This window comes from Arachis stenosperma, chromosome 9 (assembly GCF_014773155.1).
Source record: "Arachis stenosperma cultivar V10309 chromosome 9, arast.V10309.gnm1.PFL2, whole genome shotgun sequence".
Taxonomy (NCBI): Eukaryota; Viridiplantae; Streptophyta; class Magnoliopsida; order Fabales; family Fabaceae; genus Arachis; species Arachis stenosperma.
In genome coordinates this window covers 92,301,669-92,373,757 of record NC_080385.1, presented here as the reverse complement: position 1 = coordinate 92,373,757, position 72,089 = coordinate 92,301,669, and the positions used below count along the sequence as shown (strand labels likewise).

At 39.4% G+C, this 72,089-nt stretch overlaps 1 non-coding gene across 1 annotated transcript; it reads left to right on the top strand.

The window, feature by feature from the left end:
- The first annotated feature begins 43,638 nt into the window (after positions 1 to 43,638).
- Positions 43,639 to 43,746, top strand: LOC130952999 (small nucleolar RNA R71). Its single transcript, XR_009075172.1, has one exon. It is a non-coding gene; the product is annotated as a small nucleolar RNA R71 (small nucleolar RNA).
- The last annotated feature ends 28,343 nt before the right edge of the window (positions 43,747 to 72,089 follow it).

Here is a 72,089-nt window from a genome sequence, read left to right as displayed (position 1 = left end):
ACACAATACTTAAAATTTTTAGATCTAATTCTCCTTGTTTTCGAAAATTTTGGAGGGAAAACACCAAGGAACCAACCTTAAAAATTTTAAGATCAAAACACATGGAAGACTCAAGAACACCTTGAAGAATCACAAGAACAACAAGAACAAAAGAAAGAACACCAAATTTAAAATTTTTAGAAAACCAAAATAAATTTTTGAAAATTAAAGAAAAATTAACACGAAAACACCAAACTTAAAGTTTGGCACAAGATTTAATTAAAGAAAAATTATTTTTGAAAAAAATTTTAAAAGGAAGATACCCAATTGCCAAGAACATAAGCCAACGCTCTAGCCAACTGATTTATAAATGTAACGTGTTTTAATATTGTATAAAAAATATATTTTTGAAAACTAATATTTTGAAATTGCACAAGAAAAACACGAAAAGACACAGAATAAGAAAAACTAAAGATCAAACAAGAAAAATAAACAAGAACAACTTGAAGATCGAGGAAAAACAAAGAACACAAATTCAAACATTTAAAGGAAAATATAAAATATGCAATTGACACCAAACTTAAAATATAAAACTAAACTCACATAAAAATTAAAAATTAATAAGGAAAAAATAATATTTTTGAAAAAATTTTGAAAAGAAAGTAAAGGACTCATATTTAATGACTCTATAGCATCAAAAATAAATTATTCCTAATCTAAGCAACAAAATAAACCTTTAGTTGTCCAAACTCGAACAATCCCCGGCAGCGGCGCCAAAAACTTGGTGCACGAAATTGCAATCACACTTTTGTAATCCGCACAACTAACCAGCAAGTGCACTGGGTCCTCCAAGTAATACCTGACGTGAGTAAGGGTCGAATCCCACGGAGATTGTTGGCTTGAAGCAAGCTATAGTTATCTTGTTGATCTTAGTCAGGATGCCAATAGGGTTCTTTCGTTTTAATTGTAAAAAGTCAAAGGGCATAAAATAAATACTTATTGTGCAATAATGGAGAATATGTTGGAGTTTTGGAGATGCTTTGTCTTCTGAATTCCTGTAACATAATGCTTCCCCACTTTCATAAATGCAAAGTTCCTTTCCATGGCAAGCTGTATGTAGGGTGTCACCGTTGTCAATGGTTACTTCCCATCCTCTCAGTGAAAATGGTCCAGATGCTCTGTCACAGCACAGCTAATCATCTGTTGGTTCTCGATCATGTCAGAATAAGATCCATTGATCCTTTTGCGTCTGCCACTATGCCAAACACTCGCAAGTTTGAAGCTCGTCACAGCCATTCAATCCTTGAATCCTACTCGAAATACCACAGACAAGGTTTAGACTTTCTGGATTCTCATGAATGCCGCAATCAATTCTAGCTTATACCACGAAGATTCTGATTAAGGAATCTAAGAGATATTCGTTCAATCTAATGTAGAACGGAGGTGGTTGTCAAACACACGTTCATGGATTGAGGAAGGTGATGAGTGTCACGGATCATCACCTTCTTCATAGTGAGGCGCGAATGAACATCTTAGATAGGAACAAGCATGTTTGAATGGGAAACAGAAATAATTGCATTAATTCATCGAGACGCTGTAGAGCTCCTCACCCCCAATAATGGAGTTTAGAGACTCATGCCATCAAAGAGTATAAAATTCAGATCTAAAAATATCATGAGATACAAAATAAGTCTCTAAAAGTTGTTTAAATACTAAACTAGTAACCTAGGTTTACAGAAAATGAGTAAACTAATATGGATAGTGTAGAAATCCACTTCTGGGGTCCACTTTGTGTGTGCTGGGGCTGAGACTTAAGCTTCTCACGTGCCTGGGCTGTTTCTGGAGTTGAACGCCAGGTTGTAACCTGTTTCTGGTGCTGAACTCCAACTTGTAACCTGTTTCTGGTGCTGAACGCCAGACTGTAACATGAAAAACGCCAGTTTACGTGATCGACTTTCGCGCAAAGTATGGACTATTATATATTGCTGGAAAGCCCTGGATGTCTACTTTCTAACCCAATTGAGAGCGCGCCAATTGGACTCCTGTAGCTCCAAATATTTCATTCCGAGTGCAGAGAGGTCAGAATCCAACAGCATCAGCAGTCCTTTTTCAGCCTAAATCAGATTTTTGCTCAGCTCCTTCAATTTCAAGCAGAAAATGCCTGAAACCACAGAAAAACACACAAACTCATAGTAAAGTTTAGAAATATGATTTTTGCCTAAAAACTAATAAAAATCTATTAAAAACTAACTAAAATATACTAAAATCTACATGAAATTACCCCCAAAAAGCGTATAAAATATCCGCTCATCATTCACCACATCTTCCCAAGTCATCAGACTCTCTCTTGGGAAGGATTCTAGCCATTTAAATGCTTTGTCTTTAAGAGAGAAGGGAAATAAGAGCAATCTATAGGTGTCGGGATGAACACCATTAGACTTCACAGTATCACATATTCTTAGGAAAGTGTTCTGAACAATTGTTCTTCTTGTTGATTAGGGTCTTCTTGGGCGCCTCCTCCAAATGAGCAATTGTTCTGAACAAGGGTGATGAGTTGGGGTTTCAATTCAAAGTTATTGGCATGTATGGTTGGTTTTTGGATGCTACTTCCACAATTTCCTAGGTTTGGATTAATGTAAGAGCCTAGAACTCTTCTCTCCTGCCCAGCATGGTTTGCTACACCTTCTCTGGCATGGTTATGTGTCTCCTCTTCATGATGGTCCTCCATGTTCTCCTCCATGTCTGTCTCTAAGTTCTCCTCTTCTTCCTCTGCACCAACAACCTTCTTCCCTCTTGGTTCCCTCTTTAATCTAAGGAAGGTCCTCTCAGGTTCAGATTCAAAGGAGGTTGAAGCTCCTCTTCTTCTTCCTGCCATACAATCAGCAGATCATACAAGCAAGAGAAAAGTGAAGAAATCACTCTTGTTTAGATTGTTATTAGTGTGAGTAACGCAATTTATCAAACAGTTAGTGGATTAGTTGAACAGAAATGTGAATAACTAAGAAAATAAATCAAAAGGAAATAATAAAGGAAAATGGCTGAGACTGGAAGTAAATGACAGAAATGAAATAAACAAAACAAAAAAAATTGTTCAATCTAGTTATCCTCTAATTTAATCATTGTCAATACAAAATCAATCCCCGGCAACGGCGCCATAAACTTGATGCACGAAAACTTGTCTCTCAACAAAATTCCCTTCGGCAAGTATACCGAATTGTCGTCAAGTAAAAACTCACAATAGAGTGAGGGTCGAATCCCACAGGGATTAATTGGTCGAGCAACTTTAATTAGAGGAATGTTCTAGTTGAGCTAAGCAAAGTTGAATTTAGAATCGTAGAAAATCAAATGGCGGGAAAGGTAAATAATAGGAAAGTAAGTGCTAAAAATAAATGGAAAAATATAAATTGCAGAAGGTAAATTGCTGAATCTTAAATGGGAATTTGGGGAGATGAGCATCAAAGTAAATAGCAGAAATTAAAGAGAATGGGTAAGATCAGAAATGGAGAATTCATTGGGTTTAGGAGATGTTGCCTTTTCTAAATCAAGTTCATCTTCATCTCTTCCTCAATCAATGCATTCATTGATCTCTTTGGCAATCTTAAGTGATTGGATCCCAATTCCTTGGCAACCCAATCTCTCTAAGCTTGAACAGTTGCCCAATTCCTTGATTTAATTGCTCATGGGAAGAGATAAAATATGGTCACTGATTATACCACATGCATTCCCAAATCAAAGTGTTGGTAGGATTATATGTCACTATATCCATCCAAACCCCAATTTGGTCTAGCATGAGAAAGCATTTCTAGCATGATCTCCTCATTCCTCTTCCAAGGTTCCGAAGAGATCCAATTATAGAGAGCTTCTTTTCCAAGATAACTAACCAATCGGATGAAGACCGAAAGCTTTCTAATAAAATCAAGAGAAAAAAAAAAGAGAAAGAAGAATGAAAACTACAATTGATCCATCAAATTACAACAGAGCTCCCTACCTAATGAAAAGGGGTTTAGTTATTCATAGTTCTGGAAATAGAAAGCAGAAATGAAAAGTGGATTATAAAGTAAACTAAATTGTAGAGAAAGTAAATATACAGAGTGTTTACAAGTCTTGGATCCCCAGATCCCAATTCTTATCCCCTTTTTAGTTCAAAACTACTCCTGTATATACTACTCCTCTGATCTTCTATCAGCTCTACAAATCTTGGATATGGGCCTTTGATCTTCAGTTGAAGCAGTTACAGACTTCAGTGGGCTTAGCTTTGCTTGCAGAAAGAAGTTGAGTCAGGCATGGTTCACGTTAGTCAAGGCGTTAGTGGTGTTAACGTTAAGTATAAATTCTGATTAAAAGACGTTAGTGACGCTAACTTTGTCACTAACGTCCCAACCCATTTGAGCTACGTTAACTCACATGTTAGTTGCACTAACGTGACCACTAACGTAGCCTTTTCTATCCTTCACTAGCGTTATTGGCGCTAACTTTGTCAATAACGCTACAGCCTTGCCTTTCTCCCACGTTAATGGTCCACGTTAGTGTTACTAACGTGGCTATTAACGCAGGCATGCCATGACACGAAGACATTAGTGACACTAAATTTGTCACTAACGTTATAAAACTTCCTCCTTTCCACGTTAGTTCTCACGTTAATTGCATTAACGTGGCCACTAACGTGGGCATATTGGCCATCTCCAACGTTAGTGCCAAAGTTAGTGTCACTAACGTTGGCTTCTTATCCTTGCTCCATGTTACCTCCTACGTTAGTGGCACTAACATGGGTATACTTGGCCAGTTCTAACGTTAGTGACAAAGTTAGTGTCACTAACGTTGGCGATCCTTTTTGCTCCACGTTAGAGCTCACGTTAATGGTGTTAACGTGACTTTTAACGTGGTGTTCATGCCCTTTGTAACGTTAGTGGTGATAACTTCACCACTAACGTTGGAGCTTCTTCTTTCTTCCACGTTAGTCCCCACGTTAGTGCGTCTAACGTGGTGACTAACGTAGGCTAAGTTGGCCTTTGAAGACGTTAGTGGTGTGATGAGCGGATAATTTATACGCTTTTTGGCATTGTTTTTAGTATGTTTTTAGTATGTTTTAGTTAGTTTTTAGTATATTTTTATTAGTTTTTAGTTAAAATTCACTTTTCTGGACTTTACTATGAGTTTGTGTATTTTTCTGTGATTTTCAGGTATTTTCTGGCTGAAATTGAGGGACCTGAGCAAAAATCTGATTCAGAGGCTGAAAAGGACTGCAGATGCTGTTGGATTCTGACCTCCCTGTAGTCGAAGTGAATTTTCTGAAGCTACAGAAGCCCAATTGGTGCACTCTCAATGGCGTTGGAAAGTAGACATCCTGGGCTTCCCAGCAATATATAATAGTCCCTACTTTACCCGAGATTTGATGGCCCAAACCGGCATTCCAAATCAGCTCAAAACTGCCCGGCGTTAAACGCCGGAACTGGCACAAGAATGGGAGTTAAACGCCCAAACTGGCACAAAAGCTGGCGTTTAACTCCAAGAGAAGTCTCTACACGAAAATGCTTCAATGCTCAGCCCAAGCACACAGCAAGTGGGCTCGGAAATGGATTTTTATGTCATTTACTCATTTCTGTAAACCCTAGGCTACTAGTTCTCTACAAATAGGACCTTTTGCTATTGTATTCTCATCTTGGTAGCTATCTTTGAGTAGTCTTATGCTATCTTAGATCATGGGGCTGGCCTTACGGCCATGCCTGAACCTTGTTCTTATGTAATTTCAATGGTAGAGTTTCTACACACCATAGATTAAGGTGTGGAGCTCTGCTGTACCTCGAGTATTAATGCAATTACTATTGTTCTTCTATTCAATTCAGCTCATTCTTGTTCTAAGATATTCATTCGCACCCAAGAACATGATGAATGTGATGATTATGTGACGCTCATCATCATTCTCACCTATGAACTCGTGCCTGACAACCACTCCCGTTCTACAAGCAAACAAGGCTTGAATGTTTATCTCTTGGATTTCTTAATCAGAATCTTCGTGGTATAAGCTAGAATTGATGGCGGCATTCAAGAGAATCCGAAAGGTCTAAACCTTGTCTGTGGTATTCTGAGTAGGATTCAATGATTGAATGACTGTGACGAGCTTCAAACTCCTGAAGGCTGGGCATTAGTGACAGACGCAAAAGAATCAATGGATTCTATTCCAACCTGATTGAGAACCGACAGATGATTAGCCGTGCTGTGACAGAGAGCGTTGAACATTTTCACTGAGAGGACGCGACTGTAGCCACTGACAACAGTGATGCCTAACATACAGCTTGCCATAGAAAGGAGTAAGAAGGATTGGATGAAGACAATAGGAAAGCAGAGAGACGGAAGGGACAAAGCATCTCCATACGCTTATCTGAAATTCTCACCAATGAATTACATAAGTATCTCTATCTTTATGCTTTATTCATATATCATCCATAACCATTTGAATCTGCCTGACTGAGATTTACAAGATGACCATAGCTTGCTTCATACCTACAATCTCCGTGGGATCGACCCTTACTCGCGTAAGGTTTATTACTTGGACGACCCAGTGCACTTGCTGGTTAGTTGTGCGAAGTGGTGATAAAGAGTTGAGATTGCAATTGAGCGTACCATGTTGATGGCGCCATTGATGATCACAATTTCGTGCACCAAGTTTTTGGCGCCGTTGCCAGGGATTGTTGAGTTTGGACAACTGACGGTTCATCTTGTTGCTTAGATTATGTATTTTTCTTCAGAGTTCTTAAGAATGAATTCTAGTGTTTCAAGGTGATGTTCTTATCATCACCAAAGCTGATTGATTCTCATCAATTTAGCTCTTGAATGTAATGTCCTGCTGAAGCTTGGCTAGCCATGTCTAATTTCTTTAGACTAAAGCTTTAGACTAACATTGCATGATTCCTGGAATTCTCATTAAGAATTTTGATATCTTTATTTTCTTTTCCACTTAATTTTCGAAAAAATCCAAAAAAATTACAAAATCATAAAAACCAAAAATATTGTATGTTTCTTGTTGAGTATAGTGTCTCATGTTAAGTTTGGTGTCAATTGCATGTTTCTATTCTTCTTGCATTCATTCATGTGTCTTAAGTGATCTTCAAGATGTTCTTGATGATTTCCTTGCTCTGATCTTTAAATTCTCTTGTCTTGAGTGTTTTGTTGTTTCTCATGTCATTCTCAATTTGTTAGTGTCAATAGTACACAAACTTCTAACTTTGGTGTCTTGCATGCATTGTTATTTGATTTTAGTTGCATTTTGATTACTCCTCATTATTAAAGATCCAAAATTTTTTTTTAATTTGTGTCTTTTCATGTCAATAATACAGAGAATTGAAGATTCAGAACATACAGCAGAGGAATTATACAGAAAAAGCTGGGCGTTCAAAACGCCCAGTGAAGAAGGAAAACTGGCGTTTAAACGCCAGCCAGGGTGCCTGGTTGGGCGTTTAACGCCCAAAAGGGTAGTGTTTTGGGCGTTAAACACCAGAATGGATACCATTCTGGGCGTTTAACGCCAGGATGGCACAAGAGGGAAGATTTTGTTTTTAATGCAAATTTTTTCAAGTTTTCAAAATTTTTTTCAAAATCAAATCTTTTTCAAATCATATCTTTTCAATCATATGTTTTCAAAATCAATATCTTTCCTTTTTCAAAGATACTTGCTAGCAATTAATGATTTGATTCAACATTTCAAGTATGTTGCCTTTTCTGTTGAGAAAGGTTTAATGTTTGAATCATATCTTTCCTTGTTAGCCAAGTCATTAATTTTTTAAAATCAAATCTTTTTAATTTGTTTTTCAAATCATATCTTCTCAATCACATCTTTTTAAAACCATAACTTTTCAATCATATCTTTTTGATTTCTAATTTCAAAATCTTTTTCAAAAATCTCTTAATTTCTTTCCCACTCATAGTTTTCGAAAATCAATTAGTATTTTTCAAAATGTTTTTAAAATGTTTTTAATTTATTTTCAAAAATTTCTTCCCCTCTTCTAACATCCTTCTATTTATGGACTAACACTCCTCCTCAATGCACAATTCGAACTCTATCTCTCTTGATAAGTTCGAATTCTTCTACTTCTTCCTTCTATTTTTCTTTTCCTCTGACACCTCAAGGAATCTCTATACTGTGACATAGAGGATTCCATATTTTCTTGTTTTCTTCTCTTTCATATGAGCAAGAGCAAAGACAAAAACATTCTTGTTGAGGCTGACCCTGAACCTGAAAGGACCTTGAAGCGAAAGCTAAGAGAAGCTAAGGCACAACTCTCTCTAGAGGATTTAACAAAAATCTTCAAAGAAGAAGACATGGCAGCCGAAAACAACAACAATGCCAACAATGCAAGGAAGGTGCTGGGTGACTTTACTGCACCTACTCCCAACTTCTATGGGAGAAGCATCTCTATCCCTGCCATTGGAGCAAACAACTTTGAGCTTAAGCCTCAATTAGTTTCTCTAATGCAACAAAATTGCAAGTTCCATGGACTTCCATTGGAAGATCCTCATCAGTTTTTAGCTGAATTCTTGCAAATCTGTGACACTGTCAAGACTAATGGGGTTGACCCTGAGGTCTATGATGCCAAGGCATCTTAGGCTAGTTTCACTAGCATTTTTTTTGTTAGTTTAGTTGTTTTATGCATTTTCTTGAGCTTAAAGTAACCAAGAATGGTTAAATGAACAACAAAGTAATGAATCATCCAAGCAATATAATTTTGATGCAAATTCCATGAGTTTTAGTTATATTACTTGAATGCTATGAATGGAAGATTTCTCATGAAATTTTGCAAGACTTTGATGCAATTGTTTGGATGATTTCAGGGAAGAAGAGGCTAGGCAAAGAAGCAACAAAATCAATAAAGGAAGCTTGAAGATCACATGTGCCAAGCATATAATGCTGTAACTGGCGTTTAACCTCCAGTTTAACCTTAAACTGGAAGTTAAACGCCAGAAAAAGGAAAGGCATCAAAGCTGAAAGTGGCGTTTAACCTTCAGTTTAAGGTTAAACTGAAGGTTAAACGCCAGAATCATGGAAGCTGAGAAAAGAGGAAACTGGCGTTTAACCTCCAGTTTGACCTCAAACTGGAGGTTAAACGCCAGAATGAGAATGCCACCCAGGGAGGAGTTCCACGTTTAACCTCCAGTTTGACCTCAAACTGGAGGTTAAACGTGTTCGAACCTCATTATGCACCAGGGAGCCATTTCCACGTTTAAGCTCCAGTTTGACCTCAAACTGGAGCTTAAACGTGTTCGACACCTCCAGGGCTACCATTCTCATCTTCCACGTTTAACCTCCAGTTTGACCTCAAACTGGAGGTTAAACGTGTTCGACCCATTCACACTCTTGGGCTAGTTTCTTCATTTCCACGTTTAACCTCCAGTTTAACCTCAAACTGGAGGTTAAACGTGTTCGACTCAAATTGCTTCCAGGGGTTGCTTTCTTCAATTCCACGTTTAAGCTTTAGTTTAACCTTAAACTAAAGCTTAAACGTGTTCGACCTATACACAACCCATAGTTGCTTTCTTCCATTTCCACGTTTAAGTTTCAGTTTAACCTTAAACTGAAACTTAAACTTCAACTTAACGCCACTCTTTGAAAAGGTTTCTGGGCCAAATATATTGAAGTTTAAGTTAGCATTTGAGCACAAATATTAACTTAAACGTATTATGGTATGAAACCCAATTGAATATCATGGTTTATGGGATTGGGCTTGAAGAATTAATGAGTCTGGAGCATCCATTTGTTGAGTCTTGTGTCATTACTTGTTTATCACTAAATTTGCTCAATGAATGTTACAGAATTGGATCACAGCCTCATCAGGATTATGGACCATAAACCCAAAGCAAAAGGAAATCAAGGAAAAGCCTCAAAGCCCAAGAAACACAACAAAAGCTCAATTTAGAAAGTGTATAAATAGGATAGAATTTAAGTTAGAAAGGACTTTTTGGAATTTTTGGAGAACTTTTGATCATTTTGTTTGTAATTGAATTCAGAGCTATGACTCACTAAACCCCTTTCATTGGGTTAGGGAGCTCTATTGTAATTCAATGAATCAATAATAGTTTTTATCTTCTTCTTCAATCTTTTCTCTTGAATTTTGTTAGAAAGCTTCTCGATCTAATTCCATTGGTTAGTTGTCTTGGGAAAGAAACTAACCATAATTGGAATCCTTCGGAACCTTGGGAAAGGAATGGAGGATTCATGCTAGAGAAGCTTTCTCACAGTGAATTGGATTGGGGTTTGGATGGATATTGTGACATGTAATCCTACCAAATTGTGGTTCATGAAACTGCGTGGTATAATCAGTGATCGAGCATCATCTCTTCTTATGAACATTTAAACCAAGGGATTGGGAATTTGTTTGTTTTTAGAGAGAATTGGTGAGCCAAGGGATTGGGATCCAATCATATAAGATTGCCAAGCAAAATTCAATGAATGCATTGGTTGAGGAAGAGATAAAAATGTTTTGATTCGGAGATCTCAATATCTCCTAACACCCAATTTAAACCCCCCATTTCTGATCTACACTTTCTCTTTACATTCTGCCATTAATTTCATGCCTTCTTGGCAAAGTTCTTTCCACCTCAAAAATTGAGTAAGCTTAGAGTGGAAGTCCAAACCTTCAGACAGAAGGAAGGAGAATCCCTCAATGAAGCTTGGGAAAGATACAAACAATTGATCAGAAAGTGTCTTCTGACATGCTTTCTGAATGGAGCATCATAGGTATCTTCTATGATGGTCTGTCTGAACTGTCCAAGATGTCATTGGACAGCTCTGCTGGAGGATCTCTTCATCTGAAGAAGACGCCTACAGAAGCTCAAGAGCTCATTGAAATGGTTGCAAATAACCAATTCATGTACACTTCTGAAAGGAATCCTGTGAACAATGGGACGAATCAGAAGAAAGGAGTTCTTGAGATTGACACTCTGAATGCCATATTGGCTCAGAACAAAATATTGACTCAGCAAGTCAATTTGATTTCTCAAAGTCTGTCTGGAATGCAAGCTGCACCAGGCAGTACTAAGGACGCTTCATCTGAAGAAGAAGCTTTTGATCCTGAGAACCCTTCAATGGAAGAGGTGAATTACATGGGAGAACCCTATGGAAACACCTATAATTCTTCATGGAGAAACCATCCAAATCTCTCATGGAAGGATCAACAGAGACCTCAACAAGGTTTTAACAATAATTATGGTGGAAGAAACAGGTTTAGCAATGGCAAGCCTTTTCCATCATCTTCTCAGCAACAGACAGAGAATTTTAAGCAGAGCCACTCTGACTTAGCAACCATGGTCTCTGATCTAATCAAAACCACTCAAAGTTTCATGACTAAAACAAGGTCCTCCATTAGGAATTTGGAGGCACAAGTGGGACAGCTGAGTAAGAAAGTTACTGAACTTCATCCTAGTACTCTTCCAAGCAATACAGAAGAGAATCCAAAAGGAGAGTGCAAGGTCATCAACATGGCCGAACTAGGAGAGGAGGAAGAGGCAGTGAACGCCACTGAGGAAGACCTCAATGGACGTCCACTGGCCTCCAATGAGTTCTGATGACAAGTCATCATATACCCATTTTCTATGCTTTTTCATACAAGAAATTGATGATTTGTGCTTAAATATTGAATGCTTTTTGTACTTAAATGATATATTTTCTTGATATTTTAATTTTATAAATCTTGTAGGAAATAAGAAGAAAAAGAAGCAAAGAAGCACAAAAAAAGAGAAAAAAAGAGCTTTGGGGTCCACTTTGAAGTTGGGGTACACTTTGGAGCCTTAGGCCACGCTTTTAAAAGCGTGGCCCATGACCAAATCAAGGAAGGAAGCAGCCAGCACGCACACTGCCCTGCCCTTGCCAAGGGCAGAATCGTGATGCACATTGAGGATTGGAAGCAAGAATTTGGCTAAGGTAAAATCTGGGCGCTCACAGCATGACCATGCCTCCTTCAAAGGGCTATAACATGAGCTACAGACGTCCAATTGATGTGCTTCTAGTTGCGTTGGAAAGCTGACATTCAGAGCTTTCCAACGATATATAGAAATCCATATTTGGCGTCCAATTGAGGCAGGAACGAAAGGTATCTTTAAGGGCCAAAAATAAGCAAAAAAAAACCAAGAAAAAAATGTAGCGTGTTTGCCTCCTCCGTGATTCGAACTTGGGGCGTGGAAGTAGCAACATTGCCCTGCCCTTGGCGCGGGCAGGGCAGCATTTGGATGGCACAAGAACTTGGCGCACCAAGCAACAAATTTGGCGCACCAATTTCCTCCCCTGGCAGCACCAACGTGCGCACTCCTCGTCCCTGGCGCACCACAATTTTTTGCCCTGCCCTTGGCACGGGCAGGGCAGCGTTTTGCAATCCTGGCAGCACCATGGCCGCACCAACTCGCATCAACACACACCAAGGCCACACCAACCTCATGCACCATGCACCAAATTTCTGCCCTGCCCTCCACAAGGGCAGGGCAGCCTCATGGAGCAACATTTTGGGCCAAAAATCAACCAAAATTCAATTTAATTCAAATCCTCACCAAATTGAATCAAGGCCAACCAAACCCATTTCTCCTCAAATCCAAATCAAGCTAAGCCCACATCATCACTCAAAGGCACATGGATCAATTAAATTAGGATTTTCATTTTTGTAAATTGTTTTAATTTCATTTTTCATTTTTAAAGCCTATATAAAGGCATCATTTTCATCTATTGTGGAAGGCCCGATTAGAGAATATTTGAGTGCAGCTCCATTAGAAAGCTCTCTTAGTTTTCATTCTTGCTTTGGATCTTGGGTGAAGAATTGAAGAACTTCTGTTTCAATCTCACCTTGAGATCTCTTCTTTAATTTTCTGCATAATTGAATTCTACTTTCTGTTCATTTCTTCTTCTTCTACGATTTCTGCAATTTGCTTTCCTTTATTTCTTTTGCAATTGTTGCTGTTGGATCAAGGAAGGGAGTGAGATCTAGACTTGTTTTCTAGTCTCATTGATTCCCTGAGATCTTGTCTCTTTAAATTTCAAAATCAAGCTGAGTTACATTCTGTGTTGCTTCTTCAAGTAATTTTCCATTTCTGTTTAAATCTGCTGCACTTATTTCATCTTTTACTTTTCTGTTTGATTTCTCCTTACATTCTCTTGTTAAATTTTAATTCCCAGCACCCAAGTCCTTTTACTTTTCATGCCATTTAATTCTTATGCAATTGTTCCAAGTTCTTCTTGCTGTTTGCTTTAATCTCCTTGTTCCCATTCCCCTTTATATTTTCATGCAATTTACTTTTCTTGCAATTTAAGTTTCAGTTATTTTACTTTCTTGTTATTTAAGTTACTTGCAACTTTACTTTCTGCAACTTTAAATTTTCTGTCATTTACAATTCGGTTGGCTACACTTTACACAATATCCCTTCAATGTTAGCTTGACTAAACTAATCACCCACTAAAATTGCTTGATCCATCAATCCCTGTGGGATCGACCTCACTCTTGTGAGTTATTATTACTTGATGCGACCCGGTACACTTGCCGGTTGGATTTGTGTGTTGGAAATTCATTTTTCCACAAAAACACCATCAAGTTCCCTAATGAGGAACCATGGGAATCTGAGGCTCATAATGAGACCATAGAGATTCCATTGAATTTACTCCTGCCATTCATGAGCTCTGATAAGTATTCTTCCTCTGAAGAGGATGAAAATGTCACTGAAGAGCAAGTTGCCAAGTACCTTGGAGCAATCATGAAGCTAAATGACAAGTTATTTGGTAATGAGACTTGGGAGGATGAACCCCCTTTGCTCACCAAAGAAGTGGATGACTTGTCTAGGCAGAAATTACCTCAAAAGAGACAGTACCCTGGGAAGTTCTCAATACCTTGTACCATAGGCACCATGACCTTTAAGAAGGCTCTGTGTGACTTAGGGTCAAGTATAAACCTCATGCCTCTCTCTGTAAAGGAGAAGCTAGGGATCTTTGAGGTACAAGCTGCAAGAATCTCACTAGAGATGGCAGACAATTCAAGAAAACAAGCTTATGGACTTGTAGAGGATGTTCTGGTAAAGATTGAAGACCATTACATCCCTGCTGATTTCATAGTCCTAGAGACTGGGAAGTGCATGGATGAATCCATCATCCTTGGCAGACCCTTCCTAGCCACAGCAAAGGCTGTGATTGATGTGGACAGAGGAGAATTGATCATTCAAGTGAATGAAGAATCCTTTGTGTTTAAGGCTCAAGGATATCCCTCTGTCACCATGGAGAGGAAGTGGCGGACAAAATTGTGATCACATCAATGTAGTACTCTTTGTTGTTGTATGGAATCATTATTATGGCTCTTGACTATGTGTGGACACAACTCCGTTCAACTTAACCAGCAAGTGTACTGGGTCATCCAAGTAATACCTTACGTGAGTAAGGGTCGATCCCACAGAGATTGTTGGTATGAAGCAAGCTATGGTCACCTTGTAAATCTCAGTTAGGCAGATTAAATGGTTATGGGTTTCGAAAATTAATAATAAATAGAAAATAAAAAGGGATAGAAATACTTATGTAAATCAATAGTGGGAATTTCAGATAGGCGTGTGGAGATGCTAGAATCCTTTCGAATCTCTACTTTCTTACTACTTTCATCCAACTCTTCTTACTGCATTCCATGGCAAGCTGTATGTAGGGCATCACCATCATCAATGGCTACTTTTAATCCTCTCGGGAAAATGGTCCTATGCGCTGTCACTGCACGGCTAATCGTCTGGAGGCATCACCCTTGTTGATAGCTACATCCCATCCTCTCAGTGAAAATGGTCTAAATGCTCTGTCACAGCACGGCTAATCATCTGTCGGTTCTCAATCAGGTTGGAGTAGAATCCCTTGATTCTTTTGCGTTTGTCATCACGCCCAGCCTTCAGAAGTTTGAAGCTCGTCACAGTCATTCAATACCGGAATCCTACTCGGAATACCACAGACAAGGTTAGACTTTTCGGATCCCCATGAATGCCGCCATCTATCTAGCTTATACCACGAAGATTCTGTTGGGGAATCTAAGAGATATGCGCCCGGCCTAAAGTAGAACAGAAGTGGTTGTCAGTCACGCGCGTTCATAGGTGAGAATGATGATGAGTGTCACGGATCATCACATTCATCAAGTTGAAGTGCAACGTATATCTTGGAATAAGAATAAAAGAGAATTGAATAGAAAGTAATAGTAATTGTATTGAAACTTGAGGTACAGCAGAGCTCCACACCCTTAATCTATGGTGTGCAGAAACTCCACCGTTGAAAATACATAAGTGAAAGGTTCAGGCATGGCCGAATGGCCAGCCCCCATGTGGTCACAAGACCGAATGATCAAAGACATCTAATACAATAGTTAAATGTTCTATATATACTAGATTAGCTACTAGGGTTTACATGAGTAAGTAATTGATGCATAAATCCATTTTTGGGGCCCACTTGGTGTATGTTTGGGCTGAGCTTGATCTATCCACGAGATGAGGCTTCTCTTGGAGTTGAACTCCAAGTTATAACGTATTTTGGGCGTTCAACTCCGGGTTGTGACGTGTTTCTGGCGTTTGACTCCAGACAGCAGCATGTACTTGGCGTTCAACGCCAATTTACGTCGTCAATTGCCGAATAAAGTATGGACTATTATATATTGCTGGAAAGCTCTGGATGTCTACTTTCCAACGCCGTTGAGAGCGCGCCATTTGGAGTTCTGTAGCTCCAGAAAATTTTTTTCGAGTGCAGGGAGGTCAGATTCAAACAGCATCAGCAGTCCTTTTTGTCAGCCTTTTTCAGAGTTTTGCTCAAGTCCCTCAATTTCAGCCAGAAATTACCTGAAATTACAGAAAAACACACAAACTCATAGTAAAGTCCAGAAATGTGAATTTATCATAAAAACTAATGAAAACATCCCTAAAAGTAGCTTGAACTTACTAAAAACTACCTAAAAACAATGCCAAAAAGCGTATAAATTATCCGCTCATCACAACACCAAACTTAAATTGTTGCTTGTCCCCAAGCAACTGAAAATCAGTTAGGATAAAAAGGAGAGAATATACTATAAATTTCAAAATATAAATGAATATTAATTCTAATTAGATGAGTGGGACTTGTAGCTTTTTGCTTCTGAACAGTTTTGGCATCTCACTTTTTCCTTTGAAGTTCTGAATGATTGGCTTCTCTAGGAACTTAGAATTTTGGATAGTGTTATTGACTTTTCTAGTTAAGCATGTTGATTCTTGAACACAGCTACTTATGAGTCTTGGCCATGGCCCTAAGCATTTTGTTTTCCAGTATTACCACCGGATACATAAATGCCACAGTCACATAACTGGGTGAACCTTTTCAGATTGTGACTCAGCTTTGCTAGAGTCCCCAGTTAGTGGTGTCCAGAGCTCTTAAGCACACTCTTTTTGCTTTGGATCACGACTTTAACCACTCAGTCTCAAGCTTTTCACTTGGACCTTCATGACACAAGCACATGGTTAGGGACAGCTTGATTTAGCCGCTTAGGCCTGGATTTTATTTCCTTGGGCCCTCCTATCCATTGATGCTCAAAGCCTTCGATCCTTTTTGCCTTTTGGTTTTAAGGGCTATTGGCTTTTTCTGCTTGCTTTTTCTTTTTCTTTCTAATTTTTTTTGCCAATTTTTTTTCGCAAGCTTTTGCTATTCACTGCTTTTTCTTGCTTCAAGAATCAATTTCATGATTTTTCAGATTGTCAATAGCATTTCTCTTTGTTCATCATTCTTTCAAGAGCCAACAGTTTTAACATTCATAAACAACAAGAAAAAATTATGTACTGTTCAAGCATTCATTCAGAAGACAAAAAGTATTGTCACCACATCAATATAATTAAATTAAATTCAAGGATAAATTCGAAATTCATGTACTTCTTGTTCTTTTGAATTAAAACATTTTTCATTTAAGAGAGGTGAAAGATTAATGGATTTTATTCATAGCTTTAAGACATGGTTACTACATACTAATGATCATAAAGTAGAGACACAAAACATAGATAAACACAGCATAAAAACCGAAAAGCAGAAAGAAATAAGAACAAGGAATGAATCCACCTGAGTGAAGGTGGTGCCTTCTTGAAGGTCCAATGGTGCTTTTTGAGCTCCTTTATGTCTCTTCCTTGCTTCTGTTGCATGATTCCTAGTAATTTTAGTGTTCCTATCCTTAGTTGCTCCCAATAATTGTGTGGAGGACAATTTATCCCCTGAGGTATCTCAGGGATCTCTTGATTTGCAGTCAAATGTTCTACCACTGAGCTATAAACCCTTTACATGAGTCTTTCCATCTCCCATGACTCAGAGGTGGAAGCTTTTGTCTTCCCTTTTTTTTCTCTTCTTTTTTTTTGGATGTCTCTGGCCTTAGGTGCCATTAATGGTTATGGAAAAGTAAAAAGCTATGCTTTTACCACACCAAACTTAGAAAATTGCTCGCCCTCGAGCAAGAGAAGAAAGAAAAGATGAAGAATAAGAAGAAGATATGGAGGAGATGGAGGGATATGTGTATTCGGCTATATAGGTAGGATTGGGTGGGAAAGAGATTTTGAGTTTTGAAGGTAGGTGGGGTGTATGGGGAAGAGTGGATGGGTGTGAGTGGTTAATGGAAAACAGAAGGGATGACCATGAATGGAGAGAGAGAGGGCGAGGTAGGTGGGGATCCTGTGGAGTCCACAGATCCTGAGGTGATCCTGTGGGGTCCACAGGTTCTAAGGTGCCAAGGAATTCTATCCCTGCACCAAATAGGCATGTAAAATGCCTTCATACCATTCTGGCATTTAAACGCCGAGTGGTGCACATTTTGGGTATTCAACGCCCATATGTAACATGTTTCTGGCGTTGAACGCCAGTTTCATGCTTGTTACTGGCGTTTAGCGCCAGCTTTTCCTCTATGCACATTCCTGGCGTTCAAACGCCAGAATGTTGCTTTTTTCTGGCGTTCAGCGCCAGATTCATGCTCTGTTCTGGCGTTGAACGCCAGCCAGATGCTTCTTACTGGCGTTGAACACCAGTCTGTGCTTCCTCCAGGGTGTGATTTTTCTTCTGCTTTTTTTGATTCTGTTTTTAATTTTTATGATTTTTTCGTGACTCCTCATGATCATGTACCTAATAAAACACAAAATAACAATAAAATACAATAAAATAAAATTAGATAAATAAAATTGGGTTGCCTCCCAACAAGCGCTTCTTTAATGTCAATAGCTTGACAGTGGGCTCTCATGGAGCCACAAAGGTGATCAGGTCAATGTTGTATAGTCCCAACACCAAACTTAGAGTTTGGATACGGGGTCTTAATACCAAACTTAGAGTTTGGTTGTGGCCTCCCAACACCAAACTTAGAGTTTGACTGTGGGGACTCTTCTTGACTCTGAACTGAGAGAAGCTCTTCATGCTTACTCTCTTTTGTCACAGAGGGATGGCCATGTGCCTTAAACACAAGGTAGTCCCCATTCAATTGAAGGACTAGTTCACCTCTGTTGACATTTATCACAGCTCCTGCTGTAGCTAGGAAAGGTCTTCCAAGGATGATGCATTCATCCTCTTCCTTCCTAGTGTCTAAGATTATGAAATCAGCAGGGATGTAAAGGCCTTCAACCTTTACTAACACGTCCTCTACTATTCCATAAGCTTGTCTCAATGACTTGTCTGCCAATTGTAATGAGAACAAAGCAGGTTGTACCTCAATGATCCCTAGCTTCTCCATTACAGAGAGTGGCATAAGATTTATCCCTGACCCCAGATCACACAGAGCTTTTGCAAAGGTCATGGTGCCTATGGTACAAGGTATTAAAAACTTGCCAGGATCTTATTTCTTTTGAGGTAGAGTTTACTGAATCCAGGTATCTAGTTCATTAATGAGCAAGGGAGGTTCACTTTCCCAAGTCTCATTACCAAACAACTTGGCATTCAGCTTCATGATACCTCCTAAATATTGAGCAACTTGCTCTCCAGTCACATCTTCACCCTCTTCAGAGGAAGAATAGTCTTCAGAGCTCATGAATGGCAGAAAGAGATTTAATGGAATCTCTATGGTCTCTATATGAGCCTCAGATTCCTTTGGATCCTTAATAGAAAACTCCTTCTTGCTTGAGGGACGTCCAAGGAGGTCTTCCTCACTAGGATTTTCGTCTTCCTCCTCCCTTGTGCATTCGGCCATATTGATTATATCAATGGCCTTGCACTCTCCTTTTGGATTTTCTTCTGTATTGCTTGGGAGAATACTGGGAGGAGTTTCAATGACTTTCTTACTTAGCTGGCCCACTTGTGCCTCCAGATTTCTGATGGAGGATCTTGTTTCACTCATGAAACTGAAAGTGGCCTTTGACAGATCAGAGACTACATTGGCTAAATTAGAAGTGTTTTGTTCAGAATTCTCTGTCTGTTGCTGAGAAGATGATGGAAAAGGCTTGCTATTGCCCAGCCTATTGCGTCCACCATTGTTAAAGCCTTGTTGAGGCTTTTGTTGATCCTTCCAGAGAAATTGGATTTGATTTCTCCATGATCAGAAGTTATACTGGTATGCATTGCCATCCATTCAGATTTTGAGAGATCATGTTGACCTGTTGAGTCAACACTTGTTCTGAGCCAATATGGCATTCAAAGCATCAATTTCAAGAACTCCTTTCTTCTGAGGTATCCCATTATTAACGGAATTCCTCTCAGAAGTGTACATGAATTGGTTGTTTGTAACCATGTCAATGAGTTCTTGAGCCTCTTCAGGCGTTTTCTTTAGGTGAATGGATCCACCTGCAGAATGGTCCAATGACATTTTCGAACATTCAGATAGACCATAATAGATCTATAATATGGTCCATGCTGAAAACATGTCAGATGGACATCTTTTGGTCAGCTGCTTGTATCTTTTCCAAGCTTCATAGAGGGATTCACCATCTTTTTGTTTGAAGGTTTGAACATCCACTCTCAGCTTGCTCAGCTTTTGAGGAAAGAATTTATCCAAGAAGGCAGTGACCACTTCCCAGGAGTCCAGGCTATCCTTGGGTTGTGAATCCAACCATATTCTAGCTTTGTCTTATAGCAAAGGGGGAAAAGCATGAGTCTGTATACTTCAGGATCACTCATTCGTCTTACAGTCTCACAGATCTGCAAGAACTCAGTTAAAAACTGATAAGGATCTTCAGATGGAAGTCCATAAAACTTGCAATTTTGTTGCATTAAGGCAACTAGCTGAGGTTTCAGCTCAAAGTTGTTGCTCCAATGGCAGGAATGGAGATGCTCTTCCATCAATTTGGACGTTGGCTTTGTGAAGTCACCAAGCATTCTCCTTGCTTATATTATTTTTGGCTGCCATCTCCTTCTCTTGTTCGAAAATTTCTGAAAGGTTTTTCTGGATTGTTGTAATTTAGTCTCTCTTAGTTTCCTTTTCAGAGTCCTTTCAGTTCAGGATCAATTTCAACAAGAGTGCCTTTTTCCCTGTTTCCTGCTCATATGAAAGAGAAGAAAACAAAAAGAAGAGGAATCCTCTATGTCACATATAGAGATTCCTTTAGTTAGTAGAAAGGAAGGAGAAGAATGAAGAAAAATGAATAGTCTGTATAAAAAGTAAGGATAGGGGAGGTGAAGAGAAGTGTTAGTAAATAAATTAAATAGAATAAGAAAGAGGGGGGAAATTTCGAAAATAATTTTGAGAAGGGGTTATAATTTTTGAAAATTAAAGATAAGATTAAAATTAAAATTAGAACAAAAAGAATTTTTGAAAAAGAGGTGAGATATTTTCGAAATTAGAGGGAAAAGTAGTTAGGTGGTTGTGAAAAAAGATAAAACAAACAAAAGTCAATAGTTAGTTGAAAAAGATATTAAAATCAATTTGAAAAAGATAAGATAAGAAGTTAGATAAGATATTTTAAAATCAAATTTTGGAAAAGATAAAATTTTGAAAAGATAAGGCATAAAAGATAAAATAAGATATGTTTGAAAAGATTTAATTTTTAAATTAAATTAATTACTAACAAGAAACTACAAGATAATTCTAGAACTTAAAGATTGAACCTTTCTTAACAAGAAAGTAACAAACTCCAAATTTTTGAATCAATCACATTAATTGTTAGCTAATTTTCAAAAATTTGATATAAAGATAAGAAAAGATTTTCAAAATTTTGGAAAAAGATTTTTGAAATTTTCGAAAATAGAAAATTGAAAAGGATATAATTTTTGAAAAAGATTTTGAAAGATAAGATTTTTAAAATTGAAAATTTGACTTGACTTGTAAGAAACAACTAATTTTGAAAATTTTTTTGACTAAGTCAACTCAAATTTTCGAAAATTATGAAAAATAAGGAAAAGATATTTTTTTATTTTGAATTTTTAATTATGAGAGAAAACACACACTGACCCAAAACATGAAAATTTTGGATCAAAACACTTAATGCATGCAAGAACACTATGAATGTCAAGATGAACACCAAGAACACTTTGAAGATCATGAAACATCAAGAACATATTTTTGAAAAATTTTTTATGCAAAGAAACATGCAAGACACCAAGCTTAGAAATCTTTAATGCATGGACTCTAACAAACAAAAAATGCATATGAAAAACAACAAACAACACAAAACAGAAACATCAAGATCAACAAGAGGACTTATCAAGAACAACTTGAAGATCATGAAGAACACTATGAATGCATGGAATTTTCGAAAAATGCAAGAAAAAATTTTTAAAGCATGCAATTGACACCAAACTTAAAAATTGACTCAAGACTCAAACAAGAAACACAAAATATTTTTGGTTTTTATGATTTTCTGATTTTTTTGGATTTTTATTATTTTTTCGAAAATAAAGTTTGAAAAAAAAATGAAAAAGAAAAGAAAAATTTTGAAAAAGATTTTTGAAAAGAAAATTACCTAATCTGAGCAACAAGATGAACCGTCAGTTGTCCATACTCGAACAATCCCCGGCAACGGCGCCAAAAACTTGGTGGACGAAATTGTGGTCACATCAATGTAGTACTCTTTGTTGTTGTATGGAATCATTATTATGGCTCTTGACTATGTGTGGACACAACTCCGTTCAACTTAACCAGCAAGTGTACTGGGTCATCCAAGTAATACCTTACGTGAGTAAGGGTCGATCCCACAGAGATTGTTGGTATGAAGCAAGCTATGGTCACCTTGTAAATCTCAGTTAGGCAGATTAAATGGTTATGGGTTTCGAAAATTAATAATAAATAGAAAATAAAAAGGGATAGAAATACTTATGTAAATCAATAGTGGGAATTTCAGATAGGCGTGTGGAGATGCTAGAATCCTTTCGAATCTCTACTTTCTTACTACTTTTATCCAACTCTTCTTATTGCTTTCCATGGCAAGCTGTATGTAGGGCATCACCATCATCAATGGCTACTTTTAATCCTCTCGGGAAAATGGTCCTATGCGCTGTCACTGCACGGCTAATCGTCTGGAGGCATCACCCTTGTTGATAGCTACATCCCATCCTCTCAGTGAAAATGGTCCAAATGCTCTGTCACAGCACGGCTAATCATCTGTCGGTTCTCAATCAGGTTGGAGTAGAATCCCTTGATTCTTTTGCGTTTGTCATCACGCCCAGCCTTCGGGAGTTTGAAGCTCGTCACAGTCATTCAATACTGGAATCCTACTCGGAATACCACAGACAAGGTTAGACTTTCCGGATCCCCATGAATGCCGCCATCTATCTAGCTTATACCACGAAGATTCTGTTGGGGAATCTAAGAGATATGCGCCCGGCCTAAAGTAGAACGGAAGTGGTTGTCAGTCACGCGCGTTCATAGGTGAGAATGATGATGAGTGTCACGGATCATCACATTCATCAAGTTGAAGTGCAACGTATATCTTGGAATAAGAATAAAAGAGAATTGAATAGAAAGTAATAGTAATTGTATTGAAACTTGAAGTACAGCAGAGCTCCACACCCTTAATCTATGGTGTGCAGAAACTCCACCGTTGAAAATACATAAGTGAAAGGATCAGGCATGGCCGAATGGCCAGCCCCCATGTGGTCACAAGACCGAATGATCAAAGACATCTAATACAATAGTTAAATGTTCTATATATACTAGATTAGCTACTAGGGTTTACATGAGTAAGTAATTGATGCATAAATCCACCTACGGGGCCCACTTGGTGTATGTTTGGCCTGAGCTTGATCTATCCACGAGCTGAGGCTTCTCCTGGAGTTGAACGCCAAGTTATAACGTGTTTTGGGCGTTCAACTCCGGGTTGTGACGTGTTTCTGGCGTTTGACTCCAGACAGCAGCATGTACTTGGCGTTCAATGCCAATTTACGTCATCAATTGCCAAATAAAGTATGGACTATTATATATTTCTGGAAAGCTCTGGATGTCTACTTTCCAAAGCCGTTGAGAGCGCGCCATTTGGAGTTCTGTAGCTCCAGAAAATTCATTTCGAGTGCAGGGAGGTCAGATTCCAACAACATCAGCAGTCCTTTTTGTCAGCCTTTTTCAAAGTTTTACTCAAGTCCCTCAATTTCAGCCAGAAATTACCTGAAATTACAGAAAAACACACAAACTCATAGTAATATCCAGAAATGTGAATTTATCATAAAAACTAATGAAAACATCCCTAAAAGTAGCTTGAACTTACTAAAAATTACCTAAAAACAATGCCAAAAAGCGTATAAATTATCCGCTCATCAGGAAGCATGAAGAGCTTCTCTCAAAACAGAGTCAAACAGAGCCCCCACAGTCAAACTCTAAGTTTGGTGTTGGGAGGCCACAACCAAATTCTAAGTTTGGTGTTGAACCCCCACATTCAAACTCTAAGTTTGGTGTTGGGAGGTTCCAATATTGCTCTGAGTATCTGTGAGGCTTCATGAGAGCCCTCTATCAAGCTACTGACATTAAAGAAGCGCTTGTTGGGAGGCAATCCAATGTTATAATTATCTATTTTCTTTGTTATTTTATGTTTTCTGTAGGTTGATGATCATGAGAAGTCACAAAATCATTTGAAAAAGCAAAAACAGAATGAAAAACAGAAAGAAAAATAGCACACCCTAGAGGAAGACCTTACTGGCGTTTAAACGCCAGTAAAGGCAGCAAATGGGCGTTTAACGCCCAGTCTGGCACCATTCTGGGCGTTTAACGCCATAAAGGGGCACTAGACTGGCGTTAAACGCCAGGAAAGGGCAAGAAGCTGGCGTTAAACGCCAGAAATGGGCACCAGCCCGGCGTTTAACGCTAGAATTGGCATGAAGAGCATTTTTTGCTCGCCACATGGTGCAGGGATGAATTTTCCTTGACACCTCAGGATCTGTGGACCCCACAAGATCCCCACCTACCCCACCACTCTCTCTCTTCTTCACCCATTCACCAATCACCTCAACACCTCTTCCCCAAAAACCCCTCACCTATCAAATTCCATCTTTCTCTTCCCCACTCACATCCATCCTTCATAAAACCCCACCTACCTCACCATTCAAATTCAAACCACTTTCCCATAGCTGAAACCTACCCATCTCTCCACCCCTATATAAAACCACCTTCACCCCTTCATTTTCACACAACCTAAACACTACTTCTCCCCCTTTGGCCGAACCACAAAGCCATCTCCATCTCCTCTATTTTTTCTTTTTCTACTCTCTTGTTTATTCTTTTGCTTGAGAACGAGCAAACCTTCTATGTTTGGTGTGGTAAAAGCATTGCTTTTTGTTTTTCCATAATCATTTATGGCATCTAAGGCCGGAGAAACCTCTAGAAAGAGGAAAGGGAAGGCAAAAGCTTCCACCTCTGAGTCATGGGAGATGGAGAGATTCATCTCAAGGGTGCATCAAGACCACTTCTATGAAGTTGTGGCCTTGAAGAAGGTGATCCCCGAGGTCCCTTTCAAACTCAAAAAGAGTGAATATCCAGAGATCCGACATGAGATCCGAAGAAGAGGTTGGGATGTTCTTACCAACCCCATTCAACAAGTCGGAATCTTAATGGTTCAATAGTTCTATGCCAATGCATGGATCACCAAAAACCATGATCAAAGTGTAAACCCGAACCCAAAGAATTAGCTTACAATGGTTCGGGGGAAATGCTTAGATTTTAGTCCGGAAAATGTAAGGTTGGCATTCAACTTGCCCATGATGCAAGGAGATGAACACCCTTACACTAGAAGGGTGAACTTTGATCAAAGGTTGGACCAAGTCCTCATAGACATTTGTGAAGAGGGCGCTCAATGGAAGAGAGATTCAAGAGGGAAGCCGGTTCAACTAAGAAGGCATGACCTCAAGCCCGTGGCTAGGGGATGGTTGGAGTTTATCCAACGCTCAATCATTCCCACTAGCAACCAGTCCGAAGTTACCATAGACCGGGCCATCATGATTCATAGCATCATGATTGGAGAGGAAGTAGAAGTTCATGAGGTTATAGCCCAAGAACTTTATAAGGTGGCGGACAAGTCCTCTACCTTGGCAAGGTTAGCCTTTCCTCATCTTATTTGTCACCTCTGTTATTCAGTTGGAATTGACATAAAGGGAGACATCCTCATTGATGAGGACAAGCCCATCACTAAGAAAAGGATGGAGCAAACAAGAGATCCCACTCATCATGAAATCCCTGAGATACCTCAAGGGATGCACTTTCTTCCACAAAACTATTGGGAGCAAATCAACACCTCCCTAGGAGAATTGAGTTCCAACATGGGACAACTAAGGGTGGAGCACCAAGAACATTCCATTCTCCTCCATGAAATTAGAGAAGATCAAAGAATCATGAGAGAGGAGCAACAAAGACAAGGAAGAGACATTGAGGAGCTCAAGCACTCCATAAGATCTTCAAGAGGAAGAACAAGCCGCCATCACTAAGGTGGACCCGTTCTTTAATTTTCTTGTTCTTTATTTTCTGTTTTTCGAAAAATCATGCTTATGTTTATCTATGTTTGTGTCTTATTATCATTAGTGTCTTAGTGTCTATGCCTTAAAGTTATGAATGTCCTATGAATCCATCACCTTTCTTAAATGAAAAATGTTCTTAATTGAAAAAGAGAAGAATTGCATGAATTTTAAATTTTATAATAGATTAATTATTTTGATGTGGTGGCAATACTTTTGTTTTCTGAATGTATGCTTAAACAGTGCATATGTCTTTTAAATTTGTTGTTCATGAATGGTTGGCTCTTGAAAGAATGATGAAAAAGGAGACATGTTACTGAGGATCTGAAAAATCATAAAAATGATTCTTGAAGCAAGAAAAAGCAGTGAATACAAAAAAAAAGAGAGAAAAACGAAAAAAAAGAAAAAAAAGTAATGAAGTTGTGATCCAAGGCAAAAAGAGTGTGCTTAAGAACCCTGGACACCTCTAATTGGGGACTCTAGCAAAGCTGAGTCACAATCTGAAAAGGTTCACCCAATTATGTGTCTGTGGCATGTATGTATCCGGTGGTAATACTGGAAGACATAGTGCTTTGGGCCACGGCCAAGACTCATAAAGAAGCTGTGTTCAAGAATCATCATACTTAACTAGGAGAATCAATAACACTATCTGGATTCTGAGTTCCTATAGAAGCCAATCATTCTGAATTTCAAAGGATAGAGTGAGATGCCAAAACTGTTCAGAGGCAAAAAAGCTAAAAGCCCCGCTCATCTAATTAATACTGATCTTCATAGATATTTTTGGAATTCATTGCATATTCTCTTCTTTTAATCTTATTTGATTTTCAGTTGTTTGGGGACAAGCAACAATTTAAGTTTCGTGTTGTGATGAGCGGATAATTTATACGCTTTTTGGCATTGTTTTTAGTATGTTTTTAGTATGTTTTAGTTAGTTTTTAGTATATTTTTATTAGTTTTTAGTTAAAATTCACTTTTCTAGACTTTATTATGAGTTTGTGTGTTTTTCTGTGATTTCAGGTATTTTTTGGCTAAAATTGAGGGACCTGAGCAAAAATCTGATTCAGAGGCTGAAAAGGACTGCAGATGCTGTTGGATTTTGACCTCGCTGCACTCGAAGTGGATTTTCTGGAGCTACAGAAGCCCAATTGACGCGCTCTCAACGGCGTTGGAAAGTAGACATCCTGGGCTTTCCAGCAATATATAATAGTCTATACTTTGTCCGAGATTTGATGGCCCAAACCGGCGTTCCAAATCAGCTCAAAACTGCCCGGCGTTAAACGCCGGAACTAGCACAAGAATAGGAGTTAAACGCCCAAACTGGCACAAAAGCTGGCGTTTAACTTCAAGAGAAGTCTCTACACGAAAATGCTTCAATGCTCCGCCCAAGCACACATCAAGTGGGCCCGGAAGTGGATTTTTATGTCATTTACTCATATTTGTAAACCCTAGGCTACTAGTTCTCTACAAATAGGACCTTTTGCTATTGTATTCTCATCTTGGTAGCTATCTTTGAGTAGTCTTATGCTATCTTAGATCATGGGACTGGCCTCACGGCCATGCCTGAACCTTGTTCTTATGTATTTTCAATGGTGGAGTTTTTACACACCATAGATTAAGGTGTGGAGCTCTGCTGTACCTCGAGTATTAATGCAATTACTATTGTTCTTCTATTCAATTCAGCTCATTCTTGTTCTAAGATATTCATTCGCACCCAAGAACATGATGAATGTGATGATTATGTGACGCTCATCATCATTCTCACCTTTGAACGCGTGCCTGACAACCACTCCCGTTCTACAAGCAAACAAGGCTTGAATGTTTATCCCTTGGATTCCTTAATCAGAATCTTCGTGGTATAAGCTAGAATTGATGGCGGCATTCAAGAGAATCCGGAAGGTCTAAACCTTGTCTGTGGTATTCTGAGTAGGATTCAATGATTGAATGACTGTGACGAGCTTCAAACTCCTGAAGGCTGGGCGTTAGTGATAGACGCAAAAGAATCAATGGATTCTATTCCAACCTGATTGAGAACCGACAGATGATTAGCCGTGCTGTGACAGAGCGCGTTGAACATTTTCACTGAGAGGACGGGACTGTAGCCACTGACAACGGTGATGCCCAATATACAGCTTGCCATAGAAAGGAGTAAGAAGGATTGGATGAAGACAGTAGGAAAGCAGAGAGACGGAAGGGACAAAGCATCTCCATACGCTTATCTGAAATTCTCACCAATGAATTACATAAGTATCTCTATCTTTATGCTTTATTCATATATCATCCATAACAATTTGAATCTGCCTGACTGAGATTTACAAGATGACCATAGCTTGCTTCATACCAACAATCTCCGTGGGATCGACCCTTACTCGCATAAGGTTTATTACTTGGACGACCCAGTGCACTTGCTGGTTAGTTGTGCGAAGTTATGATAAAGAGTTGAGATTGCAATTGAGCGTACCATGTTGATGGCGCCATTGATGATCACAATTTCGTGCACCATGGTGTTAACTTTACCACTAACGTTGCAAGCTTGCTCCCTTTCCATGTTAGTGGTACTAACGTGGCTACTAATGTGGCTCTTCTATGCTTCATTTGGCCTGAAATCAAACAAACAAAGTGCATCAAAGCTTTGTTCTATATTATGAGATCCTGCATCATTTAAATTGGCATTCAATTCGTGAATTATTCTCATGAAATCATGTAAAGTTCACAATGTTTGCTTGAATTAAGATGTAAGTGCATATTCACCCAACAACTTGCTTATTACCTAAGAAAATGCATGAAACTACCTAAAATATATAAAGAAAAGGCTAGTGAAACTGGCCAAGATGCCTTGGCATCAATAATCAACTACCTCAAGTCTGAGACACTTCACACAGATAAAAATGAGGCAAAAATGCTAGTACAAGAAGCACAGTACTACACCATAGTGGACAACATCCTATATAGAAGAGGGATTTCAACACCCCTCCGAAAATGTGTACCGACTCCAACACAAAGAAAGTTTTGGAAGAAGTACACAGTGATATGTGTGACAATCACCTCGGGGCTCGAGCTCTTTCCAAAAAGGTACTTCAAGCTGGATTCTTCTGGCCGACATTGTAAAAGGAAGCAACATAATTCGTCAAAACATGCTCACCATATCAGAAGCATGCTAACTTTCATGTCGCCCCATGATGAGCGGATATTTTATACGCTTTTTGGGGGTAATTTCATGTAGATTTTAGTATGTTTTAATTAGTTTTTAGTAGAATATTATTAGTTTTTAGACAAAAATCATATTTCTAGACTTTACTATGAGTTTGTGTATTTTTCTGTGATTTCAGGTATTTTCTGACTGAAATTGAGGGAGCTGAGCAAAAATCTGATTTAGGCTGAAAAAGGACTGCTGATGCTGTTGGATCCTGACCTCCCTGCACTCGGAATGGATTTTCTGGAGCCACAAGAGTCCAATTGACGCGCTATGAATTGGGTTGGAAACTAGACATCCAGGGCTTTCCAGCAATATATAATAGTTTATACTTTGCGCAAAGATAGACGACGTAAACTGGCGTTCAACGCCAGTTCCATATTGCAGTCTGGCGTCCAACGCCAGAAACAGGTTACAGGTTGGAGTTCAACGCCCAAAACACGTTACAACCTGGCATTCAACTCCAGAAACAGCCCAAGCACGTGAGAGGCTTAAGTCTCAGCCCAAGCACACACCAAGTGGGCCCCAGAAGTGGATTTCTGCACCAATTATCTTAGTTTACTCATATTCTGTAAACCTAGGTTACTAGTTTACTATTTAAACAACTTTTAGAGACTTATTTTGTACCTCATGACATTTTCATATCTGAACTATATACTCTTTGACGGCATGAGTCTCTAAACTCCATTGTTGGGGGTGAGGAGCTCTGCAGCGTCTCGATGAATTAATGCAATTACTTATACTTTTCCATTCACATATGCGTGTTCCTATCTAAGATGTTCATTCGCGCTTAATTATGGAGAAGGTGATGATCCGTGACACTCATCACCTTCCTCAACCCATGAACGTGTGTCTGACAACCACCTCCGTTCTACATCAGATTGAATGAATATCTCTTAGATTCCTTAATCAGAATCTTCGTGGTATAAGCCGGATTGATGGCAACATTCATGAGAATCCGGAAAGTCTAACCTTGTTTGTGGTATTCCGAGTAGGATTCCTGGATTGAATGACTGTGACGAGCTTCAAACTCCTGAATGTTGGGCGTTAGTGACAGACGCAAAAGAATCATTGGATTCTATTCCAACCTGATTGAGAACCGACAGATGATTAACCGTGCTGTGACAGAGCATCTGGACCATTTTCACTGAGAGGATGGAAAGTAGCCATTGACAACGGTGACACCTTACATAGAGCTTGCCATGGAGGGAACTTTGCAATTATGTTATTGAGTTGAATATTATATTGCAGGGATTCAGAGGACAAAGCATCTCCAAAACCCCAACATATTCTCCATTACTGCATTACAAGTAATTAATTCACGCTCTTTTATTTTTCTAATAATTCAAACTGATAATTTTAATTGAAATCCTGACTAAGAATAATAAAATAAACATAGCTTGCTTCAAACCAATAATCTCCGTGGGATCGACCCTTACTCACGTAAGGTATTACTTGGACGACCCAGTGCACTTGCTGGTTAGTTGTGCGGATTGCAAAAGTGTGATTGCAATTTCGTGCACCAAGTTTTTGGCGCCGTTGCCGGGGATTATTCGAGTTTGAACAACTAAAGGTTTATTTTGTTGCTTAGATTAGGAATAATTTATTTTTGTTGTTATAGAGTCATTAAATTCTGAGTCCTTTATTCCTTTTTCAAAAATTTTTCAAAAATATTATTTTTCTTTATCAATTTCTAATTTTTTTTCGTGAGTTTAGTGTCTTGTTCTAAGTTTGGTGTCAATTGCATGTTTTTTCTCGTCTCTTAATTTTTCGAATTGCATGTTCTTGTTCTTCCTTGATCTTCAAATTGTTCTTGTCAATTTCTCTTGTTTGATCTTTGGTTTGTTTTGTTTTGTGTATTTTTCGTATTTTTTATGGTGCAATTTCAAATTATTAATTTTCAAAAATAAATCTTTTTATATACAATATTAAAACACGTTACATTTGTAAATCAGTTGGCTAGAGCGTTGGCTTATGTTCTTGGCAATTGGGTATCTTCCCTTTTTAAAACCTTTTTCAAAAAAATTTTTCTTTGATTAAATCTTATACCAAACTTTAAGTTTGGTGTTTTCTCATTAATCTCTCTTTAATTTTTGAAAATTTTATTGTGGTTTTCTAATTTTAAGTTTGGTGTTCTTTCTTTTGTTCTTGGTGTTCTTGTAAATCTTCAAAGTGTTCTTGAGTCTTCTTTGTGTTTTGATCTTAAAATTTTTAAGTTTGGTGTTCCTTGGTGTTTTCCCTCCAAAATTTTCAAAAACAAGGAGCATTAGATCTAAAAATTTTAAGTCTTGTGTTTTTATGTGTTTTTCTCTTTCATCATAAAATTCAAAATTCAAAAAATATCTTTTCTAACTATTTTTAAGCCATATTTTCGAATTTTTTTTATAAAAATTCAGATTTCAATTTCAAAATTTTTCAAATCTTATCCTTTTAAGATTAAAAAAAAAATTATATTTTCCTTCTTAAAATCTTTTCAACTCATAAATATCTTTTTCAAATCTTCACAATATCTTTTTCAAAACAAATTTATCTTTTTCAAATACCTTTTATATCTTTTCAATCTTCAATTACATCTGTTTCCTATCATATTTATCTTTTACAAATCATATCTTCTATCTTATCTTTTCTCAAAATTTTCGAAAATATCCTAACAAATTTCTCTCTCCTCATTTTTTTTCGAAAATCTTCATAAAATATTTTCAAATTTTTATTTTTATTTTTATTTTCATTTTTATTTCGTTTTTTATTTATTTCATTTTATTTTATTTTATTTTATTTTATTATTTCGAAAATATATATAAACATTTTTTTTAATAAAATAAATAATATCAACATCCATATCATCTCCCTTGCTCCATCATGGAACTAAGTGGAAATGAACAGTCCAGAAGGACTTTGGGGTCATATGCTAACCCCACTACTGCTTCATATGGGAGTAGTATCTGTATACCCTCCATCGGAGTTAGTAGCTTTGAGTTGAATACTCAGCTCATTATCATGGTGCAGCAAAGTTGCCAGTATTCCGGTCTTCCACAGGAAGAACCTACAGAGTTTCTGGCACAATTTTTACAAATTGCTGACACAGTACATGATAAGGAAGTAGATCAGGATGTCTACAAATTATTACTATTTCCATTTGCTGTAAAGGACCAAGCTAAGAGGTGGTTAAATAACCAACCTAAGGACAGCATAAAGACATGGAAACAGCTGTCAGAAAAATTCCCGAATCACTATTTTCCTTCAAAACGGATGACACAGCTAAGGCTAAGCATCCAAGGCTTCAAACAAGGAGATCATGAATCCCTTTATGATGCCTGGGAGAGATACAGAGAGATGCTAAGAAAATGCCCCTCTGAAATGTTTTCAGAGTGGGTGCAATTAGACATCTTCTACTATGGGCTTACAGAAAGAGCTCAGATTTCTCTAGACCACTCAGCTGGTGGATCTATACACATGAGGAAGACAATAGAAGAAGCTCAAGAGCTCATTGATACATTTGCCAGAAATCAGCATCTGTACCTAAGCAGGGAATCTTCCATCAACAAAGAGGCTAAAACAGTAACTGCTGAACTCAGTCCTGTAGATCAAGCTGCTGAATTCAATCAGCAATTATGTTTTCTAACAAAACAGTTAGCCGAATTCAAGGAGATACTACTAGAAACAAGAATGGCTAATATGAATATGGAAATACAGTTGAAGCAGACAGAACAGCAGTTATTAAAACAAATAACAGAAGAATGCCAAGCAGTTCAATTAAGGAGTGGGAAAATATTAAATACCTCACTTCAAGGTAGCAGGAAGCCAAGAAATGAGCAAACCACCCAAAATCCATATGAGGACAATCAGAGCCCAGAAAGGAATGACTCTGGCGCCCAAACGCCAGAAAATGGGGGGAAAGCTGGTGCTGAACGCCCAGACCATGCTCAGTCCTGGCGTTCAACGCCAAAAACAAGCAATGAATTGGCGTTGAACGCCCAAAGAAAGCACAGTTCTGGCGTTCAAACGCCAAAAACAGGTAAGGAGCTGGCGTCTAACGCCACTCCAGCTTCCACCCCTGGCATTCGAACGCCAGTGGGAGATCAGACACATACAAGTGCTGATAACAAGCCTTCTAAAATGGCTTCTCAGCCCACACCTGTAGGCAATAAACCTACAGCAACTAAGGTTGAGGAATATAAAGCCAAAATGCCTTATCCTCAGAAACTCCGCCAAGCGGAACAGGATAAGCAATTTGCCCGCTTTGCAGACTATCTCAGGACTCTTAAAATAAAGATTCCGTTTACAGAGGCACTTGAGCAAATACCCTCTTATGCAAAGTTCATGAAAGAGATCTTAAGTCATAAGAATGATTGGAGGGAAACTGAGAAAGTTTACCTCACTAAAGAATGCAGTGCAGTCATTCTGAAAAGCTTACCTGAGAAGCTTAAAGATCCGAGAAGCTTTATGATACCATGCACAATAGAAGGTACTTGTACCAAGCAAGCTCTATGTGATCTTGGGGCAAGTATTAATCTAATACCTGCAGCTACTATCAGAAAGCTTGGGTTGACTGATGAAGTTAAACCAACTCGGATATGTCTCTAAATTGCTGATGGCTCCATTAAATACCCATCAGGCGTGATTGAAGACATGATTGTCAAGGTTGGGCCATTTGCCTTTCCCACTGACTTTGTGGTGCTGGAAATAGAGGAGCACAAGAGTGCAACTCTTATTCTGAGAAGACCTTTTCTAGCAACTGGCCGAACCCTCATTGATGTTCAAAAAGGGGAAGTAACCCTGAGAGTCAATGAGGATGAGTTCAAGTTGAATGTTGTCAAAGCCATGCAGCATCCAGACACCCAAAATGACTGCATGAGCGTTGATATTATTGACTCTCTGGTAAAAGAGGTCAATATGGCTGAGAATCTCGAATCAGAGCTAGAAGATATCTTTAAAGATGTTCAGCCTGATCTGGAGGAACCAGAGAGAATAGTAGAACCTCTGAAAATCCCTCAGGAAGAGGAGAAACCTCCCAAACTCGAGCTCAAACCATTACCACCATCCCTGAAATATGCATTTCTGGGAGAAGGTGATACCTTTCCTGTAATCATAAGCTCTACCTTAGAGCCACAGGAAGAGGAAGCACTAATTCAAGTGCTAAGGACACACAAGACAGCTCTTGGGTGGTCCATCAGTGATCTCAAGGGCATTAGCCCAGCCAGATGCATGCACAAGATCTTACTGGAGGGTGACGCCAAGCCAGTGGTTCAACCACAAAGGCGGCTGAATCCAGCCATGAAGGAGGTGGTGCAGAAAGAGGTCACTAAATTACTAGAGGCTGGGATTATTTATCCTATTTCTGATAGCCCCTGGGTAAGCCCTGTCCAAGTCGTCCCTAAGAAAGGTGGCATGACAGTGGTTCATAATGAAAAAAATGAACTGGTTCCTACAAGAACAGTTACAGGGTGGCGTATGTGTATTGATTATAGAAGGCTCAATACAGCTACCAGAAAGGATCATTTTCCTTTACCATTCATAGACCAGATGCTAGAAAGACTAGCAGGTCATGAATACTACTGCTTCCTGGATAGATATTCAGGTTATAATCAAATTGCAGTAGATCCAAAAGATCAAGAGAAAATGGCATTCACATGTCCATCCGGAGTATTTGCATATAGAAGGATGCCATTTGGCTTGTGCAATGCACCTGTAACCTTTCAAAGGTGCACGCTCTCAATTTTCTCTGATATGGTGGAAAAATTTCTAGAAGTCTTCATAGATGACTTTTCAGTATTTGGAGACTCATTCAGCTCCTGTCTTGACCATCTAGCACTTATTCTAAAGAGATGCCAAGAGACCAACCTAGTTTTAAACAGGGAGAAATGTCACTTTATGGTGACTGAAGGAATTGTCCTTGGGCACAAAATCTCGAACAGGGGAATAGAGGTGGATCAAGCTAAGGTAGAGGTAATTGAAAAATTACCACCACCAGCCAATGTTAAGGCAATCAGAAGCTTTCTGGGGCATGCAGGATTCTATAGGAGGTTTATAAAGGATTTTTCAAAAATTGCCAAACCTCTAAGTAATCTGCTAGCTGCTGACATGCCATTTATCTTTGATAAGGAGTGTCTGCGGGCGTTTGAGACTCTGAAAGCTAAGCTGGTCACAGCACCAGTCATCTCTGCACCAGACTGGACATTACCATTTGAATTAATGTGTGATGCCAGTGACCATGCCATTGGTGCAGTGTTGGGACAGAGACATGACAAGCTTCTGCACGTCATTTACTATGCCAGTCATGTTTTAAATGATGCACAGAAGAATTACACAACCACAGAGAAAGAGCTGCTTGCAGTGGTTTACGCTATTGACAAGTTTAGATCCTATTTAGTAGGATCAAAAGTGATTGTGTACACTGATCATGCTGCTCTTAAATATCTACTCACAAAGCAGGATTCAAAACCCAGACTTATCAGATGGGTGTTGCTTCTGCAAGAGTTTGATATAGAAATAAGAGACAGAAAAGGGACAGAAAACCAAGTAGCAGATCACCTGTCCCGAATAGAACCAGTAGAAGGGGCGTCCCTCCCTCTTACTGAGATCTCTGATACTTTTCCGAATGAGCAACTCTTTGCCATCCAGGAAGTGCCATGGTTTGCAGACATTACAAACTACAAGGCAGTAAGGTTCATACCCAAAGAGTACAGTAGGCAGCAATCAAAGAAGTTGATCACGGATGCAAAGTACTATCTTTGGGATGAACCATATCTCTTCAAGAGATGTGCAGACGGAGTAATCCGTAGATGTATGCCTAAAGAAGAAGCGCAGAGGATCCTATGGCACTGCCATGGATCACAGTATGGAGGACATTTTGGAAGTGAGCGAACAGCCACAAGAGTCCTCCAATGTGGCTTCTACTGGCCTACTCTCTATAAAGATTCCCGAGTGTTTGTGCTAAATTGCGACAGTTGCCAAAGATCTGGCAATCTGCCTCACAGTTATGCCATGCCTCAACAAGGGATCTTGGAGATTGAGTTGTTTGATGTATGGGGTATTGACTTCAAGGGACCTCTCCCACCATCATACTCAAACACTTATATTCTGGTGGCGGTGGATTATGTATCCAAATGGGTAGAAGCTATTGCTACACCCACTGATGACACTAAGACAGTGTTAAAATTCCTCCAAAAACACATCTTCAGCAGATTTGGCACCCCTAGAGTACTAATCAGTGATGGGGGCACTCATTTCTGCAATAAACAGCTCTATTATGCTTTGGTTCGTTATGGAGTTAGCCATAGGGTGGCCACTCCATATCACCCACAGACTAATGGGCAAGCTGAAGTTTCAAATAGAGAACTCAAAAGAATCCTGGAACGGACTGTAATTAACCGTAGAAGGGATTGGGCAAGAAGCTTGGATGATGCTCTGTTGGCATACAGAACAGCATTCAAGACCCCTATAGGGACCTCTCCATACCAGCTTGTGTATGGAAAGGCATGTCACTTGCCAGTGGAACAAGAACATAAGGCCTACTGGGCAACCAGATTCCTGAACCTTGATGCCAAGTTAGCTGGAGAAAAACAATTGCTCCAGTTAAATGAGCTAGAGGAATTTAGACTCAATGCTTTCGAGAATGCAAAAATATACAAAGAGAAAGCAAAAAGATGGCATGATAAGAAATTGTCATCCAGAGTCTTTGAGCCAGGGCAGAAAGTTCTGCTATTTAATTCTAGGTTCAAATTATTTCCCAGGAAATTGAAGTCCCGGTGGAGAGGTCCATATGTGATCACAAGCGTATCACCATATGGATACGTAGAGCTTCAGGATAATGATTCTAATAAAAAGTTCATTGTTAATGGACAGAGAGTCAAACATTATCTTGAACGCAATTTTGAGCAAGAATGCTCAAAACTGAGGCTTGATTAAAGCTCAGTAATAGTCCGGCTAATGACAATAAAGAAGCGCTTACTGGGAGGCAACCCATCCATTTACAAAGTTTATTTGTTAATGAATTGATTTTTACAGGTATATGTCAAAGTATCTTCAAGGTAAAATAGCAATTGCTTGAATTCACAAAGTTACAAGGGAATTTGGAAGCTCACTGGCGTGAAAAATCCAGTAAAAAACATTTTGGGTGTTGAACGCCCAAAAGAAGCACCCACTGGGCGTTCAACGCCAGTAAGAGTAGCCATTTGGGCGTTAAACGCCAGAAAGGAGCATCTTCTGGGCGTTGAACGCCAAAAAGAAGCACCTTCTGGGCGTTTAACGCCAGATTGACAGCGTCCTGGGCGTTCAGAAAAACGCCCAGTGACAAAGGACTTTGGTGCGCGAAATTGTGAACAATACTTTTCACAACTCTCATAATCCCTGGTCATGAACTCCAAAAACTTGGTGGTTCAATTCCATGGCATTACACAACTTCGCACAACTAACCAGCAAGTGCACTGGGTCGTCCAAGTAATACCTTACGTGAGTAAGGGTCGATCCCACGGAGATTGTTAGCATTGAAGCAAGCTATGGTCATCTTGTAAATCTTAGTCAGGCAAACTCAATTGTATATGATGATGAACGAAAATAACATAAAAGATAAAGATAGTGATACTTATGTATATCATTGGTGTAAGAGCTTCAGACAAGCGTATGAAGATGCCTTCCCTTCCGTCTCTCTGCTTTCCTACTGCCTTCATCCAATCCTTCTTACTCCTTTCCATGGCAAGCTCGTGTAGGGTCTCACTGTTGTCAGCAGCTACCTCCCATCCGCGCAGTGAAAGCTAATGCACGCACTCTGTCACAGTACTGCCAATCACCGGTTTGGTTCCCTCCCCTACCGGAATAGAATAACTCTTTTGCGTCTGTCACTAACGCCCAGTAGGTTACAGGTTTGAAGCACGTCACAGTCATTCAATCATTGAATCCTACTCAGAATACCACAGACAAGGTTAGACCTTCCGGATTCTCTTGAATGCTGCCATCAGTTCTTGCCTATACCACGAAGACTCTGATCTCACGGAATGGCTGGCTCGTTTGTCAGGCGAGCACTCGGTTGTCAGGCGATCAACCATGCATCGTGCAATCAGAAATCCAAGAGATATTCACTAAGCCTCAAATGCGTGTAGAACAAGAATGGTTGTCAGTCACCTTGTTCATGAGTGAGAATGGTGATGGGCGTCAATCATCACCTTCATCATGTTGAAGAACAAGTGATATCTTGGTAAAAGAACAAGTGGAATTGAATGGAAGAACAATAGTAATTGCATTAATACTCGAGGTACAGCAGAGCTCCACACCTTAATCTATGGTGTGTAGAAACTCCACCGTTGAAAATACATAAGAACAAGGTCTAGGCATGGCCGAATGGCCAGCCTCCCAATGATCTAAGAACTAAAATGTCCAAAGATGATCTAGAGATCTAAAAGTGATCAAAAGATTTCTATACAATAGTAAAAGGTCCTACTTATAAGAAACTAGTAGCCTAGGGTGTACAGAAATGAGTAAATGACATAAAATCCTCTTCCGGGCCCACTTGGTGTGTGCTTGGGCTGAGCAATGAAGCAATTTCGTGTAGAGACTCTTCTTGGAGTTAAACGCCAGCTTTGGTGCCAGTTTGGGCGTTTAACTCCCAATTAGGTGCCAGTTCCAGCGTTTAACGCTGGGATTTCTTGAGGTGACTTTGAACGCCGGTTTGGGCCATCAAATCTTGGGCAAAGTATGGACTATTATATATTGCTGGAAAGCCCAGGATGTCTACTTTCCAACGCCGTTGAGAACGCGCCAATTGGGCTTCTGTAGCTCCAGAAAATCCACTCCGAGTGCAGGGAGGTCAGAATCCAACAGCATCTGCAGTCCTTTTTGGTCTCTGAATCAGATTTTTGCTCAGGTCACTCAATTTCAGCCAGAAAATACCTGAAATCACAGAAAAACACACAAACTCATAGTAAAGTCCAGAAAAGTGAATTTTAACTAAAAACTAATAAAAATATACTAAAAACTAACTAGATCATATCAAAAACATACTAAAAACAATGCCAAAAAGTATACAAATTATCCGCTCATCACAACACCAAACTTAAATTGTTGCTTGTCCCCAAGCAACTGAAAATCAAATAAGATAAGAAGAAGAGAATATGCAATGAATTCCAAAAACATCTGTGAAGATCAGTATTAATCAGATGAGCGGGACTTTTAACTTTTTGCCTCTGAACAGTTTTGGCATCTCAATCTATCCTTTGAAATTCAGAATGGTTGGCTTCTTTAGGAACTCAGAATCCAGATAGTGTTAATGATTCTCTTAGTAAAGTATGATGATTCTTGAACATAGCTACTTATTGAGTCTTGGCTGTGGCCCAAAGCACTCTGTCTTCCAGTATTTCCACCGGATACATACATGCCACAGACACATAATTGGGTGAACCTTTTTAGATTGTGACTTAGCTTTGCTAAAGTCCCCAATTAGAGGTGTCCAGGGTTCTTAAGCACACTCTTATTGCCTTGGATCACAACTCTTATTCTTTCTTTTTTTCTTTCTCTCTTTTTTTTTTTCTTCTTCTCTTTTTTTTTTTCGTTTCCTTTTTTTTTTTTTTTTTTTTTGAAATGCTTTTTCTTGCTTCAAGAATCATTTTATTGATTTTTCAGATCCTCAGTAACATGTCTCCTTTTTCATCATTCTTTCAAGAGCCAACATTCATGAACCACAAATTCAAGATACATATGCACTGTTTAAGCATACATTCAGAGAACAAAAATATTGCCACCACATCAAAATAATTAAACTGTTATAAAATTCAAAATTCATGCAATTCTTTCTTTTATCAATTAGGCACGTTTTTATTGAAGAAAGGTGATGGATTCATAGGACATTCATAACTTTAAGGCATAGACACTAAGACACTAATGATCATAAGACACAAACATGGATAAACATAAGCATTAAATTCGAAAAACAGAAGAACAAATAACAAGGAAATCAAAGAACGGGTCCACCTCAGTGATGGCGGCTCTTTCTTGCTCTTGAAGATCCTATGGAGTGCTTGAGCTCCTCAATGTCTCTTCCTTGCCTTTGTTGCTCCTCCCTCATGATTCTTTGATCTTCTCTAATTTCATGAAGGATAATGGAGTGTTCTTGATGCTCCACCCTTAGTTGTCCCATGTTGGAACTCAATTCTCCTAGGGAGGTGTTTAGTTGCTCCCAATAGTTTTGTGGAGGAAAATTCATCCCTTGAGGAATCTCAGGGATCTCATGATGAGTGAGGTCTCTTGTGTACTCCATCCTTTTCTTGGTGATGGGCTTATCCTCATCAATGGTGATGTCTCCCTCTATGTCAACTCCAACTGAATAACAGAGGTGACAAATGAGATGAGGAAAGGCTAACCTTGCCAAGGTGGAGGTCTTGTCCGCCACTTTATAGAGTTCTTGGGCTATAACCTCATGAACCTCTATTTCTTCTCCAATCATGATACTATGGATCATGATGGCCCGGTCTATGGTAACTTCGGACCGGTTGCTAGTGGGAATGATTGACCGTTGGATAAACTCCAACCATCCTCTAGCCACGGGTTTGAGGTCATGCCTTCTCAATTGGACCGGCTTGCCTCTTGAATCTTGCTTCCATTGTGCGCCCTCTTCACATATGATTGTGAGGACTTGGTCCAACCTTTGATCAAAGTTGACCCTTCTAGTGTAAGGATGCTCATCTCCTTGCATCATAGGCAAGTTGAACGCCACCCTCACACTCTCCGGACTAAATCCAAGTATTTCCCCCGAACCATAGTGAGATAATTCTTTGGGTTCGGGTTCACACTTTGGTCATGGTTCTTTGTGATCCATGCATTGGCATAGAACTCTTGAACCATCAAGATTCCGACTTGTTGAATGGGGTTGGTAAGAACTTCCCAACCTCTTCTTCGGATCTCATGCGGATCTCCGGATATTCACCCTTTTTGAGTGAAAAGGGGACCTCGGAGATCACCTTCTTCAAGGCCACAACTTCATAGAAGTGGTCTTGATGCTCCCTTGAGAGGAATCTATCCATCTCCCATGACTCGGAGGTGGAAGCTTTTGCCTTCCCTTTCCTCTTTTTAGAGGTTTCTCCGACCTTGGATGCCATAAATGGTTATGGAAAAACGAAAAAGCAACGCTTTTACCACACCAAACTTAAAATGTTTGCTCGTCCTCGAGCAAAAGAAGAAAGAAGGGAGTAGAAGAAGAAGAAATGAAGAAGAGGGAGATGGTGGTGTATTCGGCCAAAGAGGGGAAGAAAGGGTGTTTAGGTTGTGTGAAAATGAAAGGTTGAAGAAGGGTATATATAGGAGAGAGGGAGTGATATGGTTCGGCCATGGAGGGTGGGTTTGGGAGGGAAAGTGGTTTGAATTTGAAGGGTGAGGTTGGTGGGGATTTATGAAGGATGGATGTGAGTGGTGAAGAGAAAGATGGGATTTGATAGGTGAGGGGTTTTTGGGGAAGAGGTGTTGAGGTGATTGGTGAATGGGGGAAGAAGAGAGAGAGTGATGGTAGGGTCCTGTGGGGTCCACAGATCCTGTAGTGTCAAGGAAAAGTCATCCCTGCACCAAATGTTGCTCAAAATCACGTTTTGAGCCATTTCTGGCGTTAAACGCCGGGCTGGTGCCCATTCCTGGCGTTTAACGCCAGGTTTTTGCCCTTTACTGGCGTTTAACGCCAGTCTGGTGCCCCTTTCTGGCGTTAAACGCCCAGAAAGGTGCCAGACTGGGCGTTAAACGCCCAACTGCTAGGCTGACTGGCGTTTAAATGCCAACAGCATCTTCCTCCAGGGTGTGCTGTTTTTCTTCCTGTTTTTCATTTTGTTTTTGCTTTTTTCATTGTTTTTGTGACTTCTTATGATCATCAACCTACAAAAAAGATAAAATAATAAAAGAAAATAATTAATTATAAAACATTGGGTTGCCTCCCAACAAGCGCTTCTTTAATGTCAGTAGCTTGACAGAGGGCTCTCATGGAGCCTCAGAAATGCTCAGAACCGTGTTGGAACCTCCCAACACCAAACTTAGAGTTTGAATGTGGGGGTTCAACACCAAACTTAGAGTTTGGTTGTGGCCTCCCAACACCAAACTTAGAGTTTGACTGTGGGGGCTCTGTTTGGCTCTGTTTTGAGAGAAGCTCTTCATGCTTCCTCTCCATGATGACAGAGGGATATCCTTGAGCCTTAAACACAAAGGATTCTTCATTCACTTGAATGATCATTTCACCTCTACCAACATCAATCACAGCCTTTGCTGTGGCTAGGAAAGGTCTGCCAAGGATGATGGTTTCATCCATGCATTTCCCAGTCTCTAGGACTATGAAATCAGTAGGGATGTAATGGTCCTCAATCTTAACCAAAACATTCTCTACAAGTCCATAAGCTTGTTTTCTTGAGTTGTCTGCCATCTCTAGTGAGATTTTTGCAGCTTGTACCTCAAAGATCCCTAGCTTCTCCATTACAGAGAGGGGCATGAGGTTCACACTTGACCCTAAGTCACACAAGGCCTTCTTGAAGGTCATGGTGCCTATGGTACAAGGTATAGAAAACTTCCCAGGATCCTGCCTCTTTTGAGGCAGTTTCTGCCTAGACAAGTCATCCAGTTCTTTGGTGAGCAAGGGAGGTTCATCCTCCCAAGTCTCATTTCCAAATAACTTGTCATTTAGTTTCATGATTGCTCCAAGATATTTAGCAACTTGCTCTTCAGTAACATACTCATCCTCTTCAGAGGAAGAATACTCATCAGAGCTCATGAATGGCAGAAGTAAGTCCAATGGAATCTCTATGGTCTCATTTTGAGCCTCAGATTCCCAAGGTTCCTCATTGAGGAACTCAGAGGAGGTCAGTGCACGCCCATTGAGGCCTTCCTCAGTGGCGTTCACTTGCTTTTCTTCCTCTCCAAATTCGGCCATGTTAATGGCTTTGCACTCTCCTTTTGGATTTTCTTCTGTATTGCTTGGGAGAGTACTTGGAGGGAGTTCAGTCACTTTCTTGCTCAGCTGACCCACTTGTCCTTCCAAATTCCTAAAGGAGGACCTTGTTTCATTCATGAAACTTTGAGTGGTTTTAATTAGATCAGAGACCATGGTTGCTAAGTCAGAGGGGCTCTGTTTAGGATTCTCTGTCTGTTGCTGAGAAGATGATGGAAAAGGTTTGCCATTGCTAAACCTGTTTCTTCCACCATTATTGTTATTGAAACCTTGTTGAGGTCTCTCTTGATTCTTCCATGAGAGATTTGGGTGATTTCTCCATGAAGAATTGTAGGTATTTCCATAGGGTTCTCCTAGGTAATTCACCTCTTCCATGGAAGGGTTCTCAGGATCATAAGCTTCTTCCTCAGATGAAGCATCCTTAGTACTGTTTGGTGCATTTTGCATTCCAGACAGACTTTGAGAAATCAAATTGACTTGTTGAGTCAATATCTTATTCTGAGCCAATATGGCATTCAGAGTGTCAATCTCAAGAACTCCTTTCTTCTGACTAGTCCCATTGTTCACAGGATTCCTTTCAGAAGTGTACATGAATTGGTTATTTGCAACCATTTCAATCAGTTCTTGAGCCTCTGTAGGCGTCTTCTTCAGATGAAGAGATCCTCCAGCAGAGCTATCCAAGGACATCTTAGATAGTTCAGAGAGACCATCATAGAAAATACCTATGATGCTCCATTCAGAAAGCATGTCTGAAGGACATCTTCTGATTAATTGTTTGTATCTTTCCCAAGCTTCATAGAGGGATTCTCCATCCTTCTGTCTGAAGGTTTGGACTTCCACTCTAAGCTTACTCCATCTTTGTGTTGGAAAGAACTTTGCCAAGAAGGCATTGACTAGCTTTTCCCAAGAGTCCAGGCTTTCTTTAGGTTGAGAATCCAACCATATTCTAGCTCTGTCTCTTACAGCAAAAGGGAATAGCATCAGTCTATAGACCTCAGGGTTAACCCCATTAGTCTTGACTGTGTCACAGATTTGCAAGAATTCAGCTAAGAACTGATGAGGATCTTCCATTGGAAGTCCATGGAACTTGCAATTCTGTTGCATTAGAGAAACTAATTGAGGCTTAAGCTCAAAGTTGTTTGCTCCAATGGCAGGGATAGAGATGCTTCTCCCATAGAAGTCGGGAGTAGGTGCAGTGAAGTCACCCAGCACCTTCCTTGCATTGTTGGCATTGTTGTTGTTTTCGGCTGCCATGTGCTCTTCTTCTTTGAAGAATTCGGTCAGGTCCTCTAAAGAGAGTTGTGCTTTGGCTTCTCTTAGCTTTCTCTTCAAGGTCCTTTCAGGTTCAGGATCAGCTTCAACAAGAATGCCTTTGTCTCTGCTCCTGCTCATATGAAAGAGAAGAGAACAAGAAGATGTGGAATCCTCTATGTCACAGTATAGAGATTCCTTTAGGTGTCAGAGGAAAAGAGAAATAGAAAGAAGAAGGAGAAGGAGAATTCGAACTTTTAATAGATAAGGTTCGAATTTGTGCATTGAGAAGGAGTGGTACTCCATAAATAGAAGGATGTGAGAAGGAGGGAAGTAATTTTTTCGAAAATTAATTAAAATATTTTGAAAACATTTTTGAAAGACATTAATTGATTTTCGAAAAAAAAAGTGAAAAAGAAATCAAGTGATTTTTGAAAAAGAATTTGAAATTAGAAGTTAAAAAGATTTGATTGAAAACTATTTTGAAAAAGATGTGGTTAAGAAGATATGATTGGTTTTAAAAACATTTGATTGAAAAGATATGATTTGAAAACAATTTTAAAAGATATGATTTGAAAACAATTTGAAAAGATTTGATTTTAAAAATTAATGACTTGCCTAACAAGAAAAGATATGATTCGAACATAAAAACCTTTCTCAACAGAAAAGGCAACCAATTTGAGATGTTCAATCAAATCATTAATTGTTAGTAAGTATCATTGAAGAAGGAAAGAAATTGATTTTGAAAACATTTGATTGAAAAAATATGATTTGAAAAAGATTTGATTTTGAAAAACTTGAAAAAAATTGATTTGAAAACAAAATCTTCCTCCTAGTACCATCCTGGCGTTAAACGCCCAGAATGGTATACATTCTGGCGTTTAACGCCCAAAATGCTACCTTTTTGGGCGTTAAACGCCCAACCAGGTACCCTGGCTGGCGTTTAAACGCCAGTCTGCCTTCTTCACTGGGCATTTTTGAATGCTCAGCTTTTTCTGTATAATTCCTCTGCAACATGTTCTGAATCTTCAATTCTTTGCATCATTGACTTGAAAAGACACAAATTAAAAATATTTTTTGGATTTTTAATAATCAAAATGCAACAAGAATCAAATAACAATGCATGCTAGAAACCAAACTTAGCAGTTTGTATACTACTGACACTAATAATATGAGAATGCATATGAGACACACAAAATACTTCAAGTCAATAGAGTTCAAAGATTAGAACATAAAAATCATCAAGAAGTACTTGAAGATCCTTAAGACACATGAATGAATGCATGCAATTGACACCAAACTTAAGATGAGACACTAGACTTAAGCAAGAAGCATCAAATATTTTTGGTTTTTATGATTTTGTAAATTTTTTGTATTTTTTCGAAAATTAAGTGAAAACATCAAAATTCTTAATGAGAATTCCAGGAATCAGTGCAATGCTAGTCTAAGACTCCGGTCCAGGAATTAGACATGGCTTCAAAGCCAGCCAAACTTTCAAAGAAAGCTTCGGTCCAAAACACTAGACATGGCCAGAGGCCAGCCAAGCCTTAGCAAATCACTGCTCCAAGAGCAAGATTGGTAAGAAATCAACAAGCTCTTGTGGTGATAAGTTGAAACCTCGGTCCAATGAGATTAGACATGGCTTCTCAGCCAGCCAGATTTCAACAAATCATCATGAAACTCTAGAATTCATCTTCAAGAATTTCGAAAAAAATAAATACCTAATCTAAGCAACAAGATGAACCGTCAGTTGTCCAGCCTAAACAATCCCGGGCAATAACACCAACAACTTGATGTTGTTGCCGGATCTTGGCACTGATGTTACCAAAAGCTTGCTCAAAACTTGAACAATCCCCGGCAACGGCGCCAAAAACTTGGTGCGCGAAATTGTGAACTATACTTTTTCACAACTCTCATAATCCCCGGCAACGGCGCCAAAAACTTGGTGCGCGAAATTGTGAACAATACTTTTCACAACTCTCATAATCCCTGGTCATGAACTCCAAAAACTTGGTGGTTCAATTCCATGGCATTACACAACTTCGCACAACTAACCAGCAAGTGCACTGGGTCGTCCAAGTAATACCTTACGTGAGTAAGGGTCGATCCCACGGAGATTGTTAGCATTGAAGCAAGCTATGGTCATCTTGTAAATCTTAGTCAGGCAAACTCAATTGTATATGATGATGAACGAAAATAACATAAAAGATAAAGATAGTGATACTTATGTATATCATTGGTGTAAGAGCTTCAGACAAGCGTATGAAGATGCCTTCCCTTCCGTCTCTCTGCTTTCCTACTGCCTTCATCCAATCCTTCTTACTCCTTTCCATGGCAAGCTCGTGTAGGGTCTCACTGTTGTCAGCAGCTACCTCCCATCCGCGCAGTGAAAGCTAATGCACGCACTCTGTCACAGTACTGCCAATCACCGGTTTGGTTCCCTCCCCTACCGGAATAGAATAACTCTTTTGCGTCTGTCACTAACGCCCAGTAGGTTACAGGTTTGAAGCACGTCACAGTCATTCAATCATTGAATCCTACTCAGAATACCACAGACAAGGTTAGACCTTCCGGATTCTCTTGAATGCTGCCATCAGTTCTTGCCTATACCACGAAGACTCTGATCTCACGGAATGGCTGGCTCGTTTGTCAGGCGAGCACTCGGTTGTCAGGCGATCAACCATGCATCGTGCAATCAGAAATCCAAGAGATATTCACTAAGCCTCAAATGCGTGTAGAACAAGAATGGTTGTCAGTCACCTTGTTCATGAGTGAGAATGGTGATGGGCGTCAATCATCACCTTCATCATGTTGAAGAACAAGTGATATCTTGGTAAAAGAACAAGTGGAATTGAATGGAAGAACAATAGTAATTGCATTAATACTCGAGGTACAGCAGAGCTCCACACCTTAATCTATGGTGTGTAGAAACTCCACCGTTGAAAATACATAAGAACAAGGTCTAGGCATGGCCGAATGGCCAGCCTCCCAATGATCTAAGAACTAAAATGTCCAAAGATGATCTAGAGATCTAAAAGTGATCAAAAGATTTCTATACAATAGTAAAAGGTCCTACTTATAAGAAACTAGTAGCCTAGGGTGTACAGAAATGAGTAAATGACATAAAAATCCTCTTCCGGGCCCACTTGGTGTGTGCTTGGGCTGAGCAATGAAGCAATTTCGTGTAGAGACTCTTCTTGGAGTTAAACGCCAGCTTTGGTGCCAGTTTGGGCGTTTAACTCCCAATTAGGTGCCAGTTCCAGCGTTTAACGCTGGGATTTCTTGAGGTGACTTTGAACGCCGGTTTGGGCCATCAAATCTTGGGCAAAGTATGGACTATTATATATTGCTGGAAAGCCCAGGATGTCTACTTTCCAACGCCGTTGAGAGCGCGCCAATTGGGCTTCTGTAGCTCCAGAAAATCCACTCCGAGTGCAGGGAGGTCAGAATCCAACAGCATCTGCAGTCCTTTTTGGTCTCTGAATCAGATTTTTGCTCAGGTCCCTCAATTTCAGCCAGAAAATACCTGAAATCACAGAAAAACACACAAACTCATAGTAAAGTCTAGAAAAGTGAATTTTAACTAAAAACTAATAAAAATATACTAAAAACTAACTAGATCATATCAAAAACATACTAAAAACAATGCCAAAAAGTATACAAATTATCCGCTCATCAGACTTCCTGGCGTTCAACGCCAGAAAGAAGCAACAGCTGGGCGTTGAACGCCCAGGAGAAGCAGCAATTGGGCGTTAAACGCCCAAAACATGCAGCGTTTGGGCGTTTAATGCCAGGATTGTGGGGAGGAGGTAATTTCGTTTTCAATTCAAATTTTTTCCAATTTTCACGTTTCAATTCATGATTTCTTGCATAAACATGTTACAAACTCTCATCTTTCAACTTCAATTTCAAAAATTTTTTTAATCATAAACATATTTCTTGATTTTTCTTTAATTTCTTTTCAAAACGTTTTCAAAACTCATCTATCTTTTTGAACTCTTTTCAAATCTTTTGAATTTCGAATTTGCCTCTCCTACTATTCCTCTTCTTTCCTTTCTTTTGCTTGAGGACAAGCAAACCTCTAAGTTTGGTGTGATTCGCCATGATCACTGAGCTAAAACTCATCAAGATCATGGCACCTAAGGGAACAGGAAGAGCAAGGATGTGACTTAAAGGAACTGAAGCATCATAAATTATCTCTTGAAGGACCAAGCACCCCACAGACTAGAGGAACATCCACTTCCCAAAATAAAGGTCGTTGAGTTCTAATCTTTGCCTTAACTCTGTGATAACTGTTCTTATTAAGAATTAACTTAGAAGTTATATATTAGTAGTAGTAATTAGTATCTCTACTTTGACTTTAATTCCAATTAAGGTATAATTTATTTTTCTCATCATCATCAAACATGAATAAACTAGTAGATTTTTAGAATAAAGAGACAATATTTTTTTCGAGTTCTTAATAAAAAAAATTCTAATTATTTATATGTGGTGGCAATACTTTTTGTCTTCTGAATGAATGCTTGAACAGTGCATATTTTTTATCTTGTTGTTTATGAATGTTAAAATTATTGGCTCTTGAAAGAATGATGAAAAAGAGAAATGTTATTGATGATCTGAAAAATCAAAATAATTGATTCTTGAAGTAAGAAAAAGCAGTGAAAAAGCAAAAAGCTTGTGTGAAAAAAAAATAGAAAGAAAAAGAAAAAGCAAGCAGAAAAAGCCAATAGCCCTTAAAACTAAAAGGCAGGGGTAAAAAGGATCCAAGGCTTTGAGCATCAATGGATAGGAGGGCCCAAGGAAATAAATCCAGGTCTAAGCGGCTAAATCAAGCTGTCCTTAACCATGTGCTTGTGGCATGCAGGTCCAAGTGAAAAGCTTGAGACTGAGTGGTTAAAGTCGTGATCCAAGGCAAAAAGAGTGTGCTTAAGAGCTCTGGACACCTCTAACTGAGGACTTTAGCAAAGCTGAGTCACAATCTGAAAAGGTTTACCCAGTCATGTGTCTGTGGCATTTATGTATCCGGTGGTAATACTGGAAAACAAAATGCTTAGGGTCACGGCCAAGACTCATAAAAGTAGCTGTGTTCAAGAATCAACATGCTAAACTAGGAGAATCAATCACACTATCTGAATTCTAAGTTCCTATGGATGCCAACCATTCTGAATTTCAAAGGATAAAGTGAGATGCCAAAACTGTTCAGAGGCAAAAAGCTACTAGTCCCGCTCATCTAATTAGAATCTGGGCTTCACTTAAAACTCTGAGATATTATTGCTTCTTGACTTTTTTTTATCCTCTTTTATTTATCTAGTTGCTTGGGGACAAGCAACGGTTTAAGTTTGGTGTTGTGATGAGCGGATTTTTTATACGCTTTTTGGGGGTAATTTCATGTAGATTTTAGTATGTTTTAATTTGTTTTTAGTAGAATATCATTAGTTTTTAGGCAAAAATAATATTTCTAGACTTTACTATGAGTTTGTGTATTTTTCTGTGATTTCAGGTATTTTCTGACTGAAATTGAGGGAGCTGAGCAAAAATCTGATTTTGGCTGAAAAAGGACTGCTGATGCTGTTGGATCCTGACCTCCCTGCACTTGGAATGGATTTTCTGGAGCTAAAGAAGTCCAATCGACGTGCTCTGAATTGGGTTGGAAAGTAGACATCCAGGGCTTTCCAGCAATATTTAATAGTCCATACTTTGCGCAAAGATAGATGACGTAAACTGGCGTTCAACGCCAGTTCCATGTTGCAGTCTGGCGTCCAGCGCCAGAAACAGGTTACAAGTTGGAGTTCAACGCCCAAAACACGTTACAACCTGGCGTTCAACTCCAGAAACAGCCCAAGCACGTGAGAGGCTTAAGTCTCAGCCCCAGCACACACCAAGTGGGCCCCAGAAGTGGATTTCTGCACCAATTATCTTAGTTTACTCATATTCTGTAAACCTAGGTTACTAGTTTACTATTTAAACAACTTTTAGAGACTTATTTTGTACCTCATGACATTTTCAGATCTGAACTACATACTCTTTGACGGCATGAGTCTCTAAACACCGTTGTTGGGGGTGAGGAGCTCTGCAGCGTCTCGATGAATTAATGCAATTACTTATATTTTTCCATTCACATATGTGTATTCCTATCTAAGATGTTCATTCGCACTTAATTATGGAGAAGGTGATGATCCGTGACACTCATCACCTTCCTCAACCCATGAACGTGTGTCTGACAACCACCTCCGTTCTACATCAGATTGAATGAATATCTCTTAGATTCCTTAATCAGAATCTTCGTGGTATAAGCCGAATTGATGGCGGCATTCATAAAAATCCGGAAAGTCTAACCTTGTCTGTGGTATTCCGAGTAGGATTCCGGGATTGAATGACTTTGACAAGCTTCAAACTCCTGAAGGCTGGGCGTTAGTGACAGACGCAAAAGAATCATTGGATTCTATTCCAACCTGATTGAGAACCGACAGATGATTAGCCGTGCTGTGACAGAGCATCTGGACCATTTTCACTGAGAGGATGGGAAGTAGCCATTGACAACGGTGACACCCTACCTAGAGCTTGCCATGGAAGGAACTTTGCAATTATGTTATTGAGTTGAATATTATATTGCAGGGATTCAGAGGACAAAGCATCTCCAAAACCCCAACATATTCTCCATTACTGCATTACAAATAATTAATTCACGCTCTTTTATTTTTCTAATAATTCAAACTGATAATTTTAATTGAAATCCTGACTAAGAATAATAAAATAAACATAGCTTGGTTCAAACCAATAATCTCCGTGGGATCGACCCTTACTCACGTAAGGTATTACTTGGACGACCATGTGCACTTGCTGGTTAGTTGTGCGGATTGCAAAAGTGTGATTGCAATTTCGTGCACCACCCCACCAGAGGAGCTCACTAGTGTTACGTCGCCCTGGCCATTCGCAAAGTGGGGGCTAGACCTCCTTGGTCCTTTTCCCCAGGGACCAGGACAAGTCAAGTTTCTCATCGTAGGAATAGACTATTTCACAAAATGGATTGAGACAAAACCCTTAGCCATTGTCACCACCCAAAGAAGTCAGAAATTTCTATATAAAAACATTATCACAAGGTTCGAGATTCCTTACTCCATTACCACGGATAATGACACTCAATTTACCGATATGGGTTTCAGGAACTTGGTTGCCGACCTAAAAATAAAGCACCAATTCACATTCTCAGAACACCCACAAGCCAACGGACAGGCAGAAGCTGCCAACAAAGTCGTACTGGCTGGGTTAAAACGTAGAGGACCATTTTCACTGAGAGGACGGGAGGTAGCCATTGACAACGGTGATACCCAACATACAGCTTACCATGGAAAGAAGTATGGAGGATTGGATGAAGGCAGTAGGAAAGCAAAGATTCAGAAGGGATAACGCATCTCCATACGCTTATCTGAAATTCACAACAATGAATTACATAAGTATCTCTATCCTTATTTTATGTTTATTTGTCTTTTAATTATCAAAACTCCATAACCATTTGAATCCACCTGACTGAGATTTACAAGATGACCATAGCTTGCTTCAGGCCGACAATCTCCGTGGGATAGACCCTTACTCACGTAAGGTTTATTATTTGGATGACCCAGTGCACTTGTTGGTTAGTTGTGTGAAGTTGTGAAAAAGAGTTGAGATTACAATTGTGCGTACCAAGTTGTTGGCGCCATTGAGATCACAATTTCGTGCACCAAGTTTTTGGCGCCGTTGCCGGGGATTGTTTGAGTTTGGACAACTGACGGTTCATCTTTTTGCTTAGATTAGGTAATTTTCTTTTTACTTTTGTTTTGTTCTTCAGAATTTTTAAGAACGAATTCTACAGTTTCAAATGATGCTTTTATCATCACAGGAACTAGTTGATTCCCATCAATTTGGCTGCTGTATGTAATGTCTGCTGAAGCTTGGCTAGCCATGTCTAATATTTTTAGACTAAAGCTTTAGACTAATATTGCATGATTCCTGGAATTCTTATTAAAATTTTTGAGTTTCTTATTTCCTTTTTCAAAAAAAAAAATTCGAAAAAAAAATACAACAAAATTATAAAATCGTAAAATAAAAAAAATTTGTGTTTCTTGTTTGAGTCTAGAGTCAAATTTTAAGTTTGGTGTCAATTGCATACTTTCATTTTTCTCAAATTTTTTTGAAAACTCATGCATGGTGTTCTTTATGATCTTCAAGTTGTTCTTGGTAAGTCTCCTTGTTTGATCTTGTGATTTTCTTGTTTTGAGTCTTTTCTTGTTTTTCATATGCATTCTTAGTTTGTTAGTGTCAAATGGTAAGTTTGGTGTCTTGCATGTTTCTTTTTCCTTGGAAATTTTTCAAAAATAAGTTCTTGATGTTCATCATGATCTTCAATGTGTTCTTGGTGTTCATCTTAACATTCATAGTGTTCTTGCATGCATCATTTGTTTTAATCCAAAATTTTTATGTGTTGAGTCATTTTGTGGTTTTTCTCTTTCCTCACTAAATTCAAAAAAATAAAAAATATCTTTCCCTTATTTCACTCATAAATTTCGAAATCTTTGGGTTGACTTAGTAAAATTTTTTTAAAATAAGTTGTTTCTTGTTAGTCAAGTCAAGATTTCAATTTCAAAAAGTTATCTTTTCAAAATCTTTTTCAAAAATAAAATCTTTTTCATTTTTTCTTAATATTTTTGAAAATTTTAAAAATTGTTTTTCAAAATCTTTTTCTTAAATTTCATTTCAAATCTTCAAAAACTTATTAACAATTAATGTGATTGATTCAAAAATTTCAAGTTTGTTACTTTCTTGTTAAGAAATGTTCAACCTTTAAATTCTAAAATCATATCTTTTAGTTTCTTGTTAGTCAAGTCATCAACTTTAATTTTAAAAATCAAATCTTTTTAATTTCCTTTTCAAATCTTTTTAAAAATAAATTTCAATTATATCTTTTTAATCATATCTTTTCAATCATACCTTTTCAAACATATCTTTTTCAAATCATATCTTTTTCAAGCTTAAATTTTAAAATATCTTTTTCTAACTTCTTAACTTTTCAAAATTAATTTCAAAATCTTTTTTAAAACCACCTAACTAATTTTCTCTCTCTAATTTTCGAAAACTCCTCACCCTTTTTCAAAATTATTTTAGTTAACTAATTGTTTCAAAATTTTAATTTTAATTTTTATCTCTTCTTTTAATTTTTGAATTCTAACTAAATTTTAAAATAAAAACAAAAATATTTTCTTTTTCCTTTTAATTAGTTTCAAAAACTCTCTCTCTCATCTCCATCTATTTATTTATTTAATCACTAACACTCTTCTCTTCTTCTTGTAATTCGAACCCTCTCTCTCTCTTTGTGTTCGAATTCTTCTTCTTTCTTCTTCATTCTTATTCTTCTTCTCTTCTTCTCACATAAAGGAATCTCTATACTGTGACATAGAGGATTCCTCTTCCTTTTCTGTCCTCTTCTTTTTCATATGAGCAGGAGCAAGGACAAGGACATTCTTGTTGAAGCAGATCCTGAACCTGAAAGGACTCTGAAGAAGAAGCTAAGAAAAGCTAAAGCACAATAATCTAGAGAAAACCTTACAAAGAATCTCGAAAAAGAAGTAATGGCCGAACCCAACAACAATTCAAGGAAGATGCTTGGTGACTTCACTGCACCAAATTCCAACTTCCATGGAAGAAGCATCTCAATCTCTGCCATTAGAGCAAACAATATTGAGCTAAAGCCTCAATTAGTTTCTCTGATGCAACAGAATTGCAAGTTTTATGGACTTCCATCAGAAGATCCTTTTCAGTTCTTAACTGAATTCTTGTAGATCTGTGACACTATTAAGACCAATGGAGTTGATTCTGAGGTCTACAAGCTTATGCTTTTCCCTTTTGCTGTAAGAGACAAAGCTAGAATATGGTTGGACTCTCAACCTAGAGATAGCCTGAACTCTTGGGATAAGCTGGTCATGGCTTTCTTAGCCAAATTCTTTCCTCCTCAAAAGCTGAGCAAGCTTAGAGTGGATATTCAAACTTTCAAAAAGAAAGAAGGTGAATCCCTCTATGAAGCTTGGGAAAGATATAAGTAACTGACCAAAAAGCATCCTTCTGACATGCTCTCAGAATGGACCATCCTGGATATATTCTATGATGGTCTGTCTGAATTGTCTAAGATGTCATTGGACCATTCTACAAGTGGATCCATTCACCTGAAGAAAATGCCTGCAAAAGCTCAGGAACTTATTGAAATGGTTACAAATAACAAGTTTATGTACACCTATGAAAGGAATCCTATGAATAATGGGACACCTCAGAAGAAGGGAGTTCTTGAAATTGATACTCTGAATGCCATATTGGCTGAGAACAAAATATTGACTCAGCAAGTCAATATGATTTCTCAAAGTCTGAATGGATTGCAAAATGCATCCAACAGTACTAAAGAAGCATCTTCTGAAGAAGAAGCTTATGATCCTGAGAACCCTGCAATGGCAGAGGTGAATTACATGGGTGAAGCCTATGGAAACACCTATAATCCTTCATGGAGGAATCATCCAAATTTTTCATGGAAGGATCAACAAAAGCCTCAACAATGCTTTAACAATAATAATGGTGGAAGAAATAGGTTTAGCAATGGCAAGCCTTTTCCAACATCCTCTCAGCAACAGACAAAGAATTCTGAGTAGAATCCATCTAGCTTAGCAAATATAGTCTCTGATCTATCTAAGGCCACTCTCAGCTTCATGAATGAAACACAATCCTCCATTAGAAATTTGGAGGCACAAGTGGGCCAGCTGAGTAAAAGGGTTACTGAAACTCCTCCTAGCACTCTCCCAAGCAATACAGAAGAAAATCCCAAAAGAGAGTGCAAGGCCATAACTGTGATCAACATGGCCGAACCTAGAGAGAGTGAAAAGGCAGTGATTCCCAATGAGGAAGACCTCAGGGAATGTCCACTGGCCATTAAGGAGTACCCCAATGAGAAACCAAAGGAATTTGAGGCTCATATAGAGACCATAAAGATTCCATTGAACTTCCTTTTACCATTCATGAGCTTTGATGACAATTCATCTTCTGAAGAAGATGAAGACATTGTTGAAGGGCAAGTTGCCCAGTATTTAGGAGCAATCATGAAGCTGAACGCTAAGCTATTTGGTAATGAGACTTAGGAGGATGAACCTCCATTGCTCATTAGTGAACTGAATACCTGGGTTCAGCACACTTTACCTCAAAGAAATAAGATCCAGGTAAATTACTAATACCCTGTACAATAGGCACCATGACCTTTGAGAAGGCTCTGTGTGACCTACGGTTAGGTATTAACCTCATGCCGCTCTCTATAATGGAGAAACTAGGAATCTTTAAGGTAAAGGCTGCAAGAGTCTCACTAGAGATGGCAGACAAATCAATGAAATAGGCTTATAAACTAGTAGAGGAGGTGCTAGTGAAGGTTGAAGGCCTTTACATCCCTGTTGATTTCATAATCCTAGACACTGGGAAAGATAAGGAAGAATCCATCATCCTTGGCAGACATTTCCTAGCCACAGCAAAAGCTGTGATTGATATTGACAGAGGAGAGTTGGTCCTTCAATTGAATGAGGACTACCTTGTATTCAAGACTCAAGGTTCTCCTTCTGTACACAAGGAGATGAAGCATGAAAAGTTTCTCCCAATACAGAGTCAAACAACCAAACTTTAAGTTTGGTATTGATAGGCCACAACCAAACTCTAAATTTGGTGTTGAGAGGCCACAACGATGCTCTGATTATCTGTGAGGCTCCATGAGGGCCCACTATCAAGCTATTGACATTAAAGAAACACTTATTAGGAGGCAACCCAATTTCTATTTATCTATGTTATTTCATGTTTTCTTTAGGATGATGATCATGTGGAGTCACAAAAACAACTGCAAAAATCAAAGCAAATTCAAAAACAGCATTAAAAACAGCACACCCTGGAGGATAAGCTTACTGGCGTTTAGCATTTAAATGCCAGTAAGAGTAGCAAAATGGGCATTAAACGCCCAGCCTGGCACCATTTTGGGCGTTTAACGCCAAAAATGGGCACCAGACTGGCGTTTAACGCCAGAACAGAGCATCAAGTTGGCGTTAAATGCTAGAAACAAGCAACAGCTTGGCGTTAAATGCCAAGAAAGGTATAAAATCTGGCGTTTAACGCCAGAAACAGGCAGCAGTCTGGCGTTAAACGCTAGAATTGCACTCTAAGGGCGTTTTGCACGCCTAAATAGAGCAGGGATGTGAAGTTCTTGAGCCCTCAAGATCTGTGGACCCCACAGGATCCCCACCTACCGCACCTCTCTCTCTCTTTCTCCCCCTCACACATCTCTATAACACTCTACCCAAAATACCACTCACCTATCAAATCCTATCCTCTTCTCTATATTCTCTTCACCAATCACTTCCATCCCTCTTCCCCAAAAACCCCACCTTCCTCACTTTTCAAATTCAAACACTTTTCCCTCCCAAACACACCCAATTCCATTCGGCCCCTCTCCCTCTCTTTTTCTATGAATACCCCTCTTCACTCCTTCATTTTCATACATCACAAACCCTCTCCTACCCCTTTGGCCGAACCTATCTCTCTCTCTATCTCCTCTATTTTCTTCTTCTTCCCCTTCTTTCTTTCTTCTTTTGCTCGAGGACGAGCAAACCTTTTAAGTTTGGTGTGGTACAAGTATTGCTTTTTAATTTTCCATAACCATTTATGGCACCTAAGGCCAGAGAAACCTCTAGAAAGAGAAAAGAGAAGGTAATTGCTTCCACCCCCGAGTCATGGAAGATGGAGAGATTCATCTCAAATGTCCATCAAGAGCACTTCTATGAAGTTGAGGCTAAGAAGAAAGTGATCCCAAAGGTTCCTTTCATGCTCAAGAAGAATGAGTATTCAGAGATCCGACATGAGATCCGAAGAAGAGGTTGGGAAGTTCTCACCAACCCCATTCAACAAGTCAGAATCTTAATGGTTCAAGAGTTCTATGCCAATGCATGGATCACTAGGAACCATGATCAAAGTATGAACCCGAATCCAAAGAATTGGCTTACAATGGTTCAGGGGAAATACTTAGATTTCAATCCAAGAAATGTAAGGTTGGCGTTTAACTTGCTAATGATGCAAGAAAACGCACGCCCCTACACTAGAAGGGTCAACTTTGATCAAAGGTTGGACCAAGTCCTCATGGACATATGTGTAGAAGGAGCTCAATGGAAAAGAGACTCAAGAGGCAAGCCGGTTCAATTGAGAAGACCAGACCGTAAGCCTGTGGCTAGAGGGTGGTTAGAGTTCATCCAACGCTCCATCATTCCTACTAGCAACCGATCCGAAGTAAATGTGGATCAGGCCATCATGATCCATAGTATCATGATTGGGGAGGAAGTGGAAGTTCATGAGATCATACCTCTAGAAATCTACAAGGTGGTTGACAAGTCCTTCACTTTGGCAAGGTTAGCCTTTCCTCATCTCATTTGTCACCTATAAAATTTAGCTGGAATTGTCATAGAGTAAGACATCCTCATTGAAGAGGACAAGCCCATCACTAAAAAGAGGATGGAGCAAATAAGAGAGCCCACTCATGGACCTCAACAAGATCATGAGGTAGTTCCTCATCAAGAATTCCCTGAGATGCCTCAAGGGATGCATTTTCCTCCACACAACTATTGGGAGCAACTTAACACCTCTTTGGAAGGCTTGAGTTACAACATGGACCAACTAAGGCTAGAGCACCAAGAGCACTCCATCTTTCTCCATGAAATTAGAGAAGATCAAAGAGCTTTGAGGGAGGAGCAACAAAGGCAAGGAAGAGACATAGAGGAGCTCAGGCATTCCATTGGATCTTCAAGAGGAAGAATTAGCCACCATCACTAAGGTGAACCTGTTCTTTAATCTCCTTGTCTTATTTTTTTCTGTTTTTCGAAAATTATCCACATTTCATGGTATTTATTTGCTCTAATTGGGTGGATTTACTCAACTTTTCCTACACTTATTCAATGAAATAGCATAGTTTCATGATTTTTTCCTTAATAATGCTTGAAAGTGAAAACATGCTTTTTAGGCCATTTAATTGCTAAATTTTATTCACTTTAATCCTATTTAGTGCCTTGATGTATTTGCTAAGTGATTTCAGGTTTCCAAAGCAAGTATGGGTTGAAGAAGTAAGGAAAAGTGCATGCAAAAGGGAAGAAACAATGAAGAAATGGAGTATGGACATTCCAACATGTGTGCGTATGCACGAGTATGCGTGCATACGCACAAGGGAGATTTACGTACGCATGTGGTGCACGAAATTGTGATCTCAATGGTGCCAAAAACTTGGTACGCACAATTGTAATCTCAACTCTTTTTCATAACTTCGCACAACTAACCAGTAAGTGCACTGGGTCGTCCAAGTAATAAACCTTACGTGGGTAAGGGTCGATCCCACGGAGATTGTCGGCTTGAAGCAAGCTATGGTCATCTTATAAATCTCATTCAGGTGGATTCAAATGATTATGGAGTTTTGATAATTAAAAGATAAATAAACATAATATAAAGATAGAGATACTTATGTAATTCATTGGTGGAAATTTCAGTAAAGCGTATGGAGATGCTTTATCTCTTTTGAATCTCTGCTTTCCTACTGCCTTCGTCCAACCCTTCATACTCCTTTCTATGGCAAGCTGTATGTTCGGGTATCACCGTTGTCAATGGCTACCTCCGGTCCTCTCAGTGAAAAAGGTCCTTTGCGGTTTCTATACGGCTAATCAACTGTCGGATTTCTCATCTCGGATGAAAAATACCAGGCACAGCTACCGCATGGCTAGCCAGCTATTGATTCTCGATCGTGTCGGAATAAGATCCAATGATCTTTTTGCGTCTGTCACTACGCCCCACAGTCGCGAGTTTGAAGCTCGTCAAAGTTATCCCCTCCCAGATCCTAATCGGAATACCACAGACAATGTTTAGACTTTCCGGATCTCAGGAATGCCGCCAATGGTTTCTAGCCTATACCACGAAGATTCTAATCTCAGATTCAGATGCCCCATTGTCAGAGGGGAGTCGATGTGAATCATTGATTAGAAACCCAAGAGATACACACTCAAGCTATTGCATGTAGAACGGAAGTGGTTGTCAGACACGCGTTCATAAGGAAAAATGATGATGAGTGTCACGGATCATCACATTCATTAGGTTGAAGTGCGAATGAATATCTTAGAATAAGAATAAGCTTGAACTGAATAGAAAACATTAGTAATTGCATTAATTCATGAAGAACATCAGAGCTCCACACCTTAATCTATGGTGTGTAGAAACACCACCGTTGAAAATACATTAGTGATGAAGGTGTTCATTAGCTTCGGCCCCAGAGAGGGAACCAGAATAACCAAGATGACTAATACAATGAAAAAAAGTAATATTTATACTAAACTAGTTACTAGGGTTTACAGAGATAAATAAATAATGCAGAAATCCACTTTCGGGCCCACTTGGTGTGTGCTTGGACTGAGTATTGAAGCTTTCATGTGTAGAGACTTTTCTGGGAGTTAAACGCCAGCTTTTATGCCAGTTTGGGCGTTTAACTCCAGCTTGTATCCTGTCTCTGGCATTTAACGCCAGAATAGGGCAGGAAGTTGGCGTTTGAACGCCAGTTTGCGTCGTGAAAACTCGAGAAAAGTATGAACTGTTATATATTGCTGGAAAGCCCAGGATGTCTACTTTTCAACGCAATTGAGAGGGCGCCATTTGGGTTTCTGTAGCTCCAAAAAATTCATTTCGAGTGCAGGGAGGTCAGAATCCAACAGCATTAGCAGTCCTCTTTCAACCTCTGAATCAGATTTTTGCTCAGGTCCCTCAATTTCAGCCAGAAAATATCTAAAATCACAGAAAAACACACAAACTCATAGTAAAGTCCAGAAATGTGAATTTTGCTTAAAAACTAATAAAAATATACTAAAAAGTAGCTAGATGCTACTAAAAACTACCTAAAAATAATGCCAAAAAGCGTATAAATTATCCGCTAACCACAACACCAAACTTAAATTGTTGCTTGTCCCCAAGCAACTGAAAATCAAATAGGATAAAAAGAAGAGAACATAAAATGAATCTCACAATATCAATGAAACTTAGTCCTAATTATATGAGCGGGGCTAGTAGCTTTTTGCTTTTGAATAGTTTTGGCATCTCACTTTATCCTTTGAAATTCATAATGATTGGCATCTATAGGAACTCAGAATTTTAGATAGTGTTATTGATTCTCCTAGTTCAATATGTTGATTCTTGAACACATCTACTTTATGAGTCTTGGCCGTGGCTCTAAGCACTTTGTTTTCCAGTATTACCACCGGAACATAAATGCCACAGACACATAACTGGGTGAACCTTTTCAGATTGTGACTCATCTTTGCTAAAGTCCCCAGTTAGAGGTGTCCAGAGTTCTTAAGCACACTGTTTTTGCTTTGGATCATGACTTTAACCACTCAGTCTCAAGCTTTTCACTTGAACCTTCATGTCACAGGCACATGGTTGGGGACAACTTGATTTAGCCGCTTAGGCCAGGATTTTATTCCTTTGGGCCCTCCTATCCATTAATGCTCAAAGCCTTGGATACTTTTTACCCTTGCCTTTTGGTTTAAAGGGCTATTGGCTTTTTCTGCTTGCTTTTTCTTTTTCTTTTTCTTTTTCTTTTTTTTGCCATTTTTTTTCGCAAGCTTATTATTCACTGCTTTTTCTTGCTTCAAGAATCAATTTCATGATTTTTTAGATTATCAATAACATTTCTCTTTGTTCATCATTCTTTCAAGAGCCAACAATTTTAACATTCATAAACTTCACTATCAAAAATATGCACTGTTCAAGCATTCAATCAGAAAAAAAAAAGTATTGCCACCACATCAAAATAATTAAACTAATTTCAAGATAAAATTTGAAATCCGAGTACTTCTTGTTCTTTTGTAATTAGACACATTTTTCATTGAAGAGAGGTGAAGGATTCATGGAGTTATTCATAGCTTTAAGACATAGACACTAGACACTAATGATCATGTAATGAAGGCACAAACATAGACAAACATAGAGCATCAAATTTGAAAAACAGAAAAATAAGAACAAGGAAATCAAAGAACGGGTCCACCTTAGTGATGGCGGCTAGTTCTTCCTCTTTAAGATCCAATGGAATGCCTGAGCTCCTCTATGTCTCTTCCTTGCCTTTGTTGCTCCTCCCTCATAGCTCTTTGATCTTCTCTAATCTCATGGAGAATGATGGAGTGCTCTTGGTGCTCCACCCTTAATTGGTCCATGTTATAACTCAAGCCTTCCAAAGAGGTGTTGAGTTGCTCCCAATAATTGTGTGGAGGAAAATGCATCCCTTGAGGCATCTCAGGGATTTCTTGATGAGGAATTTCCTCATGCTCTTGTTGAGGTCCATGAGTGAGCTCTCTTGTTTGCTCTATCCTTTTCTTAGTGATGGGCTTGTCCTCTTCAATGAGGATGTCTCTTTCTATGTCAATCCCAGCCAAATTGCATAGGTGACAAATGAGATGAAGAAAGGCTAACCTTGCCAAAGTGGAGGACTTGTCAGCCACCTTGTAGAGTACTAAAGGTATGATCTCATGAACTTTCACTTCCTCCCCAATCATGATATTATGGATCATGATGGCCCGATCCATAGTCACTTCAGATCGGTTGCTAGTAGGAATGATGGAGCGTTGGATGAACTCCAACCATCCTCTAGCCATAGGCTTAAGGTCCGGTCTTCTCAATTGAACTGGCTTGCCTCTTGACTCTCTTTTCCATTGAGCTCCTCCCACACATATGTCCATGAGGACTTGGTCTAACCTTTGATCAAAGTTGACCTTTCTAGTGTAGGGGCGTGCGTTTTCTTGCATCATTGGCAGGTAGAACGCCAACCTTATATTTTCCGGACTGAAATCTAAGTATTTCCCTCGAACCATTGTAAGTCAATTCTTTGGATTCAGGTTCATACTTTGATCATGGTTCCTAATGATCCATGCATTGGCATAGAACTCTTGAACTATTAAGATTCTGACTTGTTGAATGGGGTTGGTGGGGATCCTGTGGGGTCCACAGATCCTGAGGGGTCAAGGACTTCTCATCCCTGCTCTATTTAGGCGTGCAAAAATGCCCTTAATGTGCAATCCTGGTGTTTAATGCTAGACTGCTGCTTATTTCTGGCATTAAACGCCAGCTTCTACACCTTTTCTGGTGTTTAATGCCAAGCTGTTGCTTGTTTCTGGTGTTTAACGCCAACTTGATACTCTCTTCTGGCATTAAACGCCAGTCTGGTGCCCCTTTCTGGCGTTAAACGACCAGAATGGTGCCAGACTGGGCATTTAACGCCCATTCTGCTACTTTTACTGGCGTTTAAACGCCAGTAAGCTTATCCTCCAGTGTGCTTTTTTTAATGCTGTTTTTGAATTTGCTTTGATTTTTGCAGTTATTTTTGTGAGTCCACCTGATCATCAACCTAAAGAAAACATGAATTAACATAGGTAAATAAAAATTGGGTTGCCTCCCAACAATCGCTTCTTTAATGTCAATAGCTTGACAGTGGGCTCTCATGGAGCCTCACAGATATTCAGAGCATTGTTGGGGCCTCTCAACACTAAACTTAGAGTTTGGTTGTGACCTTTCAACACCAAACTTAGAGTTTGGTTGTGGCCTCCCAACACCAAACTTAGAGTTTGAATGTGGGGGCTTTGTTTGACTCTGTATTGAAAAAAGTTTTTATGCTTCCTCTCCATGTGTACAGAAGGAGAACATTGAGTCTTGAATACAAGGCAGTCTTCATTCAATTGAAGGACTAATTCTCCTCTGTCAACATCAATCACAACTTTTGCTGTGGCTAGGAAAGGTCTGCCAAGGATGATGGATTCATCCTCATCCTTCCCAGTGTCTAGGATTATGAAATCAGCAGGGATGTAAAGGCCTTCAACCTTCACTAGCATGTCCTCTACTAGTCTATAAGCCTGTTTCATTGATTTATCTTCCATCTCTAGTGAGATTCTTGTAGCTTGAACGTCAAAGCCCAGTTTTTCCATTATAGAGAGTGGCATGAGATTTATGCCTGGTCCTAGGTCACATAGAGCCTTCTCAAAGGTTATGGTGCCTATGGTACAGGATTTTAAGAACCTTCTGGGGTCCTGTTTCTTTTGAGGTAATGTCTGCCTCATCAAGTTATTCAGTTCATTGGTGAGCAAGGGGGGTTAATCCTCCCAAGTCTCATTCCCAAATAACTTGGCATTCAGCTTCATGATTGCTCTGAGGTACTTAGCAACTTGCTCTTCAGTAAAATCTTCATCCTTTTCAGTGGAGGAACAGTCATCAGAGCTCATGAATGGCAGAAGTAGGCTCAATGGAATCTCTATGGTCTCTAGATGAGCCTCAGATTCCTTAGGTTCCTCAATTGGGAACTCCTTTTTGTCCAGAGGATGTCCCATGAGGTCTTCCTCACTGGGATTCACGTCCTCTTCCTCCTTTCTAGGTTCGGCCATGATGACAGGTCATCATATACCCATTTTTCAAGTTAATTTCACTTGTTTTATTAGCCTTTATGCACTTTCTTGTATCTTAAGTAAGCAATTTGGAATGAAAATGCACAACTTCTTTAAATCAAGCAACCACCATTAAATTGATGCTAAATCATGAGGTTTAAGCAGGAATTAATTGAATTTTAATGAATTATAAACCTTATGAGTTTAGAGATACTTTGAGTGGTTGTTTTGGTTTCTTATAGGTGAAGAAAGGAAGAAAAGAGGAAAAACGTGGCTTAAAGAAATCGTGGCCCAAGGGAAGAAGAAGTGTGGCGCATGGAAGGGAGGAAACAAACATTGCCCTCCACAAGGGCACACTGCCCTCCAGGAGAGCAACATAATGAGCCAAGCTTTGAGAGGCAACACTGCCCTGCCCACAACAAGGGCGGAGCACAAGTTGATGCTAAGGATCAAGGAGAACAAAAACTCTGCCCTGCCCTCCTCAAGAGCAATATCGGGCTTTCATGGAAAATAAATCAAAGGAAAAAGCCTACCAATGCTTGCCACAAGGTTCGAACTCATGAGCAAGGGAGTGGGAGAGCGCTACTCACAAGCTTGCCTTCATTCTCCCAAGATCGAACACGGCACCAAGAGGAAGCAAAGAACTAAGCATGACTTTGGTGCCAAGAAAATTAAAGAAAAGAAGTAGCGTGTGCCTCCACCAAGTTTCGAACTTGGAACCTCATCTTTGGCACATTGCCCTGCCCTCCACAAGGGCAGGGCAGCATTTTGGAGATGCACACACGCGCACAAGATTGGCGCACCAAGGAGTCTCGGCCAGCAAGCACACACGCGGGCAGCAGAATCTGGCGCACCAAAAAAACTCTGCCCTGCCCTCCACAAGGGCAGGGCAGCATCCTGAAGCACCAAGCACGCACGCACAAGGCCGCACGCATCAATTCCTGCCCTGCCCTCCACAAGGGCAGGGCAGCCTCCTGGGAGCTACTTCTTCATGGGCTGAAATTGGATAAAAAATCCAATTAAATTCATTTCTTCACCAAATCAAAAGCCCATCCAAATTCCAAAATCCAAGAATAGAAAGTGTATAAATAGGAGTTAGTTTGATGTAATTAGGACTTTTACCTTTACTTTGACCTTTCTTTTCACTTTTGAATTGAGAGCTTCTTTTGATTTTAAATTTTGAGAGCTAGGAACTGAGATTTCAGGGAATTGGGGAGGAGAATTGATCTCTCTTCTTCCTCGTTCTTGCTTGAGCATTTTTACTTTTCTTGTTTGAGTCTTGGGTGTGAAGAATTGAGGAATTTCTGTCTCAATCTCCATTCAAGATCTCTTGAATTCCTCTTCTGCATAATTGAGTTCAATTACATTCCCTTTACTGCTTCTTCTTTAATTTCTTGTTAATTGCTTTGAGAATTTGGATCTGGAAAGGCAATTGAGATCTAGACTTTGCTATCTAGTCTCTGGAGTCCTGAGATCACATTTTTTTTGTTCTTCTGTGAACCCCTGCTGCAATTCAATTCCATTTTCTGTTTGAATTCTAGTTACTTCTAATTCAACTTCTGCTTTATTAATTGTTGCAATTTAATTTCCCTTGCTTGAATTCTGAAATCCCAATCCTCAAATCCCTTTTCATTATTGCAATTTATATTTCTTGCACTTTAAGTTACTGCAATTTACATTTCTTGCACTTTAAGTTTCAGTCATTTAATTTCTTGCTCTTTAAGATTCAACTCTTTTACTTTCAGTTTTCTTTAATTTCTGCAATTCTTCCCTTCCCCTTTACATTTTCTGTTATTTACTTACTGTTGGATACAAAATCACTCAACCAATACTTGATTCGCTTGACTAAATCAACCACTGAACTAAAATTGCTCAATCCTTCAATCCCTGTGGGATCGACCTCACTCATGTGAGTTATTATTACTTGATGCGACCCGATACACTTGCCGGTGAGTTTTGTGTTGGATCGTTTTTCACACATCAGGCCACACCAAGTAAGGTTATGGCCTTGCACTCTCTTTTTGGATTCTCTTCTGTATTGCTTGGGAGAGTACTAGGAGGAGTTTCAGTGGCTCTTTTACTTAGCTGGCCCACTTGTGCCTCCAAGTTTCTGATGGAGGACCTTGTTTCACTCATGAAATTGAGAGTGTCCTTAGATAGATCAGAGACTATATTTGCTAAGCTAGATGGGTGATGAGCGGATAATTTATACACTTTTTGGCATTGTTTTTAGGTAGTTTTTAGTATGATCTAGTTACTTTTAGGGATTTTTTCATTAGTTTTTATGTTAAATTCACATTTCTGGACTTCACTATGAGTTTGTGTGTTTTTCTGTGACTTCAGGTATTTTCTGGCTGAAATTGAGGGACCTGAGCAAAACTCTGATAGGAGGCTAACAAAGGACTGCTGATGCTGTTGGAATCTGACCTCCCTACACTCAAAATGGATTTTCTAGAGCTACAGAACTCCAAATGGCGTGCTCTCAATGGCGTTGGAAAGTAGACATCTTGAGCTTTTCTGCAATATATAATAGTCCATACTTTATTCGTGATTGGATGACGTAAACTGGTGCTCAATGCCAGTTCCATGCTGCATTCTGGAGTCAAACCCCAGAAACACGTCACGAACCAGAGTTGAACGCCCAAAACACGTTACAACTTGGCGTTCAACTCCAAGAGAAGCCTCAGCTCATGGATAGATCAAGTTCAGCCCAAGCACACACCATGTGGGCCCCGGAAGTGGATTTATGCATCAATTACTTACCTCTGTAAACCCTAGTAGCTAGTTTAGTATAAATAGAACTTTTTACTAGTCTATTAGATATCTTGGTTCCATATTGGGATTTTGACATCCTGGTTTTTGTTTTGGGGGCTGGCAATTCGGCCATGCCTGAACCTTGATCACTTATGTATTTTCAACGGTGGAGTTTCTACACACCAAAGATTAAGGGTGTGGAGCTCTGCTGTACCTCAAGTTTCAATGCAATTACTACTATCTTCTATCCAATTCGATTTATTCCTGTTCTAAGATATTCGTTGCACTTCAACTTGATGAATGTGATGATCCGTGACACTGGTGCACGAAATTGCAATAACACTTTTGCAACTCCGCACAACTAACCAGCAAGTGCACTGGGTCGTCCAAGTAATACCTTGCGTGAGCAAGGGTCGATCCCACGGAGATTGTCGGCTTGAAGCAAGCTATGGTTATCTTGTAAATCTTAGTCAGGAGATCAGAAATTATCAGGATTGATTGTGAAAAGCAAAAGAACATGAAATGGTTACTTGTATTGCAGTAATGGAGAATAGGTTGAGGTTTTGGAGATGCTCCGTCTTCTGAATCTCTGCTTTCCCACTGTCTTCTTCATCAAACACGCAAGTCTCCTTCCATGGCAAGCTCGTGTAGGGTCTCACCGTTGTCAATGGCTACCTCCCATCCGCGCAGTGAAAGCTAATGCACGCACTCTGTCACAGTACTGCCAATCACCGGTTTGGTTCCCTCCCCTACCGGAATAGAATCCCTCTTTTGCGTCTGTCACTAACGCCCAGTAGGTTACAGGTTTGAAGCACGTCACAGTCATTCAATCATTGAATCCTACTCAGAATACCACAGACAAGGTTTAGACCTTCCGGATTCTCTTGAATGCTGCCATCAGGTCCAGCCTATACCACGAAGATTCCGATTAAAGAACCCAAGAGATAACTACTCAATCTAAGATAGAACAGAGGTGGTTGTCAGGCACATGTTCATAGTTGAGAATGATGATGATTGTCACGGATCATCACATTCATCCGGATTAAGAACAAGTGTTATCTTAGAATGGAAGCAAGCATGATTGAATAAGAAACAGTAGTAATTGCATTAATCCATCAAGACACAGCAGAGCTCCTCACCCCCAACCATGGGGTTTAGAGACTCATACTGTGGAAAGAAACGTGTACAAAATGTTATGAGGTCATAAGGTACTGATACAATGTCAAAAGATCCTATTAATAGTAAAAGCTAGTAGCCTCAGGTGTACAGAAATGAGTAAATGACAGAAAAATCCACTTCCGGGCCCACTTGGTGTGTGCTTGGGCTGAGCATTGAAGCTTTTATGTGTAGAGACGTTTTCTGGAGTTAAACGCCAGCTTTCATGCCAGTTTGGGCGTTTAACTCCAAGTTTTATGCCAGTTCCGGCGTTTAACGCTGGAATTTCTGATGCTGATTTGCCACGCCGGTTTGGGCCATCAAATCTTGGGCAAAGTATGGACTATCATATATTGCTGGAAAGCCCAGGATGTCTACTTTCCAATGCCGTTGAGAGCGCGCCAATTGGGCTTCTGTAGCTCCAGAAAATCCACTTCGAGTGCAGGGAGGTCAGAATCCAACAGCATCTGCAGTTCTTTTCAGTCTCTGGATCAGATTTTTGCTCAGGACCCTCAATTTCAGCCAGAAAATACCTGAAATCACAGAAAAACACACAAACTCATAGTAAAGTCCAGAAAAGTGAATTTTAACTAAAAACTAATAAAAATATACTAAAAACTAACTAAAAGATACTAAAAACATACTAAAAACACTGCCAAAAAGCGTATAAATTATCCGCTCATCACAACACCAAACTTAAATTGTTGCTTGTCCTCAAGCAACTGAAAATCAAATAAGATAAAAAGAAGAGAATATACTATAGACTCCAAATTATCAATGAAACTTAGCTCCAAATTAGATGAGCGGGACTAGTAGCTTTTTGCCTCCAAACAGTTTTGGCATCTCACTTTATCCTTTGAAATTCAGAATGATTGGCTTCTTTAGGAACTCAGAATCTAGATAGTGTTATTGATTCTCCTAGTTAAGTATGATGATTCTTGAACACAGCTACTTATTGAGTCTTGGCCGTGGCCCAAAGCACTCTGTCTTCCAGTATTACCACCGGATACATACATGCCACAGACACATAATTGGGTGAACCTTTTCAGATTGTGACTTAGCTTTGCTAAAGTCCCCAATTAGAGGTGTCCAGGGTTCTTAAGCACACTCTTATTGCCTTGGATCACAACTTTATTTCTTTTTCTTTTCTTTTTCTTTCTCCCCTTTTTCGTTTTTTTTTTTCACTTGCTTTTCTCTCTTTTTTTGTATTCACTGCTTTTTCTTGCTTCAAGAATCATTTTTATGATTTTTCAGATCCTCAGTAACATGTCTCCTTTTTCATCATTCTTTCAAGAGCCAACAATTTTAACATTCATAAACAACAAATTCAAAAGACATATGCACTGTTCAAGCATACATTCAGAAAACAAAAAGTATTGTCACCACATCAAACTAATTAAGCTAGTTTTAAAGATGAATTTGAAATCCTGTACTTCTTGTTCTTTTGTAATAAAAACAGTTTTCATTTAAGAAAGGTGATGGATTTCATAGGACATTCATAACTTTAAGGCATAGACACTAAGACACTAATGATCATAAGACACAAACATAGACAAACATAAGCATAAAAATTCGAAAAATAGAAGAATAAAGAACAAGGAGATTAAAGAACGGGTCCACCTTAGTGATGGCGGCTTGTTCTTCCTCTTGAAGGTCTTATGGAGTGCTTGAGCTCCTCAATGTCTCTTCCTTGTCTTTGTTGCTCCTCTCATGATTCTTTGATCTTCTCTAATTTCATGGAGGAGGATGGAATGTTCCTGGTGCTCCATCCTTAGTTGTCCCATGTTGGAACTCAATTCTCCTAGGGAGGTGTTGATTTGCTCCCAATAGTCTTGTGGAGGAAAGTGCATCCCTTGAGGTGAAAGCTTTTGCCTTCTCTTTCCTCTTTCTAGAGGTTTCTCCGGCCTTGGATGCCATAAATGGTTATGGAAAAACAAAAAGCAATGCTTTTACCACACCAAACTTAAAAGGTTTGCTCGTCCTCGAGCAAAAGAAGAAAGAAGAGAGTAGAAGAAGAAGAAATGAGGAAGAAGGGAGTGACTCTGTATTCGGCCAAAGAGGGGAAGAAGTGGTGTTTTGGGTGTGTGAGAATGAAGGAGTGAAGATGATAGTGAGATTTGATAGGTGGGGGGTTTTTGGGTAAGAGGTATTGAGGTGATTGGTGAATGGGTGAAGAAGATGAGAGAGTGGTGGGGTTGGTTGGGGATCCTGTGGGGTCCACAGATCCTGAGGTGTCAAGGAAAAGTCATCCCTGCACCAAATGGCACTCAAAATCACGTTTTGAGGCATTTCTGGCGTTAAACGCCGGGCTGGTGCCCATTCCTGGCGTTTAACGCCAGGTTCTTGCCCTTTTCTGGCGTTTAACGCCAGTCTGGTGCCCCTTTCTGGCGTTAAACGCCCAGAATGGTGCCAGACTGGGCGTTAAACGCCCAACTGCTAGCCTCACTGGCGTTTAAACGCCAGTGAGTTCTTCCTCCAGGGTGTGCTGTTTTTCTTCCTGTTTTTCATTCTGTTTTTGCTTTTTCAATGGATTTTGTGACTTCTTATGATCATCAACCTACAAAAGACATAAATTAGCAAAGGAAATTAGATAAAATATAACATTGGGTTGCCTCCCAACAAGCGCTTCTTTAATGTCAGTAGCTTGACAGTGGGCCCTCATGGAGCCTCACGGAGGCTCATAGCAATGTTGGAACCTCCCAACACCAAACTTAGAGTTTGGTTGTGACCTCCCAACACCAAACTTAGAGTTTGACTGTGGGGGCTCTATTTGACTCTGTTTTGAGAGAAGCTCTTCATGCTTCCTCTCCATGGTTACAGAAGGAGAACCTTGAGTCTTATAGTTTGCACTGTCTGCAAGCCATGGAGTTTCCTGAATAGCAAACAATTGCTCATCCGGAAAGATTTCAGAGATCTCAGTAGGAGGGAGGGATGCTCCTGCTACTGGTCTAGAAGGTTTATCTTCTTCTTGAGGAATTTTCAGAATTTCTTTTATTTCCTTTAGTTCCTCCAGATCAGGCTGAACATCTTTAAAGATGTCATCTAGCTCTGATTCAAGACTTTCAGTCATATTGACCTCCTCCACCAAAGAGTCAATAATATCAATGCTCATGCAGTCATGTGATGTGTCTGGATGCTGCATAGTTTTTACAACACTCAACTTGAACTCATCTTCATTGACTCTGAGGGTTACTTCCCCTCTTTGTACATCAATGAGAGTTCGTCCAGTTGCTAGGAAAGGTCTTCCTAGAATGAGAGTTGCACTCTTGTGCTCCTCCATTTCCAGCACCACAAAGTCAGTTGGAAAGGCAAAGGGCCTAACCTTGACAATCATGTCCTCTATTATGCCTGATGGGTGTTTAATGGAGCCATCAGCAAGTTGGAGGCATATCCTGGTTGGTTTGACTTCTCCCGCCAACCCAAGCTTTCTGATAGTAGATGCAGGTATTAGATTGATGCTTGCTCCAAGATCACATAAAGCTGTCTTGGTGCAAGCACCTTCTAATGTGCATGGTATCATAAAGCTTCCAGGATCTTGAAGCTTTTCTGGTAAGCTTTTCAGAATGACTGCACTGCATTCTTCAGTGAGAAACACTTTTTCAGTTTCTCTCCAATCCTTCTTATGACTTAAGATCTCTTTCATGAACTTAGCATAAGAAGGTATTTGCTCAAGTGCCTCTGCAAACGGAATCTTTATTTCAAGAGTCCTTAGGTAGTCTGCAAAGCGGGCAAATTGCTTATCCTGCTCCGCTTGGCGGAGTTTCTGAGGATAAGGCATCTTGGCTTTATATTCTTCAACCTTAGTTGCTGCAGGTTTATTCCTTACAGAAGTGGTTGGAGAAGCCTTTTTAGAGGGGTTACTATCAGCACTCTCAGGTGTCTGAATCCCCTTTTGTGTTTGAACGCCAGGATTGGGTGGAAATTGGGCGTTTAACGCCAACTTTTCCCCCTTTTCTGGCGTTTGAACGCCAGAACTGGGCAGGGAATGGGCGTTTAACGCCAGCTTTCCCTCCCTTTCTGGCGTTTGAACGCCAATAGCATTCCTCTCTGGGCTCTTACTGTCCTCAGAGGGATTTTGGATAGTAGTTTGGCTATCCTCTGTCAATTGTTCCTTATTTGGCTTTTTGCCACTTTGAGCAATGTTATTCAATGTCTTCCCACTCCTCAGTTGAACTGCTTGGCATTCTTCTGTTATCTGTTTAGATAGTTGCTGCCTTGTCTGATTCAATTGTGCTTCCATATTCTTATTAGCAATTTTGGTTTCTTGGAGCATTTCTTTAAATTCAGCTAACTGTTTTGTCATCAGTTGTAATGCTGATTAAGCTCAACCATCTGTTCTTGAGGGTTAGGATCAGTGGCTACTGCCATAACTTCTTCTTTTGTAGAGAACTCATTGCTAGAGTACAAATATTGATTTCTAGCAACAGTATCTATAAGCTCTTGAGCCTCTTCAATCGTCTTCCTCATATGTATAGACCCACCAGCTGAGTGGTCTAAAGACATCTGAGCTTTTTCTGTGAGCCCATAGTAGAAGATGTCCAACTG